The 60948-nt window shown below is 40.7% G+C and overlaps 6 protein-coding genes and 1 long non-coding RNA gene across 12 annotated transcripts; 6 read left to right on the top strand and 1 right to left on the bottom strand.

The window, feature by feature from the left end:
• The first annotated feature begins 361 nt into the window (after window positions 1–361).
• slain1a (SLAIN family member 1a) lies at window positions 362–13011 on the top strand. Of its 3 annotated transcripts, XM_088414158.1 has the most exons (9): window positions 362–1018; window positions 3742–3881; window positions 5566–5682; window positions 6021–6122; window positions 6997–7146; window positions 7223–7558; window positions 8563–8772; window positions 9974–10298; window positions 11992–13011. In XM_088414158.1, exons 1-9 carry the CDS (start codon window positions 558–560, stop codon window positions 12065–12067), a joined length of 1917 nt encoding a protein of 638 aa, XP_088270284.1. In that variant the 5' UTR covers window positions 362–557; the 3' UTR covers window positions 12068–13011. The 3 variants fall into 3 exon arrangements, with proteins under 3 accessions (XP_088270284.1, XP_088270285.1, XP_088270286.1); XM_088414159.1 differs by lacking the exon at window positions 6021–6122; XM_088414160.1 differs by lacking the exon at window positions 8563–8772.
• On the bottom strand, window positions 6943–11051 carry LOC148424005 (uncharacterized). Its single transcript, XR_015865519.1, has 3 exons — window positions 10912–11051; window positions 7248–7314; window positions 6943–7133 (listed from the first exon to the last, which is right to left on the bottom strand). It is a non-coding gene; the product is annotated as an uncharacterized LOC148424005 (long non-coding RNA).
• A 1054-nt stretch (window positions 13012–14065) lies between the features above and the next one.
• kbtbd7 (kelch repeat and BTB (POZ) domain containing 7) lies at window positions 14066–18651 on the top strand. Its single transcript, XM_088416007.1, has one exon. The coding sequence runs from the start codon at window positions 14382–14384 to the stop codon at window positions 16254–16256; it is 1875 nt and encodes a 624-aa protein (XP_088272133.1). The 5' UTR covers window positions 14066–14381; the 3' UTR covers window positions 16257–18651.
• A 550-nt stretch (window positions 18652–19201) lies between these two features.
• On the top strand, window positions 19202–22433 carry LOC148424002 (ras-related protein Rab-33B). 2 transcript variants are annotated; one of them, XM_088416113.1, is made up of 3 exons: window positions 19218–19271; window positions 19377–19507; window positions 20477–22433. In XM_088416113.1, exons 1-3 carry the CDS (start codon window positions 19247–19249, stop codon window positions 20921–20923), a joined length of 603 nt encoding a protein of 200 aa, XP_088272239.1. In that variant the 5' UTR covers window positions 19218–19246; the 3' UTR covers window positions 20924–22433. The 2 variants fall into 2 exon arrangements, with proteins under 2 accessions (XP_088272238.1, XP_088272239.1); XM_088416112.1 differs by having other exon boundaries at window positions 19202–19507.
• Window positions 22434–23243: 810 nt separating this feature from the next.
• katnal1 (katanin p60 subunit A-like 1) lies at window positions 23244–33091 on the top strand. Its single transcript, XM_088414846.1, has 11 exons — window positions 23244–23337; window positions 25273–25446; window positions 25509–25669; window positions 28207–28372; window positions 28472–28581; window positions 28670–28775; window positions 30808–30966; window positions 31053–31179; window positions 31258–31392; window positions 32176–32302; window positions 32376–33091. The coding sequence occupies exons 1-11, from the start codon at window positions 23323–23325 to the stop codon at window positions 32572–32574; spliced, it is 1479 nt and encodes a 492-aa protein (XP_088270972.1). The 5' UTR covers window positions 23244–23322; the 3' UTR covers window positions 32575–33091.
• An 805-nt stretch (window positions 33092–33896) lies between these two features.
• LOC148424000 (mid1-interacting protein 1-B-like) lies at window positions 33897–36607 on the top strand. 3 transcript variants are annotated; one of them, XM_088414849.1, is made up of 2 exons: window positions 33897–34055; window positions 35685–36606. In XM_088414849.1, exon 2 carries the CDS (start codon window positions 35819–35821, stop codon window positions 36260–36262), a length of 444 nt encoding a protein of 147 aa, XP_088270975.1. In that variant the 5' UTR covers window positions 33897–34055; window positions 35685–35818; the 3' UTR covers window positions 36263–36606. The 3 variants fall into 3 exon arrangements, with proteins under 3 accessions (XP_088270975.1, XP_088270974.1, XP_088270976.1); XM_088414848.1 differs by having other exon boundaries at window positions 33903–34055; window positions 35809–36605; XM_088414850.1 differs by lacking the exon at window positions 33897–34055 and adding an exon at window positions 34101–34149 and having other exon boundaries at window positions 35809–36607.
• A 2413-nt stretch (window positions 36608–39020) lies between these two features.
• On the top strand, window positions 39021–55677 carry tspan7 (tetraspanin 7). Its single transcript, XM_088414847.1, has 8 exons — window positions 39021–39172; window positions 49709–49897; window positions 51085–51159; window positions 51266–51361; window positions 52479–52634; window positions 52730–52813; window positions 53341–53426; window positions 53497–55677. Exons 1-7 carry the CDS (start codon window positions 39107–39109, stop codon window positions 53407–53409), a joined length of 735 nt encoding a protein of 244 aa, XP_088270973.1. The 5' UTR covers window positions 39021–39106; the 3' UTR covers window positions 53410–53426; window positions 53497–55677.
• The last annotated feature ends 5271 nt before the right edge of the window (window positions 55678–60948 follow it).

Genomic DNA, 60948 nt, shown 5'->3' with positions numbered 1-60948 from the left:
GGGAGCCTCATACACACTTTGAGGAACGCTTGAATTGCAAAATGGGTAAGCACAAATGAAAGGCCGTCATTCTAATAACTTTTTCCCTAACACTTGCATTTTGCAACTGAGCAAAGAAACACCAGCCACCAGCGGTAGCCCATATTTGAGGAAATCTGTTGTTAATAACAATATGTAAGTATTCACACAAAACGTGCACGCGAGTTCTGTGTAAAATCATGTAATGTTTGAGACTCTCCTTGAAAATGCACACCCTACTTGGGAAAAAAAAAAAAAAAAAAACACTTCCTGGCCATGTGGCGTCCAGGAAGCTGCTGACCAATCAGAAGAGCGCTTGTAAGTCATGCCAGCATCAGCATCCTCCGCGCATGTGTGCGTGTGTGTGTGTGTGAAAGTGTGTGTGAGTTCGAGAATGTGCATGTGCATGTGAGGAGTGTGTGTTGCGCTGGACGTGTGCCGCCTCCATCCGAATTAAACCAGGCGCGGACTCTTTAGAATCCCAGCGTCGAAATCTTCACGCAAGCGGGGCCGTCTCTCCATGTGCTCGGCGGCGGCAAATGGACGCCGAGGTGCTGCTGGGCCCCCCCGTGATGGCGGACGTCAACGGCAACAATAAGCTGGCCAATGCCGAGTTGGAGGTGCTCAAGCTGCAGGAGCTCGTTCGCAAGCTGGAGAAGCAAAACGAGCAGCTGCGGAGCAGGGCCAACGCGGTAAACAATTGTCCCGTCGCCTCCCGCCATCACCACGTTAACCACCTTCAAGTCCAGACGGGCTCCCCGGCCGCTTGCATGCCCCCAGCAAAGGAGCATTCCCCGGCTAAATGTGAGAGCCAATCCCCCCGGGAGCCCTTCGCTTATTTTCAACCCAGCTCATCGTCTCCCGATGCCGCCGAGGAGGAGGACGTGCACGACGGGGTGGCGGGGGAGAACGAAGAGGAGGGTGAAGGCACGACGCTTCTGGATGATGTTGACCTATTGGATCTCAACACCGTCCTCAGTACCTCGGAGCCGGATAGCTGGTAATCGTCGTTCTAATAACGATTTGAGACGTCTTTGTGTTTTCGTGCTTTTGATATGAGGATTGCAGAAGCCCCCCCCCCCCCCCTTCCTAGTTGACGTTAAAGCTTGCCTAAATGCAAAAGCGTAAATAGGCCAACGTCGCTGTTGCTGTTAATCAAATATATGTGACACATGTTGAAATTCATTTAAAGAAAAAGGTCCCATATTAAAGCTTTAGATGACCCTCTAATACTGGATAACGTGTTGTGTTCTTCAGGATGTGCTGTTGACAAAATTACGACTCAAACTTCATATATAAATGTATAAAATACATTAAAGTGTAAAATATTTAGTTTAACCGGGATCACCAAGCTTTTTTAAATTAAGGTCTATTTCTTTTATGCTAATTAATACAAAGGGTTACCAGCTTGATAGAAACTTAAAAAATGATATATTTTAAGTCCACCATCATTGTCTATAGCCGCTTATCCTCACTCGGATAGCTGGCTCACTGGTGACTATCTCAGCTGTTTTTGGGCAGTAGGTGGGGGACACCCTGAACTGGTTGCCAGCCAATCAGGGCACACAGAGACTAACAACCATCCACACACCCAATCACACTTAAGGAAAATTTTACATGTTCAATACACCTGCCATGCATGCCTTGACTGTGGGAGGAAGTCGGAGTGCCCGGAGAGAAGCTACGCAGGCTCGGGGAGAACACGCAAACTCCACATAGGAAGGGGAGACCGAGCTGGAATTGAACTCGTGAATCTGAACGTAATTCATGTTATGTCCTTTTATGTGTAGTAAATATATAAATCACGTGTAATATGTAATGTAAATGTAATGTACAGTATTTACAATTCTTTGTAAAATTCCTAGAAAATCACAATGTTCTGTCACTTGTAAGCTATTTGCAGTAGGGCTACTCATGTACTCCATGGGGGCTACCAGGTGCCTGCAGGCACAGAGTTGGTGACCCCTGGTCTACAATATTTACTCAATTGTATACTATACTATCAATTTGTATTATTCCGTCAGCTTACACAAAAGAACACTATATAAGAAACAAACATCCATTCAGACATAAAATATAACACTGATGTCAGGTTTGCATGTTCTCCGGTTTCCTCCCAACTTCCAAAAACATGCTTGGTAGATACATTGGACACTCTGAATTGTCCTTAGGTGTGTTGGTATGTGTGAATGTTTTTTTTTTGTCTTTGTGTGCCCTGTGATTGGCTGGCAACTAGTTCAGGGTGTACCCTGCCTAAATCCCACAGACAGCTGGGATAGGATCCAGCACTCCTTGTGACGATAAGCGGACGAGATAATTGATGGATGGATGAATTATGAGGTTTTGGCCAATGAGGTGTTATATGGAGTTAATAAACACCTCCGACACCTATGATGAAATATGTTTTCCAAAACATAGGACTCCTCCCTAATGAATGCATGATCTCTTATAGCTAGCTTTTACAGCAAGCACCAGAGTTATGGATTTGGAAGCTGACCATTTTTTGCGACCGTGATGACAATGCCAACTGCTGCTCATGTGTGACGTGATGATGTGGAAAGTAGAGCATGCGGATGATTGCAGCGCTGACAGGAGGCAACATTGAACTGCTTGCCTTGCCGCCGTCCTCCATTTAGAAGACGAGCGAGGGACTCTTGTAGGCTTCTGACTGTGACCTAAATGCAATTATAATAGGTCGTCGTCGCTTGAGATGCACTCTCAGTGAACTCTGTGTACTACTGTATTTGTATAAAGTCTTATCAAGGTGCATTTGTATATGTAAGTGAAATAGTGGGGCATACACCATACTTCAATTCATAGCTGGATGTTTTGCTACAGTAACACATAAGTGATCATGTAGATGTAATTAACTTTTACTATGACTCTCATCCATGCCACCGAAAAAAGAACAGAGCAGACGTCATACCACATCTCTAAAGCTGGCATTTACCGTGGTGCCTAGAGAGATCATTCACAAGGCAATTGCCATGGTCCGATTACCATTTTCATGGTTTACCATAGTTTTAAAAAGTCATGGTTTCAATAACCGGTGAGTGTGTCTGGCACCAGTGATAAGCTAAGCAGGCCAAAATACGAGTATACAAGCCGCCTCTTTGAGGTTAATAGCGGCCAGTTGCCCTTTTTTCTGCTCCTCTGCTAGCAGAGTGGGGAGGGGTGAGCAGTTACGCACGTGGAGACACTGCAAACACGCAGGCATGTTGCTCTGTTTTTTAAAATGCATATGCATAATCTTAAAAAAAATTGTGCTTTTCATAGTTAGCCCCAAAGACATTGCGGCTTTGTCACAAAAGTAGCTCAACTGTGCGGGGACAGTACCAGAGTAACTTATGTTAAAGAAGTAAAAGGAGACACTTTACATTTTAAGTTTTCATAGGTCTCACTTAATTTGCATGGATTAAACATAATTTGCCATATAAAGAGAATAAGATGTGTTATTTATTATTATGAAGTCTTATTTTTTTACATTTATTTGAGGAATAGAAAAGAAGAAAAAGCTTTTACTGTCATTGTATAGCTGGCACCTCAAGCCAATAATCAGTTGCTATACATAAATGAGCCACAAGAGAGGATGACCCCATAAAAGCTCCCAACATTTATATGCTCTTTAAAAGGTGGCCCTGTAAAAGGCGCTGACATTTCAAGCAACAGAGAAAGACATTGTCAGGGTCAGCAATAAAACTGCTGCTTGTGTCTGTCTCTCAGGCTTTATGTGAGCTCCAAGGCCAAGTTGCACGATGGTGGCAGCGGCCTCAGCCCTCTGCAGTGGTGCAGGCAGGTCCTGGACCATCCGGGGCCAGAAGTAGAGTTGGCGAGGATGACGCTGTGCCACAGATTGGGCCAAGGTAACCTGCGCATGCACCGCACGACCTCTTGGATTAATGGCTACATGTGGACAGCTGTCCCTCTGGATGTGGACATGTGATGCTAAGCTGCAACACATGTTGCTCCGCATCCTACACGTGCACAAAAAAACATCTTGCTGAACATGAACGTAATTAAGATTATTTGCTCTCAAGTTGTCAGTCGTGTAGAAATCAAATACAGTGGGCCTCCGTGTTACGACATTTGTCCATTCAGCGGTTGGGGTCGTAAAGTGAATTCGTCGTATGACAGGCAATCCAAACTGATGTTAAATAGCTCATGCGTTTGGAACCCCAGGTAAAAACATCAAAATTGTACATACATATTAAAAATTGGTACCAAAATAGTATCATAAGTGCTAGGTATGTATAGCATACATGTATACAATCAGAAAACATCATAAATTAAAAATATAGAAAGGATTTATTTACCTTTGAGTGTCGCTTGTTATGCCCATATTCCCTAGTAAGGGTTATTATTTCCAGCATTGTTTCCATATAAATCATCTTCTTACTTCTCTCTTTAACATCACTAGCAATCTTGGGACTCATGGCTAACCCTGTCAACTTTGAATTAGGCAGTAAAATGCACTATAAATATGGATTTCTTAACCACTCACAATCAAACAAATCTTTACCGTTCGTCCATTTTGAAATAAGTGAGGCCGATCAATAGCAGACCACCATCTCAATGAGGAGACGCCGACAAATAGCAGACCAGAATTGTAGTGACGCGTTGCAAGGACGGCAACTGAAAATAAGTGTAATTACCTAAAAACGCCTGCAGATGAAGATGAAACAACACAAATACAGCCAAGCCCCTAGGCTCACGAGTTGTTTTGGGCGCAAATCCAGAAAAATGTCATCAAGACGGGATGAAAAAAACTCAGTGTTCCAGGTCGCAAGATGAAAATAACGTAAGTCAGGGATGTTGTAACACCGGGGTCCACTGTACAGCATTTTTGCTTATTACAAAATTATTAAGACCTTTCCCCTGGCTACTCTATAAGATGATACTGTATTATGTAACATTTGCTTGTATGAAGAAAATTACCTCTCTTAAAAAAACCTCAACTCGAATAAACACTGTATCTGGCACTCTGCTAGGTAAACAAATGCCCCTCCTACTTTTTGAAATACACTGTTATTCTAAGAATGCCTTTATACAAAAAAGGCTTCCTACTTACCTCTGCATTTGAAGAAATAAACATCCAGGAACAGTATGAAGTAAAACTAAATGGAACCAACTACCAAAGTCCATCCTGACTCTCCACAGATAGCTCTTCCAAACTCTTGGCACTGTCATAAGAGGTGCAGCAAAGTCTGTGGATGTGAACTAAATTCCAAATGACCAATCATGCTTTAGAAGGCTAATGAAATGGCAGCAGAGTGTTTAACATATAAATGCACATTTGAGTAGGTCTGATTGTGATTTGGGAAATGGGATGTAACCCACATATTGTACAAATGCAATCCCCGCTTATCCTACGATCCCTCCAGAAGAATAATCTAGTAATCTGATGTCGTAATTCTAATGCTCATCTTGACGCATGTACAACATCAAGAGTGGTATGTTGGCAAAAGATTAATATTTTGGCTCTTGCTGACAGTAATCAATCTACCATGGGACTGCTGGTGACCCCTTAGGCTGTGTTTGTGTGTCCAGCCAAGCGGTGGGGAGGAGTCTCCTCCGTCCGACCGTACAGCTGCATAGACGGACTGTCTACACTCAGCTGCCCCGTCCTGCCTTACTCCAAACCTGCTGCAATGATCGAGACCACAGGTGACGCACAGTCTGACAATGTCAGACTGCTCCTCATACCTTTTGATTTCTATGAATGCATAGAACACCCCTGTGATGTCATTTAGACAGCAACCTACGTACAATGCCTATACCATGCATGCAGTAGTTGAAAATGATTCAACTGCAACCGCACATTAAAGCACATTAAATGATCAGAAATATTAAAAGTAAGCTCAAAAATACCGAATATGAAAATGGAATTTCACCCACATTTTTGTCTTGTATTCCACATGTATAAAGCGGTGTGCCAGCACACTTGGATTTTACATTTTATCCTCCGTGGAATTAAAATCCCTGTTATCCTTTGCCTCTCCAAGCTCTGCCATCATCGCCGTTATCATCCGGCCCCGCCCTCCCGCTCAGGCCCAGCCTCAGCCTGGACAGGGCCCCCACCTTCCTGTCTAACCCTACCCTGCACAGTAAGGCATTCAGCTATATGCACTTCTAACATCTATCATCTGTTTGTGTGCCAATTGCGCAAAAAATAATTTCGATATTTAAAAAAAAAAATCCTTTGTTTTTCCTAAATTCCTAAATCCATCACAGAATAATCCTGGTCATTGCAAAAACAACAAAAGATGTAACTCAAATGATTTATAGAAGCTTTTTTTTTATAGTACAATATGGCGATATCAATAATAACAATAAAAGAAGAAATGGACATTGCAGTTGCGCTTAGCTTCTTTGTACACTAGAGCACTAAAAGCTGAGTTGTAACTGTATGGAGATCGTTTTTGAGACACAGTTCCCTTGAGACAGTCTTCCCTTTCCATCTTCATCTATGCTATACACTTTGGTTGTGTGCTCACTTGATTGTTTTTACAATCTATTCTATGGTTGTGTGACAAAAAAAACTCTGAGTCAAGTTGTCATTATGAGACAACACACCTCCCAAGCTGTAACACAAACTCACCATCTAACATTTACCTTCTTTTTACACTTGTATGACAGTAAAATTTAAGAGTTTACTGCTTAATGACGTTGTTTTCATCAAAATAGCAAAAATATCAAGTATTCAAGTACACTTTACACATCCTGCCTAAGATTTGTTGAAATTTATGAATATGAAACAATATTACAATGATTCAAGCTTGAAAGTGGCTGCGGTTCTTCAAGATACCAAGTCATGTATGGTGTATGGTGTCTGAGGGAATTGCAATCTGCAAATTAGCTTAGTTGTTGCCTAAAAACAGCTCAGTTTATGGGGGAAAAAAAATGACACCACAAATGGTAGGCCTACCAACTTGTTGGGTCCAGTGGATTAAAAAGTCATCACCTCTGATGCCTTTTTAGACGTTGGCCGGCGGCACACGGCCATCAGCCCTCAGTCTTCCCTGGACAGTGAAGCGGGCATTTCGGAGCTGGAGGATGACTCCATCTCCATGGGCTACAAACTGCAGGACATGACGGACGTGGAGGTCATGGCCCGCCTTCAGGAGGAGAGTGAGTCAAGTGTTCACGCAGAAAATCAATCCAACCTTCCACTTTTATTAAAATTTAAAAAATTGCTCCTGGGTAGGTCTGCGACAAGACTACGCGTCTACCTCAGCGACGGTCAGTCGTCGTTGCTCCAGCTTCTCTTTGAACTCTCTTCGACGCAGCGACGTGGATCTGGAGGAGGATGACGAGGAGGATGAGGATGAGGGTTATGACCAGCTCCCTCCTCCCCAGCCTCGACTCTTCCGCACGGGCTCGATGCAGCGGGGCGGCCTTCCGCACTCGCATACTTTCTCCAGCTTTAGAGACTGCAGGCGCAGCTCCACCACCTCGACCTTCTCGCTTGCTGGGCTAACGTCCTACACAGGGGCCACCGGCCTGAGTGGGGAAACTCACTCTTCGTACAGGAACAGTGCAGGTTAGCTTTGGCTTTATAACTTGGCTTTTAACAGAAAACCATTATGTGGCAAGTCACCAGGCCACATATGTTTGTGTTGACAATAAACTTCCTACTATGAGGCTGTAGGATGCAGAATTATTGCCCAGCCCTTTCTAAAAGAAAAATAGTTTTACTGTGCTATCTTGGTCAAAATCCTTCCCAGAGATCTGAGCATTTATGATGCAAATTTCATTAAGGAGCAAGTGGCAAAATTGATGGATAATAATGCAATGCATATATATATATATACTCAGCAACCTCAAAAGATAGATCGTGTAACATCATCTGTTTTATTTTTGCTCGTCTGCATCGCCAATGACAATGCAACGATATAGAACAAAATACAGGCAACATTCATTAAAGGAGTCACGATAACACAATTTTGCAATAAGTTGTTTCATGTTCCAATTAATTTTCTCTTGATTTGAAAGGAAACTTTTTAAAAGGATTAGATTAGATATGCTGATACCTGCACAAACCCTGTCAATATCTTATGTGAGCTACCTTCCTGTACTTCCTCATACTCCCTTCGAGAACTGCTGGCCGAGATGATGTTATTTCAACTAACTTGTTGTCTTATCTTTGCATGTTATTTTCTCATAGACTACCTTAGCTTTGATATGATGAGAATAAACTAACTAAGGCATTTTCAGCAGTAAATATTTCATATTTTGTCTATAATTAATTTGATATCTAAATTATTGTTCTTGTAGTATTAATACCTGTGAGCTCTGATTGGTCATTACCCGAGCCTTGAGCACATGCAATGTCGTTTTCAGTCGACAAGTGACAATGTGTTTCTGAATGTTAATTGAACACAAGTAATTTAGTTAGCAAATTAAGTATAGACAAAATGTTATTTTTCTGCTGAAATAGAATAAAGAAGTGCAATATCCCTTTAAGATGTCTTAGCATTATAGTTCAGTTATTTTAGCAAACTTTAGCTTACGTTGTGTTGCTTTTGTTTTACCACGGTTGTATAGACATTAGGCTGCGGAGAAGCATGCCCAACCTGATGCGAGCCCCCAGCATGCCGAGTGTTCCCAGTATTCCCAGCGTTCCCAGTATGCAATGCCTGGCATCCCCTCTCAACCCTCCGTCCCATGGCCCCTCCTCCCTGCCAACCATGTCCTCCCTGCGCAGCAGTCTCAGCTTTGACTCGTCAAGCAGCCTCGCACGCCTCCAGTCCTCCAGTAAGACCCTACACCTCCTTCATGTGCGTTGCTGTCATCACGTGATGTCCAATGTACAACATTTTCCACGGTTAAAGGTTCTTTATCCTGGTGTGTTCTGTGCTTCCTTAATTTAGCTCAACATTAGCAAAGGTGGGAAGTCCATCAGTCTGTCAACATTTGGCCAACAGACCGCCAAATGACAAAGATATTTTAAAAATGACGGACTAACACCTTCATAACAGTAGATTTCATCCATCATTTTAATCCATCATTATAGTCACTTCCAGTGTCTCCTCACACGGCCGGTTATGGCTTATCACCCAATTTAATAATCAAAATGTTTTAGGGATGTTTAAACTGTTATATATTTGGGGGCATAGAGGCACAATCTTAACACGCAACAAGCATACTTACAACCACCCATGAATAACTGAGTGTTGGAACATTAGTATGACATACAATTAAGAGGCGGCTGGGGGTGGTATTTGTACTGTATTTGCAATGACCAATACTTTCTCCTCAGTAAGATAGCCAGCATGGCTTGGAGGTCAGAGTTTGTGCTGTGAGTTATGGTTTTATGAATTGAAATGTAAAATTCCCTCCAAAAGGCATTCTTTACAAAATTAAGCTCAGCAAAACCTTGCATTAATCTTGTAGTTTTTGTGACAGATGACATATGTTCAAATGTTTATTTTGAGGTTGAAGGCATTACGTTGCATCACATTGGTTTACGATGATCAAGTTTTGATTGTTGATTTCTGGGGCAAGGTTTTGTTTTTTGTTTTTTTGCTGTTTTTTGTTTTGTTTTGTTTTTTTTTTGGGGGGGGGGGTGACACCAGTGATGCTGAAAATGACGTACCGATGATCACAGTTTGGGTAAATTAACAAAAACAACGGACACATTATTACGGAAGGGGCTCCATGTACCGATGTGACTGTAAAATAAATGACAAATGTTAAATGCCCACTTCTGAACATTTGTTTTCTCCACCGACTTACTGTATGTTATTTCAGCGGAGGCTAGTTCATTTTACCTCAGTCAAAGAGCTCTCATTTTAGTGAAGCTGTTTAGCTAAGTTTAAGGTATCTTGTATTAGGTTTGCTCATTTCCTCTCATTGTTCTTACACATTTTGCTTTGCATTTTATTTCCTAAGCTAAGCATTTTTGATCCGAACATATTCCACCTTAATTTTACATCATCTGCCTTGTGTGCCACAGTTCCTTCTCCGGGCCAGCTGGGTCAACGTGTCCAGAGCGTTGGCAACTTCCCCGCTACCGCTCGTCACCCACTAAAAGCTACTGCCTACGTCAGCCCCACTGTCCTGCAGGGCCCCTCCGCCTTGTCCACCTCAACCAGCCTGCACTCCATCCCTGGGAGCATGCCGCTGGCTCAACCCCTCAAGCCCACCGCCAGCTCTGTACCACAGCCTGTAAAGACAGCCGGCCAACCCGCTGTCCCCCGCAGCTCCCTTCCTCGTCCAGCTTCCTTTTTGGGCCTTGGTGGAGCTCCACGTTCCAGCAAAATTACACAACCCACACGCAGGTAAGATTCAGAAACTTGGCTACTCAAATGTGCATTTTACTAACAATAAATACATTTGTTTGCACTTGGCGGGCACTAGGCATCGCCGTGAGAAGGGAAAGTAAAAAGATAAGTTTTCCTCCGTGGAGACCAGTCATGCTGCCCTCGGCGGCTTGGGTTACAACATGGCTGGCCACAATTATGCTAATAGCCCATTGAATTTCAGGGCACATTGAATTTGAGGGCCAACACATTTTTAAGGGAGGTGGTAGCTACAAAATGCCTGCATTTTGACAACTACTGATCATATCAAACTGTCAAAGCTATTTTTAATATCAAAGTAAGGAGAATAGTGACTAACTCAGAGAAAATCAATAAGGTATTCACCTTTTTTACATCTCAGGGTTTTAAAGCAACACTAAGTTTTCAACCTTAATAAAGAGTTCTTATTACTCATGAATGGTATTTTTGTCATGGCATGAAGGGGTCTTTCTTGCTTTTATTGGCACTAAGCAACTTTTAGGGGAGAGGAAGCCACACAAAAAACGACAAACATGCTGACTGGCTATACAAAAAACATCACTTCCCTCTTTCCCCATTTGTTCTGAGGATGGCAGTGGATTTGAATACTTACGTGCTCTTACAGCTGTAATGTGAAAAGCAGCAAAAGCAGCCAAATATACCAAGTGAATGGTCTGAGCGGACATTTAAAAAAAAAGAACATCAGAGGCTACCCGGATAAAAGGACAGTCAAGCTTCCACCTTAGCCTGGCTTTCTCTCGCTGCTTGAGCTTGTCTGACCAATGTTTCCCTGGTTCTGTTTCTGGTGTACTAGGAAGTAGCTTCCGATGCTCAAATTACATTTATAATACAAATGTTAGCTATCTACATGGACGTGGGAGAAATAAATAGCAATCAGCATGATAGTTTGGACTTTTACACCGACAACCAGCCACACAACAAACTGAAAAGTATGATATTGTTTAGAACTTTACACATTCATGACCTCATCCTTTGTCATCTTTCACACAGCCAATGGACGCAGAAATGTAATTCAGTCCAAATCCAGGCCATCGCTCAGGCTCTCACAATGCCATGCGCTGTTTTTTTACGAGAAATGTAGTAGTACAGTTACAGTATTCGATTCGGCAAAACACTACCGCTTTTGTCCGTATAGCGTCGCCATAATCAACAAAACTGGACGTTTTTAATTTGCTTTGAGACCAATCTGCAATCTAAACTCATGCAAAATAGCACAATTAAATTAAGGGTAAAACAACAACAAAAAAAACAAACAGCTGTACCATGCTACTTTTAATAAATTTTAAATTGTAATTATTGTTGTTATTTAATCCTCAATTGACTTTTTAAGTGGTTAAATAAAAATATTTAACTCAAAACACATTATGAAATACATATATTTCATTCATTGTTTAACTCTACATTAACGTAATGTAGTTTTTAATTGTGTTTCATCATTAAATGTCTTTACTGATTTCTATATTTCACTACTGGAAAGTCCTATTTAGGCATTGTATGTACAGTACCTATAAGTTATTGTGTTGACTGTATATTTAACTTAACAGCCACAGCAATTCAAAAGCATATTGAATTCATGTTTATGCACATGCTTTTTAATGACGAAAATATAAATTGATAAATTATTCATCATTGATTGATCATTGATTATTCTTTTCGTTACTCTCTCTCATAGTTTGCTGACACCTCCAAAGAGTCTAACCTCACTTAGCACCCTGAGAGATGCCAGCTGGAAAGACGGCTGCTATTAACCTTCCACAGGTTTTGGCATAATAATGAAAATAATGCTACATGTAACAAACAGGGTCACGCTGCATTACTGACTGTAACAGCATTTATTGAGCTGCCACACAGGAAAGAATGACTGATTTTTTTTTTTCTCCGAAAGACGAAGTTAATGTATCCAGCAGGCTGGATCATTATAATAAAGCAGGGGTGGGAAACCTGCAGCCATAGATGGCCCCCATAGCATTTGAGATGGACCAAAAACAAATAAAACCTCAAAGGGAGTGATGTTGATTTAAAAAAAAAAACTCTCCAAAATTCATGATTATTAACATTTTATTGATGCTCACATCATTTTTTATTTATACATTTGTTGAGGACTTTATAAAACTGAAAGGCCTCTGGTCGAGAAAAGGTTCCCCATCCCTGCTATAAATACTTGCAATATTTCCCTAACCAGTTGTTAAATGTGAACTCTTTACTACTGTAAGTGTGCGTGTTGATTGGTCATCTGCAAGCTAAAAAAAAAAAAAAAAAAAAAAAAACGCTTTTGTACATGTGTTTTTCAAATAACTCACACTTTTGTCACTGTGGTGTAAAAGTGATGAAAACTGTTTTGCTACATACTGTGCCTGTTTGGAAGTGGTGCCACATTCATCATATTAATATCACTTCTATATACTGGCTTCATCTTGCAGCACTTTTATTGAAATTCTGTGAATAACACTTTAAAAGTTTTTATTTGTTTGTTCTGGGTCGCTTAATTGATGATATTTCTTGATGTGAATTTTTGGTGTGTTTGTTTTTTCTTAATTGAGTTTCTTTTGTCAAAACCATACTTTCCTTTATGTAACTGGCCACGGCATTGAAATTGCACATCATCTTTGATGAAGTTTACCATCTGTATGATGTGAAGATTAAGGAGACGGTGATTTTTTTTTTTTAAGTGAAATAAAAGGGTTTGAAAACATTGTTTATATATATATATTTTTTATAACATTTTATTGTTGCTAAATTACATTTCAACTAAAATATTTTAGGAAATCCTTTCTTCCATTTTGTATACACTTGTTATCACAGGAAGGGTGCCCATTTGCTCCAAGTAGCCAGCATGGCCGACTTGAGTAGCTCATGGGTGTCTTCGTATTTTAAGAAATCGTCAACATGGTTGGTGTCTCTACATACTATATACACCATTATTCCAACAATTTTAGCAAATTTGTTATTTCAGAAGTAAGGTTGCCCTTCACATCAACCAATCCACAGATGTTTTTTTTGTTTGTTTGTTTGTTTTTTTGCTTGAAAATGTCTGCCACGTTTAGCCATGCAACACACAGGTTTGAGAAGTTAATGGGGAAAGCAAACAAAGCAAACCTATTGCAGAATTGACTGGGGCAGTTAAACCGGCTGAACTTGTTTGGGAGGCTGTGCTGTGTTTCCACTCGGAACACCAGATGCTGAGCAGCTGGCTGGAGCTGGATGGACTGCACAAGACCTCAAATGGAAATACACTTCCAATGCACAATGAAAAATATTGATGCTTTTGATTACTTTAGGAATCAAACGATAAATGAGTAACTGGATATCAACTGTTGTTTTTTTTTGTTTCGTTTTGCTTTGTTTTTTGCACACTACTTCAAGATATTGTATTCCGAGATATGGGGGGACATCTGCCGGATTTAGACACCAGTCGTTTTATCAAGAGCTTTCAAATAATGCTTTTTATCCTTGTAAAATTGACCCAGTTATGAGAGCCAACCACAGGCGTCCTTTCGCTCTGACGTAAAAAGTTGTAGCTTGCAGTGGGGGAGAGCGGAAGCGCTGTACATGCCTTCAGAACAAGGGTTTATTTCTTTTAATTTGAGGCTAAACTGTAATTAAGAGGTATTTCAACATTAACAATTTCGGATAGAATAAACTTTTAAGTATTGCATCTACTAAAGAATGTTTTGTTAACATCCAAACACAATTGTACTTATAATGTATTTTATTTTAACACTCAATAACCTGTCTTTTTTTTACCAATGTCCCCGCCTTTAGCTGTCTGTATGTTTCTCTCTACAGCATTTACACAGTAACACACAAGGAATTACGAAGAAAACCGACACGTTTACGGTGGGCTTCACGCGGACATTATGGTCATTTAGAGACTAAAACCAACTTAGAGGCAAACGGGCACCCACCGCAAGTCTTTGGCGGTTGGTAATGTTTTTTTTAAAGCATATGTTTGACATTTTCGTGTGAGCGGATGTGTCCTTGTCGGCTAGCCGTGGAGGTGGAGCGCGAGGCGGTGTCTTATCAGAAAGCTTCCGCGACGTGAGATAAAAACTAGACCCAAAAATGGCTTCGGTGTTAGGTTGCTTCAGTGGACCCGAAGTGTTGGAGGACGTCGGTCACGCTCGAGGTTTAATGGGGGAGTTGAAGGCATTGTACGACAGCCGCCTCCTTTCGGACGTTACCATCGAGGTGGACCCCGACGAAGAACCACTGGAGCCGGGCGGAAGCAGTGTTCGGGGCGGGCCCTCGGGTGACGACCTCGTCCAGCTGTTCCACTGCAGCCGAAACGTCCTCGCTGCCGCCAGCCCATACTTTAAGAGCATGTTCACCGGCGGTTTGACCGAGAGCAACCAAGAGAGGGTGGCTATCCGTGGGGTGGACGCGGAGTCCATGTCAGTCATCGTGGATTACTGCTACACGGGTAAGGTGACCATCACGGAGGGTAACGTGCAAAGGCTGTACGCCGCCGCCAACATGCTCCAACTGGAATACATCAGGAAGACCTGCTCAGACTTCATGACCCGCAGGCTGGACCTTGCCAACTGCGTGGGGGTTCTGAAGTTTGCTGACACCTACGACAACCTCGAGTTAAAGGAGAGCGCTCGGGCCTTCATCGCCAGGAACTTCAGTCAGCTGTGCATCGCGGGGGAGTTGTGCGAGCTGGACCTGCACCAATTGGTGGAGCTGCTCTCCATGGACACGTTGGACGTGGCCAGCGAGCGCGAGGTGTGCTCAGCTGCACTGCGCTGGATTGAGGCCAATGCGCCACCAAAGAAAGAGGACATGTTGCGGGCCCTGAGATGCGTGCGCTGGAACTTGTTCACAGAGAGAGACAGGCGCTACCTGGAAGGTCTGGCAGCGAGGCCCTTTATCGAGAAGTACCTCGAGTCGTTCTTCAGCCGACCCTGCCCCGTAGCTGCGTCTCAGGACATTCCCAAGCATAGGATAGGCGTGAGTGCTAAAGAAATGATCCTGTTCTTTGGTCTTCCCAATGACAACATCATGTGCTGCGACCCGTACTCTGAGGACCTCTACTTTGTGACACCTCCTCTGGTGGACCTCAGCAGCCAGGATTACAAACGCTCAACAATGGAATCCCTCATTGCTTGTTCTAGCCCTGAAAATAACCTTTATCTGGCGTCTCACCTCTCCAAACACTTCTGGCAATACAATCCGGTGCTCAACAACTGGCAGGAGCTAGCGGAAAGGCCGCTCGGGAGGATTCACTCGGGGATGGGCTACCTCAATGGTCACGTGTACCTCCTGGGGGGAAGGAACCCCGTGACCGACGCCCGGCTGAAAGAGGTGGAGTGCTACAGCGTGCAGAGAAACCAGTGGACCTTCGTGGCTCCTCTGCCGCACTCTTTCAGCAAAATGCAGGTGGTGGCATTGAATGACCACCTGTATGTAGTGAACAAGCGGCGCATGTTGTGCTACGACCCGCGCCGCAACCGCTGGCGCCACTGCGGCTCGCTGCGACGTGACAAACTGCACAAGGCGTGCGTGTACCAGGACCAGATCATCTGCGTGTGCGACATCCCTGTAGTGAAGGCCTACAGCCCTGCGCGTGGCGAGTGGCGGCGGCTGGCCGACATCCCCATTGACAGCCGCGCCCTCAACTACCAGGTGATCCAGCATGGCGGCAAGCTGCTGCTCCTCACGCAAACACTGCTGCAGCACAACAAGAACCGGGTCCTCATGCATGAGTATGAGCCCACGCGAGAGAGCTGGAAGAGCGTCATGGCGGTCTATGTGTCTACGCTGGGGCCCGTGTGTGTTTCCACACGTGTGTACCCAGCGTGCCTAGGTTCGGCACACAGCTTTTCAACTGAGGAGGATGACGACAGCGGATCCAGTGCTGACTGGGACCTGGACGGCTTGACTGATGCCGATTCCGACTCCGCCAGCTCCAGCTCATTCTCGGACGAGAACTGGTAGTCGGACTTTTTACAGGATTACTGAGACGAAACCGATACATTTTGCGCGCTGCATTCCCGGTTTTTTCTCAGAATTGCAACTTCTTAAAGGGCCTGTATCATGTTATTTGAAAATTTCCACAGATAACTGTCTTTGGCAAAATGCTGATTCAATTTCTTCTGAGTTATTTTGGTTACTAAACTTCTGACCTGGAAGCAAAACGTCTGGCTCCCTTAGGTCCTTGCCTCTCATCGTGTGGCTGCCGTGCCCCTTTTGTGACACCGTGGTAGTGCACTGCTGACCGCTGGGAGAATGTGGGCATGTTTTTAGTTTGCATGGGCGGGATGGGAGCGAAACTCGATCCGTGATGTAACAAAGTGAGGACCCTGCCTTTTTCTCTGATTGGGCGGGTCTGGTACTGAGAGCGCAGCAATGACCCGGAATGCAAAGAGAGAGAGAAAAGAAAAAACATACTTTGAGGATGTTATTGCTGTGGAAATAACTTTCTTACATGGTTATTTATGTAAAAATGTTAAATTTGCAAGATACAGGCCCTTTAAAATACTACACATGGGCATAAGTTTGACTTTCACTGTACAGAAATGAACAGTTTAAAACACATACGATGTGTATTTATGACACGTTGAAAAAATGAATAGAAATCAAAAAGTCATCATTTTTCCACAGTGGGGGACACAAGTGAGCTGGACTCTGTCCCAGCTGACATTGGGGAGAGGCAGTGCTCAGCCTGGACTGGTCACCAGTCAGTCACGGGGCTCAAAGTAATTTGCCAAGAAATATTCTGCTTGCTTCATGACCAATGGAATAACATTAGCGACCCAATAAAAAAAATGGACTCTAGTCCTATTTTAGGTCTCAAAGCCTGTTTTTTTTTTTTTGTTTGTTTGTTTTCAGGGCTAGCTGCCCTTTGTCTAAGTTACTGAGAGCTGGTGTACACGTTGCTTTTCAATCACAGAGATCAAAATGATCCTTAAATTCCATTTAGACCGGTGCTCTGCTCAGGCTGTTTCTACTTGCTCAATTTCCAGTTTGTGAAATTGCAAAAAGGGCCTGGTAAAGCTTTGCAAGGCTAGTTCAGCTTTAAATTTTTAATTCAGGGAGCAAAACGAGTCAAGCTCAAAGCAAATAGACCAGAGAGAACGGTGACACCAAAAGCGAGGCGTATTTCCTTGCACTTCAGCTGTCGGTTATGAGGCCATTTTGTTTCTGGATGTCACATAAGCTAGTATGCGGTCTGTTGAATTCCAGCCATCATTCATCGCACTCGTGGGGCCATATCGTATACATAATTATTTATTTATTACTTAATTGTGAATGTGTCAAATTTATCTACAGGTTTTTTTCTTATACCTGTGTGAGTGTTTGGATCCATTATTTTGAATTGTCCAAATCCTCTGTCTCAGACCCCCAAAAGGTAATTCTTTGGTATCAATTGTCCATTGAGAAAGCAGATTTGTTTGTGTTTAATCAAAATAACAGGACAATTGCTGGCATCTGCCTTTATTTTCACTGAAACTAAATCGTTTTCAATCAATCGTTTGGTGAGTATGACATGTGAGCTCATGTGGTAATGCTTAATTGGTTTTTAGTTGTTTTAAATGACAAAACAATACTATTCAGCAACAACAATAATTGAGATGTTTTTGTCATACAACTTAAATGCAAAATAAGATAATTATTTGATTATTGTTTTGTATTTCAAAATAATGGATATTTGCAGCCCTAACTGTATTCTCATTGTGCTTATTAGAACTGCACAACATTACAATGAGAGCTCTTTCTAACATATTGGTTACATTACAAATTTATAATACACATATTGTTAATTTACCACCTCCTTCGTGTCAGTCAAAACTGAGCATTGATCATTTTTCCCACACAATTTGCTATTTTTGGCTTGGGTATTGCACCTGATGACATGTCCAGTGAGTGCATTATGCTGACTCAGGTTTTTTGTATCGTCTAAAAAAATAATATGACATTAATGTGGATTTTATTAGTTTTTGTTTTGTAGTAGTAGTAGTTGCTGTTGTATTTAACAAATCTGTTTTGATCCCCATGCCTTCTGCTATTTCACCCCTGCAATTACAATGCTATCTGATTAATAGTTATTGAGCTCATCTAATCTAGTTATTAACACATGACTTCAACAATAGTTGTTGCGCTCCAAAGTATTATATCCATGATAGCATTTTAGTTACTTGCAAATGTGTGTGAATGCTATGATTGTTTTACATGTTGAATAAATGCAATTTAATATATATTTTTGCTGTGTGTGCGTGCGTGAGTGTACGTGCATTCCAGCGCCGCGCGCGAGTGTGAGAAGAGTAGGAGAGAAACAATCTGGATTACAATAGCAGTTTTATTGTATATTTCAATAAACCATGTGATTGAAGAGTGCTGTTTTGTGTGGAAGATTGCAGAGAATTATTGTTACATGTATAACACGAAACTACACGATGAAATTCTTACTCAATCACACCAAAATAAAATATCAACCAAATACTAAAGAAAAAGAAAACACACAAAAACATTCTAACGTTTAAAAATATATATAATTATACTTCACGTTTTATTGCACGTGCATGATAATATTCAATTTTATTGTCTTTTATTAATTTGGAGGTTGCTATAGTTGCTCGATGGCTTATTTTCAATGTATTTTATGACGATCGGTCTAACTTAATTAAAATGTGAATTTACAAACAACCAAGCGATTTAAAAAATACGACATACTGTCTTGACATTTGAACGTACTTTAAAAAAAATTGTAGCATTCAATGAAACAACTATTTATGAAGACACTTAAGAAAATTGGAGTGAACATGTTTTTTTTTTTTTAACTACACTGTTAATCTATAAAACAAAAAAGAAATCTATTCACGCAAATCTGCTTTTAATTTCCGGCACACGGTCTCGCTAATTCTCACACTGCTCTCGCGAGATTTACCAATCCTCCATGATCAATCCACTCGGCTAGACAATGAACGATGGCAATTGAAAACAAAGCCGTCGGTGAGGAATTTGACTCGGTCTTTTACGACTCCCTAGAGCTGTCGTCGTCGTCGCAATATGGCGATAACGCTTCACCGTGCCGTGTGTTTAAAATAATCGCCATAGGTGACACCAACGTGGGGAAGACGTGTTTGACGTACAGATTCTGTGGCGGGTCTTTCCTTAAGAACCCCGAGGCGACCATCGGCGTTGATTTTAGGGAGAGGACGCTGGAGCTCGATGGAGAGGTCATTAAGGTAAGACACTTGCAGGCTGTATGCTACCCCCCCCGAAAAAAAATGTTGTTAGATGTTGTTGTATTACGTACGCGTGATTGTATTTCAAAGGGACAGTGTGTAAAATGTAGACCGTTTTTCATTAAAAATTAATTAAATGATTGCAAATTTTAAAAAAAAACGTGCAAATTAATGTGTTCTTAATGACCAACAGTATGTTTTAAATATAATCATAGGTCTATTTATCATGCAATTATACCACATGGCGGGTGGCACTTCCCCCTACGGACAATGGTAAATGCAGCACCTGCAGCACGTCCTGCTGTCCGAAAAAAAAAAAAAGTCTAACTCTTACACACTATCCCTTTAGATATGTTACAAAAATAGACATATTGCAGAGTGAAATGATGTCATAGCGCTCAGAACCACATGCGGAAGCTGTCCTTGTTTTTGCAATGATAAATACAATTTAGTGACCAATTATCAGTTTACAATAATTTAGAAAGTAAATGTTTGACTAAAACTGCCGTCAGGTACAATCGAGCTATTTCACAGGCACCAAAAAAAAATAAAATAAAATAAAACAAAAATAAGTGGTTGTATAACTTTAAATGAAAAGTCAAGAGTTTCTGTGTAGTTGTCCTGTCAGAACCAGTACTGGCCCCATATATTCATGATAAGTTTTAGATCAGGGGTGACCAAGTCCGGCCCTCAAGAGCCACAATCCAGACTGTTTTCTATGTATCCCTGTAACCAGCACACGTGAGTCAAATTTTTAGCTCATCATGAATGCATCACAAAATCCTGATGACAATCCCGATCATTTGACTCAAGTGTGTTGGTTGAAGGGAAACAGGCTAGCAGCTCTCTAGGACCAGACTTGACCACGACTATTGATCTACTTTTCTAAAATCTCCACTTATCTAGGGTCTGATGGTGGGGACAGCAAATGCCATTCAGTCTTTTTAATATTTATTCCTTTGGAGCCAGTTGCAGATCTGGGACACGGCAGGCCAAGAGCGTTTCAGGAAGAGCATGGTGGAGCACTATTACCGCAGCGTGCACGCCGTCATCTTTGTGTACGATGTCACCAGCCTGGCCAGCTTCCAGAGCATCCCCGACTGGATCGCGGAGTGCAGCCGTCACGCCGTGGGGCCGCTGGTACCCCGTGTAGTGGTTGGCAACAAATGCGACCTGCGGGACCAGCGTGAGGTTCCTACGTCGGCGGCGCAGTGCCTCGCCGATGGGCACAACATGCCCCTCTTCGAAACCTCGGCCAAGGACCCTGCCGAGAAGGAGCATGTGGATGCAATTTTCCTGACGCTGGCCTACAGACTCAAGAGTCACAAACCTCTGAGACTAAAGCCTCCATCTGAAAGCGATGTTCGGCATCTTTGGAAACCCAACCAGCAGGAAGCGGTAACCTGCCGATGCTGATGCTTTGCTCCCCCTGCAAACTTCTTGTGACTTTATACCACCATCTGTGTGGTGGTATGCACCTCACAGACAGCGCAGTCTCGTTTGCTCTACATTTCTATGAAATGCATGCAAAAATATATAGATGGTGTAGCAAATATATATTTTTTTAGCTTACAAAAATATACTCTTGCACTTTATTGTTACAGTAGAACAAAATATGTTGACATTTTGTTTCACACCAAACAAAACAGTACAGGCTGTGTATTTAGTAATATTTTAACAGTTTCACTTGTAAACTAAGTGTAAGCAAAAGTCTTCAATGCAACCAGTATGCTTGCAAGTGTGGCCCAATTTTCACTGGTTGCTGGTAAAAATTTGCTCCTGGCACACTCATGCGAGTGCATGTTTTAACGCTCTTTCTGCAGTCCCATTCTTTAACCCTGCATTGGTCTCGTGGGGTCTTCAAACATGGCTGGCCATGTGAAGTGTTTGCACACCTCAATACAAAATGTTTATAGTGTAAGAGTCGTTCAATGAGTCAGGAAAGTATCTGGAAAGAAAAGTGAGACAAAAATGGTAATATAGACATTACGAGCATAAAAGGGGGGGGGGGAGGGGGTCATCCAAACATCCAAAGGGACAAACTCAGCTTTAAAATGCTTGAAATTCACTATCATTTGCACTAAAATAGCCAGTTTCCTGCTCCTGTGAGCTGCTGACTGGTTATTAAAATTGGATGTGTTCTGACTTTGGCTCGGCTTTGACCTGGAAGAAGTTGTTCTGCTGACAAGCCCCTCTCCCACTGAGGGGTAATTGTTGGCAAAGGTAGTGGCACTTTTGATCAAAGTTTGCAAATGTTCGCCTGTACCGGCTCCTTTCTCAAGGAAATTGTGAACATATTGGAGAACGTTTACAACCTTGAACAAACCCTGACAAGGTCTAAAGAGGCCAACTTTCAACCCTCCATTGGATGGGGGCTTTACCACTTAAGGACAAATCAAGCTTTAGGGAAGTAGTTGTGGGGGGGGGGTTTCTCTTACTTGTCTTAATTAAACTCATAAAGTAAGATCAGCTACATACTTTTTTTTCCACTTTTTCAATTCCAGATCTTTACACAAAAAACATAATTGCACAGACATATAGTATTTCCCCCAAAACAGTACTCAGTACGCTGATATGCAATCAGCCATGTAGCAACACTAGTAACTCACCTGTATGTGCTGAAATGAAAAATGCTATTAACTTCTAAAAATGTTTTAGGGACATTTATACATTAGTCATAGGAAAAGTGAAATAAACGATGTTTTTTTTTTTCAAAGCATACATTATGTGATAATCATTTATATCTTACCTACTCACACACAAACGTGATGATACCGCTAACATGAAATGAATTTCTTTGTCTCTTTTTGTACAAGCCTTGAAATGCAGACAGTCATTCCACCTTGAATGTTATCACATGCCACAGAAATAACTGTTGTGGACTTTAGTGTGAATCGGCAAAATAAAAGTGGTTTGATGCAGAAAATTGAGCTGGTTTGTTTATTTCAGTTAATTCAACATTTTGATACTTTTAAAAATTTGCAACATACTGCACAAGTATGTAATTTTTGTATGTGAAACAATTATTTCCCATATTTATATTTTAGTTTTTCAAACTTGATTATGTTTTCCATTTATGATGTTGGTTAAAAAACAATAGTTTATTTGCATGTAATTATCTTTTGTTAAGAATTTCGAATATTTTTTCACCCTTCAAACAGTAAGTTGTATAAACTTCGATTTTTTTTATGGCATTCAATGGTACGAACTAGAATTTCGTAAAACAACAGCGTATCCTGCGTGAACACGTTTTCCTAAACACCTTTATAGCGGCTTTTGGTCAAATAAATCGCCTTGGGCATCTGGTGCAGCCCAGATAGGCCAATACTGACATGATGAATGCTGCTTTCACTTGACCTCGGAGGAAGTGAGTCGGTTAATGTTAAAACAGTTTTGACCGCTGCTCGTATGTTTGTGTGCGTAATTTCAAGATGTAATTCAGTCAAACATTATAACACTACAACGGAAATGGATGTGTTGGTTTTGCATTAAAATTAAAGCTGAGCATCAAAACACCAAATACATCTTTTAAATTGCCTTTCGTAGAGTGCTGACAAATCATATTTACTGGTGAGAAAGACGTAATTAACACGACAACAGTTTGTGTATACGATACAAAAAAAAAACAATGAACATTTTTTTGAGAGTTTAGATGTGCGATTATGAGCATTACAAGAGTTGTTACATTTACGAACGTATATACAATACGTGAACGCAGCACTTCAATCGCGCCATCTGTATTCTTCAGCAGGCGTCTCCGCGGCCATGGTAACACCACATAGTGGACCAGAGATACTGAGGGAAACCGCAAACATATGCTTTTAACGCAGGTATGACGATTATATTCATGTAGATTTTGTTGTCAACAATTCCAAGAGGTGCTTTTCCGTCTTTTTTGTTGTTGCCTTTTCCAAACGACGATGTTGTCATTATTTGTCGCCACCCGGTTTGTTGGTGTCTTCGTGGCCTGCAGCGATGCTATTAGCAACAGCTAGCTAGGTGACAATGACTGGGGACTGACTCGGAGATGTATTTAGGCGAGTGAATGGATGAGGGCGAGCAGGTGCACGCATGCGGTATTGTAAATACTTTGGCTAGGTTATCAGGCTTGAAAATGCATGATGCTATACAACGCTACAATCCACAATAAGAAACAAAAGTGAGTATCATTATATCTGTTGCAAGTTTAATATTATAATTAATGACGGGTAAAGCTGTTACTTTTTTGGGGGGCGGGGGGTAACTATTCATTAAGGTTCTACTGTAAGAGTATTTACTTAATAAAGTTTTCTGGTTGAAATGTCTTTGGGGTTCGGAGAGGAACTTGTAGCATTCAGTTATAACAACAATATAAGAGGTAATCAGGGCAAAACCTTTATTTATCTATTTATTTGTTTTTTACCAAATGTTCTATATACCTGCCTACTAGTTCAGGGAGGGCCTTGTAATTATTATTGTGCGTGTGAAATATGATTTATAAGCAGCAAAGTCTACCAGTTTTTAATTAATCTCAGTGGGACTGTTGTGTCACTTGCTGGCCACTGAAAATGACTTCATAGTTGGTCATATGACAACCAATCAGGGCTCACGTATATTCTGCGTTTGGCTATTTGATGTTCACAAGATGAGCAGTCTGGTTGTTGCATGAGGCTGAGAAACTGTGATGTCATTTTCAGCCGACAGCAACAGGCAAAATGGCTGCCCCCTGAGATGGATAACAATTGGTGGAATTTGCTACTTTATTCACATTTCACAAACTTAAGAAAAATCACAATACTATAGTAATGTACAATGTTTACACTAATGGGGTGAATAGAACAACCAGTATTATTGTCAAAATGTTGGACTTGACGTTAAATATGTTTTTAATTTTTACACAATGAATATGAAAGTTAGTCTCATTTAATTCTATTTTGTCAAAATTAGCCAGCCCAGAACATGTCTAAAATTAATTTTCATCAAAGTTCAAATTTTGAATAGATAAAATCAGTGAGGTCAGTCTCCCCAAAAATGTGAGTGTAAATACAGTCCTGTAACAAATAAGAAAGAAACTGTTTCTTCTGCATTCGGACAAAAGGAGCGCAGAAAAATGTGAAAATACAATTTTGTAGTTCTGTCATTTATAAGCCTTTTGAATTATCATTACTCTTCATGCACCATAGTTTTCACCATGGTGTGCTCTGTAAGTAGGGTACTCATATACCAGATTTTAACATCTTAAGCGATTTTGACAACACATGACGGCTGGGGGAAATATCCACAAGACTGTACTTACTGCACTTGCAGTGTGCTGTGCACTAGAGATAACCAACATATCACAGGACACAATATCAACAAGTCGTAGTATCTGTACTGACCTATGAGAGGCAGCAAAGGGCCATAGGGCACCCAGATTCCCAGAAAATACAAAAAAAAGAAATGGTAGAGGTAGAAGCTGAAATACAGGAAGGTAGGATGCGAGTTTATTTGGTATTTTCGCCTTGCCTTTACTATTATTGTGAATGTTACATGTAATACAAATAACACCACAAGATAAGCACGAAGGTTAATATTGTAGAGACATACTGTACAGTATGGCGTTTGCTTACTTTGATCAAAAGTGAGAGAATACTCAAATCTGGACCAGTTGTTAAATGTGAACTACAAGAGACAAACCAGATGTCACTGAAGCATCAGTTCCCAATAATACAGCAATTATTGAGCCCATCACCAATACTGACCATCACAGATGATTCCATGTTCTTCTTCTTGTTTTTGACTCATAGCTGTCATGCACCATGAATTTGTCCGAGATCTATGACAATGCCAAAAAGGGCCGCGAGTATGCTTTGCTGGGCAACTACGACTCATCCAGCGTGTACTACCAGGGCGTGCTGCAGCAGATCAACAAGCACTGCCAGACCCTCAAGGACCCGGCGCTTAAAGTTCGGTGGCATCAGGTAGGTGTTTTGTTTCTCAATGCTGTTTCAAATTAGCTCATCAGAATCTTCCGTTTGGTCAGGTCAAACAGGAGCTGACTGAAGAATGGGAGCAGATTAAGAGTATCGTGACTGTACTGGAATCTTTCAAGACTGAGAGGCCAGTAACTGCACCCGTTATTCAGTCAGGGGGAAGTGCTGAGGACCCGGCGGCGTGGCCACCCCCCACACCTGCGGAGCACAGGTGAGCATACAGTGCAAAGATCTTGCGGCACCATACCAGTTGATGTTTTTTGCAATGCTTGATGGTATGATATAGTCTCCACGAGCTGAGATTTGGGCAAAATTTACATTTTTATTTTCCAGTTTTCAAATTTTCATTTTTATTGAGCAGACTGCAAGAAAATTAACAAGCTTGCGTGAAAATGTACATGTAAACAGGAGATGCACTTTTGTAACCGGGTCATATTTATTGTTCAAAATTCCAAAATATCGCCACACAGGTCATTAGAAAGGAATAAACGCATCCTGTGCTTCTCCTGTGAGGCTGCTTCTATTAAGTATCTTCCTTTTTGGATATTTTTTTTGTTTTGTTTGATGAAAAGAGCAATTATAAGCACAAAATAACAAGTAACGCATATCTACTATTAAATGAATTTGTCAATTTCTCGGGGCATGTTGGTAAGGGGTGTGGCAATAGTGGATCAAAAGTTGCAGGGAGGCTGGAAGGTGATTTGGCCAAAACGGAAACATTTATTTACATGCAAGGACAAGGCAAACGAACAACACGGGATCCAAAGTAACAAACAAAACTTAAAACTGGAACTAAACTCACGGGGAAACAGTGATAGGGAGGCAATGGAATTCTCAGGACGCAACAACATGCAAGACACCAACGTTGAGGATGGCCCGACAACTAACTGGAGCAAAACTGGAGCTTAAATATGTGGACACTAATTAGGACAAACACGCAACAGCTGGAAAGGAAGAAGGAGCAGGGTTAGCTGATTGGCTGATTGACACGAGGGCTGGACCACGCAGGTGGCACAAATCACTAAAAAGACAGACGCGAGGGAAACACAACATAAACCCGAAACAGAGATGAACAAAAACTTCAAAATATATCCAAATACAATCAAACACAAACACAATAACAAAACACCAACAGAATGTGACAGAAGGACCAAAATTTTATACATTTTTACACATTTTTGGTAATCAACATTTTTTTTAACTTAAATTTAAACTGAGATTTCAGTCAGCTCTCTGCCCATATTTTTTTTAGTCACATTTGATTCTAGAATTCGGCTAGGAATCTGACACGCTTCAAATGACTACCGATATATGCAACGGGAATACGCAGATTAGCTGTATTGTGGTGTATAGTTCGAGTTTCTTAAAATGTGTTTAATGTGTGAGGGGTCAAATTGTGTACACAAAAACTTTCTTACTGTCTCTGAAATGTATTTTTGCAATTACATAACACTGATTTATGGCATCTTATTTACTTCTGTGTCTGCTCAAAACATTTTGCAACACACATTTAAAAAACCTGCTGTAAATCTAACTTCAGTGAAAGCGATTGTCCAGTAATTCAGTGGTTCTCAAAATATTTTACACCAAGTGCCATGTCAAAAAATACTTTCCATCAGCTCGATGAACATAAAAATGCAGTAGCCTCGATAGTCTAATGAGTCATGAACAGAAACGATGCAAAAAAGGGGCTTTATTCTTAAAGGTATTACCAGTAGCCACTAACATTGGGGTTGAACTATACTGGCATCAGCGCAACTTACTCAAATAGTGCCACCTCCTTAAAATAAAGACCAAATTCATTTTTCTCATCTTTTTTTTTCTTAAGAAAACATAAAAAAACTAAAAAAAAATGCTCATTATTTCATTAATATCGGTAATTTTAATTTAGGGGTACAATTGAATGATCTATTTAACTTTGATTGTAGCTGATATTAGCAAAGGTGGCTAGCATCTCAAGGAGAGGTAAAAAAGAGGTAAAAAATGACTTTTGTCATTATTCTAAGGTCATGGCAATACATGAAAACAAAAAAAGGATTCAAATGTATTGCACATACAGTAAGTTCTGTAAAATTTGAAAGTTGAATACAATTTTTTTATGCAACTTTATAAGCATATTAGTCTGCAAAACATGAACACCCATTAGACACTGTACAATCTTCATAGGATTGCACTTTTGAGGTTCTATTTTACTTAGAAATCAATACCTGGAATCAAAGCGGGAAGATTGACGGGAGAAAATATTAAGAAGCTGCCTCAGATAAAGATGCTCCTTGGGATTAGCATTTGACAATGGCCTTCTGCGTAGCACAACTGACAAGATAAACAAAAGGAGCTGACACAGATTGAAACAAACCAATTAACTCAGTCCAACCAGACAAATGGCACACGACAAAGACACAGGGTGGGAGAACACAAAGAAAGGCAAAGAGTTGATTGGATGGTAGACAAGGAGCCTGACTAGAGAAATAAAGAGCAAGGTCAAATGCGGACACTTCTGTTCTTGAGGTCACTTCCTTCTGGATAAAATTTTCGTTAAAAAGAAAAACAGTCAGAGAAAAAGCACTGGTTGACATCTCATGTGAACAGCGGTTTCGAAAGGTCACATTTTGTACCATTTCAGTGACTTTGGCCAATTCCAAATCGTACAAGCAAGTTTGATTTTTGGGGTTTCACTTTGTCATATCGAAGTGGAAAAGGGTGTCGTAACGGTGCTGACATGTAATTGACTTTGCTTCCACTATGTAGAAATCCTGTTGCAATGAAGCGTCCCAACAGCGGAGTAAAGCATCAGAAGAAAGACTCGCCTGGTTTGCATCATCGAGGGGAAGGACAAGAAAGCCGCGGGCATGCCAAACATAAAGCAGAACGGCCGGGAGCCAGAGACGGCCGCAACATGAAATCTAACGATGAGGTTAGTTTGGAAGTAATTGTCTGAAAAATCTGGAATTTGCTCCGTCACAAACTCTTGTTCGTACGCTTATGACTGTAATTTTTTTCTTTCATCCGTAAGGGAAAGAAAGGTGAAAAGGAGCACAAAAGGTTTGATGGCGTGGGACATGACAGCGACCTGGTGGAGTCACTCGAGCGAGATATTGTATCCCGCAACTTGAATGTACACTGGTACGAAAGCACACATACACACTGCAATGTTTTTTTGTTTGTTTTTTTTTTAAATCTCCCGTTGCTAATTACTATTTTATCCGGGAAGGAACGACATTGCTGATCTGGAGGATGCTAAGAAGCTGCTACGAGAAGCTGTGGTTCTGCCCATGTGGATGCCTGATTTCTTCAAGGGAATCCGACGGCCCTGGAAGGTTTGCACACACATACACACACACACATACACACACAAAATCCCATTACAGTGAATAGCCACCATCCATGGGGGTAGTTCCTGTGAATAGCAAAAGTGCTTGAATTACTACATAAAACCGTTTGTAATTGCCCTTAAACACCATAATGTGTTAGTAAAATGTTTTTCTTTTTTTTCTATTAGACAAGGCTATGTATTCTAATAGGCCCCTCGCGGCTGAAGCCAGAAGGCAGCCATTTTACATTGCCATTGTTACAGACAACTTATGTTATGTTTTTAGCTGAAAACACAGCTAGCAATATGTGTTTTACTTTGGGATTCATTTAAGGCAGTGGTCCCATAATCTTTTTTGTATCACATACCGGTTGAGACACGCGCATTCCTATACCTAACATATTTGCATAGCATTTTAGCAACATAAACAGTAAGTTAAAAAAAATAAAACAAGTATTTTCATATTTTAACCATTATTATTCAACAACACAACACATTTTGAACAATATAAAAAAAAACACACACACAGTGACTTACTGAATATGGACCTGTCAAGAAAAAGGAATGTACATACTAAATACATACATACATACAATTTTTAATCCTATTATCACCAAGCTCAACTAATATTGCCCCTTGGAATGTAATCAATAATATATATATATATATATATATATATATATATATATATATATATATATATATATATATATATATATATATATTTCTTTTTTTGAGAGGGGGCTGAAAGTCTCATTGAGTAGCACTTGGAGATTAACATTTAAGAGAAAATTGAAAATCACATTTTTATCCAGGAAATGTGTTTCTTGTGCAGACATATTGGTGCAACCATATTTCTAACACAATGGTAATTTGGCCTGACAACAGAAAATAATACGAAAACGCCTGAGAAATCAAGCTATTCAAGTTAGACCGACTTTGACGAGTGGCAATGTAAAATGGCTGCTGGTGGCTTCACTTCCCCCATCAGCTAGTACCGCATTTTCCGCACTGTAGGACTCACCGGATTTTAAGGCGCATCTTTAGTGCATGGCCCCTTTTAAAATTGTTTTCATATATAGGGCACATTAGAATGTGCATAGAATAGAAGCTGCAGTAGTGGCAGGGGTTGCGTTATGAATCCAGCAGATCAGGGGTGTCCAAAGTCCTCGGTCCTCGAGGGCCGCCTCCTACATGTTTTCCAGGTTTCTTTTCCTGACACACCTGATTCAAATGATCAGCTCATCGGCAAGTTCAGCAGAAACCTGATAACGATCCTGATCATTTTAATCAGGTGTGTCAGGAAAAGAAACCTGGAAAACATGCAGGACAGCGGCCCTCCAGGACCGACTTTGGACACCCCTGCACTAGATAGAGCTGCACCAAAGGGAATGTCGACAAGTCAGTCAAACTTGACTAATAGACAGTCAGAAATTAAGAATAAGGATGTATTATGAAAAGTACTAACTGAAGAATGGGGAAAAAATTCCTCTTGATTACAATAAAAGACTGTTTGGATCAATCCCAAGACAAATCAAACGAATAAAAAAATATAATTATGATTCTATTAAATAGTAAACTTAAATAGTTTAATCAAATTGCAACCAAAAGCTTCAAATATGTATATTTTTTTGATTTAAAAACAATTTCTGGATTTATTATTATTATTATTATTATTATTATTATTTTTACAAAACATTAAATTGCTTCAAATTTGGAGCATATCTGATCATCAAAACAGGGTGTTATAAAAATTTTAATTGTAAAACATACTGGATTATAAAGCGCACTGAGAAAATTGAAGCCTTTTGCGGAAAATACGGTAAGCAGCATTGCACCTCCGTTCATGTATATGTCTGAGGCTATGGCCTGATGTAATGAAGCTCCTCTCTTCAGTTCAACATGGTTGCATTATCTTTTTTTTTTTTCATCATTTGTGGATTCTTTCTTTAAAAAAACAAACAAAAAAAAATCCTGACGTGAGATTTTTCCACAATGTCTGGGTGTAGAAAATGGCACATTTTTTATTTTTGTTACAGGGCGTGCTAATGGTAGGCCCACCGGGTACAGGCAAGACCATGTTAGCCAAAGCTGTGGCCACAGAATGCGGGACGACTTTTTTCAACATGTCTTCATCCACGCTTACCTCCAAATACAGAGGCGAGTCAGAGAAACTCGTCCGTCTGCTCTTTGAAATGGTAACAAGATTACACGTATGTTTCTTGTGACGGCTCCTGATGAGCTAGAGTACAGTTCAAAACAATGATTTGTGTGACTGATACAGGCCCGCTTCTACGCGCCGACAACCATCTTCATAGATGAGATCGACTCAATATGCAGTAGAAGAGGAACGTCCAATGAACATGAAGCTAGTCGTAGAGTCAAATCAGAGCTTCTGATTCAAATGGATGGTAAGGGAAAGAACAAAAACTTTTTTTTCTGTTTCACACAGCATTCTCTTCTAGTTTCAATGCTTCTTTTGCCCGCAGGTGTGGGTGGCGCACAGGACAATGACGATCCTTCCAAGATGGTCATGGTCCTCGCCGCAACCAACTTTCCATGGGACATCGACGAGGCGTTGCGCCGACGCCTGGAGAAGCGGATCTACATCCCTCTTCCAACAGGTGACCCCTTTTTCACACACATGCACATATTGAACTGCTGGTTCATGTTTCCACAAAATGGATCCAGACTTAAAAAAAATATATATAGATATAGCTATAGATATAGATATAGATAAGATAGATATGTATTCAAGCAGAAAGTAAAACAATAAAAATAACAAAATGTTTTAGGTTTTAGATTCTTTGAATTAGGCATCTTTTGGCAAAATAGCTTCTTCATTCCTCCATGAATTCTCCCTGTTTGTGTTTGAGTAGAGGGCTGAACAGGGTGGACATTTTGTGAGTCTTTACAAGAAAAAAATGTGTAAAATGATTTTGTGCACCGTGTTCCAATTTTACAGGACAGCCACAGGGAAAAAAATGATTTTTAAAAAGCTCTCAATTTTAGGCTGTGAAAGGGCTTTCATTATGGCTCTTGGAACGTGGAAAATTGCCCGTTCAACTTTGTCACCCCATGATGTAATAGTTTATGTGTTTTGGGCGTTTGTACAGAACAGTGACACAGAAAAAATGCTAGCTTTGACAGCTAGCGTGGGAAGGCGCTTCCATTACTGCTCTGTGTGGAAGCAGAATGTTGCAGTCATTTATTCCTTCCATCCAACCCTTCAAACAGTTATACTGAAAAATGCAGAAAAAAAATCCTGAATCTATACACTGTGTGAACGAGTGTTCCATGATGGAAATGATACTCCAGAGGTGTAAAATTAAATGATTAACTCGGTCATTTAATCTCCTATGTGTGCCATCTTGACATTGTGTTTATTTTCTGTAAACGCTGCGTAGCCATTGGTCGCGTGGAACTTCTCAAGATCAATTTGCGAGAGGTAGAATTAGCCGACGACGTGGACCTTGACCTTATTGCCGAGAAGACAGAAGGCTACTCCGGAGCCGATATCACAAACGTCTGCAGGTTTGTCGACAGCATGTGAACAAAGACGGTCTCCTGGACAAACTCACTTGTTTTTTTTGATGGATTCCCTCAGGGATGCTTCCATGATGGCCATGCGTCGGCGAATCCAAGGTCTGAGCCCAGAGGAGATCCGAGCCCTGTCCAAAGAAGAGCTACAGATGCCCGTGATGATGGAGGACTTCACGCTCACGCTCAAGAAGATCTCCAAGTCTGTCTCCGCCACAGACTTGGAAAAATACGAATCATGGATGTCCGAGTTTGGTTCGGGTTGAAGGGGGAATGGTTGGACAATGGTTAACTAACCTCTAATTTTGAAACGTGACAACAGTATTTCAAACCTTTTTGGGCGAGTTAGAGTTGTTATTTGCGATGAATGTCGTGACGACTCAGATGCTTTTGTCACCAGCTAGCATTCGACTTTAGGAAAAATTAACATTAACGTCCAGTACACGGCTTTTAAAAAATATTGGCAGAATGCAGCCAATACACTCTTACACTGTTCACTGTTATGAAGAAACCTCACCGACACTGAATTGGGGTGCAATGTCGACCCAGCAATGTTCTTCCTATGGAGGTTGTAGCAGAGCCTAACAAAGGCAGGATGCCATCTGCTTGTCAGGGAGTCCTCAAAGCCAGGATCAGGGTATAATTTTTTTGTTTTTATTATTTATGCTTGTGGGTTATGTCCACCTTTCTCCTGTGCTGTAGGAACTTTTAATATGTTGTTGATCTGTGTTGAATTCCAATAAATGAATCGATGCCCTCAATAATTTGTCATATTTGTTTTAAATTCTTGTATTGTCTAAAGATTTTCAAATGTGCATTTACATAACATTTGATCTTAACTGTTCTAATGTCAGGGCGGCTCGTTGGGGCATTGGCAAACACGTCTGCCAATGGGATCCGAGTTCAAATCCACTTGGCACCGGCCTTCCTGTATGGAATTTGCATGTTCTCCCCAAGCCCGTGTGGAGCCCTGGCACTACGTCTTCCTCCCACATTCTAAAAACATAGCGGGTGCATTAGACACAAAGAAATGTCCTCGGGTATGACTGGGTGTGTCAATGTTTGTTAGTCTCTGCTGCTACCAGTTCAGGGTGTCCCCCTGCTGCCCGAAGTCAGCTGGGATAGGCAACAGCCAGCCTGTGAGCATAAGCTGCAATAGAAAATGGATGAATGAAAGTGACTATTTTGACGGGTGATACAAGGTTTGAAATAAAATCAAACAGGATCAAGAATGAAGCTTGTTTCTATCCATACAGCCCCCCCCCCCCCCTTTAATACATTACAGCGCTCTTTTATGAACTACACATATTTAACTTGTATATGCAATGCGTTTTTATTAAGTCCCATCAAGAATACCCCCATTTGAGCGCTGTGCATAACGTGACTCCAATACAAGTGTTCTTTGTAAAAAAAAAAAAATTGCGAACCTTGTCTCCAATCGTAAACTTGGTCATGCTTTGACGCCTTGATATAATACTTCCCTTGATAGTGTAGTGTTGTCAATGAGTTTGTGATGTTTTGTGGCCTGTTATGTTTTTTTTTTAATTGCAATAATGCTCTTCAAAGTACATGGGCCTTTCGTGATATTTGCGCATGCTCAGTACAGTCTCAAATGTTCCTGTTGGCAGTCTCTGATCGCCGTCTTTGACAAAACGTGCCTTTAGTGTATGACAGGAAACTACGGCGCTGGCGGAGCAGACGTCAGTAGAACGTACGCCTTTTTACACGAAATATCAACGTTTAAACGGTGAGTTGTGTAATTTTTATTTTTTAATATATACTGGAGTTAACAGTCCCTCGAGTAACCAAGGTGCGGTTTTCTCCGTCACCTTGGTGACCAGGTTGGTCCATAAGTTAACACGTGGACATAACTAAAGTTGACAAACGTGAGCCATCGCTCATATGGGATGGTAGACTGATTAATTTGATCAAATTGGAGTGTGGTTATCATTTATGAGGTTTTAAAAATGCAGAGGCAGTCATAATTGGCTGAGTTGAATCAGCTGTGTACGTATATAACGTCAAAGTCGCTGGCAAAAAAAAAGACAAAAACAGGTCTTCAGCATGCAAAATGTTGTAAATCCACATTAACAAAAGGTTTATTTTGCGTTTGTTGAGTATTTCCTCAAATGATATATTGTGTACACTGTACTCCATGGCCTTTTTACCTTATTTTAGGGGTGCTCATGCATCCCAATATTGAATCTCTATGCAATATATATATTTTTTTACTTTTAATTTTAATGTTTCTTTAATGTTCCTTTTTGAACATTAATGTGCGGCTTTGTTGAAACGTTAACAGAATGATCCCAAGGCACCTGCTACTACCTCTCTTTGCAAACCTCTGCACTTTATTTTTATTTGAACAAATTAGGCTCATTACTTTCGAGCTCTGCTAGATTATGTGATGAAAGATGGAAACGAAGGGCGGTAGTGTCATCCAAATGTTATATTTTCAAAGCAGAATGTCAAGCGCAGAGTCTTGTACGTACGTTGGGCCTGTACCTTTTAACAATTTTGTTATCCTGCTAGAGACGGGTTGATGAAGCCTTATGAAACTTTAGAGGCCTTTGCCATATTGATTTGGGGAAAATCAATGCCCTGAACCTTATAAAATAGACACGTCCGTTAGTCACAGCAGCTACAATCCTCAAAAGGTTTCCCTTAAAGAGACAATGTGTAAAATTTAGACTGTTTTTCATTACTGACAGCAGGATGTGCTGCATTTACCATTGTCCGTAGCTATAACAAACATGGCAGCCTCCAAAGAAGCGCCACCCCCATGTAATATCATTTCATGATAACGAGACCTACGATTATATTTAAAATATACTGTTAGTCATTGAGAAAACATTTATTTGCCAGTTTTTTAAATTTAGAATCATTTGATTCCTTTTGAATGAAAAACGGTATAAATCTTAAACATTGTCCCTTTAAAGGGACAGTGTGTAGTATTTAGACAATTTTTCATGAAAGAGGAATCAATTAAATGATAGTAAATTAATAAAAAAAACTTGCAACTCAATGTTTTCTTAATGACCAACAGTATGTTTTAAATAAACACATCAGTCTAGTTAGCATTAAATTATATTACATGGGGTTGTCACTTTTCCTGGAGGCGGCCATATTTGTTATAGCTAGGGACAATGCTAAATGCAGCACCTGCAGCAGCTCCTGCTGTCCGTCATGCAAAACGGTCTAAATCTTCCACACTATCCCTTTAAAATGGCATTTTTTCTGATAATGTGACTTTTTTTTTCCTCTTCATATCTCTGTTCTTGTACTGCTCATAAAATCATTTTATTTTTGCTATAGTGTTTGTTAAATCCAAATTTTATCTCATGAGTACCATGCATTCCTTTCTGGGTCATTTTAGGTCACCCGGGGTCGGCTTCATCTTTCTTGTGAACCCTAGATTAACTTGATACGCCTGAAGCCCTTTGATCTTTCGCAGACTCCAGGTGAAAGTCAAAAGTTGGACTGTGTCAATCTATTTCTAGCCCAATCATAATGATGCCATCCAAGAAGAACTCCCTCTTGAGCTGCATGAACGGCTTCATCGGGGCAGTGAACAACATGGACCAGACTGTCTTGGTGCCCAGCCTGCTGAGGGACATCCCGCTGAACGAGCACACGGAGACGAGCCGCCTCAAGTCGGACTTGGACAAGGGTGACTTGTACGCCTACTACCACCTGCTCAAGTCCCTGCGCGGCGACATCGAGTGGGGCGTGAAGACCGCCGAGGGCGCCAGGCTCACCCGAACCAACTCGTCCTCCACGTCGTTATCATCATCGACCATGTCATTTTCTGAAGAGGATGAGGAAAACGAGAATGATGCCAATTTACAGAAGCAGTTCCAATACCACCTCAATGGCCTCCAGGGGGTGCTGTCCAAGCTCACGGTGCAAGTCAACTCCCTCACCAGCTGCTACAAGCAAAGAGTGGGTATCTAAGAGGCCACCCTGACAAACTCCCACTTCTAAATGTTGTCTGTCCACTGTAAATGTCATTGTACTTCTTAACACTAAACACTTCGGGCACAAAATTTGGATGCTTTTTCACTATTACACCCGGGGGGGACATATTTTTAATGTCTTATTCAATTTCATGCTAAATAGTCTTGGCACACAACACTTGAAGAAAATGACAACTTATTGGTGGGTGAATTTCAAGTAACATTTACTTAGTAACTTGTATAACATGCAGATATCACTTTTATTTATATTATGATTATATGGCATGACTGCGCAATTTTTCTCTGCATTAAATTTTAATAAAACCATTTGTTATGTTTTTGAAAACAAGTGTCAATTTTGTTCAACTCTTGTGCCCTTGTGTATTTTGATCATTTTTGGGTCATCTTTTTCCACATCCTTGACAGTATTTTATCCAAGGGATGCCACACTCCTGGTGGTGTGAAAACTAAGTGGGCGTGGCATGCTGACCTTTCCCTTTGATGAGAAATGATTTTGATGTAAAAATCAGGAAAATGCCGCACACAGATCAAATGTATTTTTTTTTTGTCTGTGTGTAAGAACTGTTTAATGAGTATTTTAACCTAGATTTTTAGGACTTTTAACAGGTGAAGTAAAACAACTTTATTTCCACTTCACTTGTGCAATATGAAAACCCGATAAAATGGCATCCCAAAAAGAAAAGGCTTGTTTTCTGAAACGTAGCCAAATAATCAACTTGGTCCCCCCGTGTGTAGCTTAAGACAACGAGAAGCAATGGAAGCAACTCAGCAGTATGATAACTGACATTTTAAAAGTATTCAGCTGCCTCAACGCCCTGATGATATAAAATGAGACTGTAATAATAATTATCGTCATTAATCCGTGACAAAATGTTAATGACCGTCATCCAAAGCCAAAGATGACACGTTCAGTAAGGCCTCATTCATTGTTACAACCTTTTACGTTTGTTAATAGCCTTTTTTTTTTTTAGATTTTACTGCATAGTATTAAGTCACGAGTAAAAATATTAATTCCTATTTTATGTCGCATTTCATTTTATTGTGTGTGCACAAGGTGGAAGCTGTCCACTGTAATTGTTTTTAATGTTTTCATGACCATTCTTTTTTTTTGCTAATACTGCAGTCAGCAGACAGCTTGCATATACTTACAGTATAATCAATGAACAGAGTATCTCCAGTTGTGGAGATCTTTTTATTTTTCATCAATTTCCAATCATGTTGCGTGAAAAAATGAAATGTTGAATCAAGTAGATAACGACTCAATTGGGTGGACAACTTAGCATTATCTGAAAGGATAAATGTAACCCCTGCAGACACAGAAATATAAAAGATGTAAATGTTTATACGGTCTCGTTGAAATTAGATTTCGTTACGAAAGGCTTTAATTTGTTATCCTAAATCACCTCCTCCTCACGAGTCGACACAAATAAAATATGAAATTTCGGGTTTGCTTCGGGCTTGGGCCTGCAAATCAAGTTAATAGGTCGATCCGGGTCGGGCTTCAATACCCTGGGTCGGGTCGGGCTGGATTTTTTAGGGCCGATTTTACCCCTAATTCAGTATTTCCATTCTTTACTTTGAACTGCATGTAGGTAATATCTGTGTTGTGTGAAAACACTGCCCTCAAATGGTCACTATGTAGTTATCACTACATTGCTCAATTGGCTTATATTAGCTAAGCATTAGTCGAGGGTGTCAGCTACCCTTCATAAAAAAAATGTATTTGACGAGAATGTGATTATTTATTCTTGTTTTTGCTATTTTAAAAGACTAGAATTCTTGTCCATGGCACTGAAAGACTTGGGGGGGACACAGTTATTTTCCCAACTACAGTAGACCACTACCAATATTTGGGCTACCATGCATTCACCTTTCAGTAGATTTCTGAGGGCTTTTTTTTCCCATGTTTTGTTGTGATGGGGGCATATATACATAATGTGTATATATATATATATATATATATATATATATATATATATATATATATATATATATATATATATATACACACACACGTGGACAAAATTGTTGGTACCCCTCAGTTAAAGAAGGAAAAACCCACAATTCTCACTGAAATCACTTGAAACTTACAAAAGTAACAATAAATAAAAAAATTATTGAAAATGTAATAATCAAAATCAGCCATCACTTTTGAATTGCTGATTAACATAATTATTTAAAAAAACAAACTAATGAAACAGGCCTGGACGAAAATGATGGTACCCATATCTTAATATTTTGTTGCACAACCTTTTGAGGCAATCACTGCAATCAAGCGATTTCTGTATTTGTCAATGAGCGTTCTGCAGCTGTCAACAGGTATTTTGGCCCACTCCTCATGAGCAAACTGCTCCAGTTGTCTCAGGTTTGATGGGTGTCTTCTCCAAGTGGCATGTTTCAGCTCCTTCCACAGATGTTCAATGGGATTCAGATCCGGGCTCATGGAAGGCCACTTTAGAATAGTCCAACGCTTTTCTCTCAGCCATTCTTGGGTGTTTTTGGCTGTGTGTTTTGGATCGTTGTCCTGTTGGAAGACCCATGACCATGACTACACGGAGGGTGACGCTTCTCCGGAGGCGTCGATATTTGTCATAGCTACGGACAATGGTAAATGCAGCCCCTGCAGCACCTCCTTACGGTCTAAATATTACATTCTATACTTTATCAGAAAACAAAAATAGTAAGCGTTCGATTGTGCATTTTCCAGTGAAGGGTTGTGTGCCTGCGGCCCCCCCCTGGCGGTCACTCTGATGAAGCGCACCCGTGACGCTGTGCCTGCTGCAGTAGTGTGTTTGTTTCCGCCGCCGTCAGTAGCGACATCATGGAGACCAAACCGGTTATCACTTGCCTCAAAACCCTCCTCATCGTTTATTCCTTCGTCTTTTGGGTAAGTCGCTCCTTTTCTCAAATGGCCATAGATGTGTGGATTTTTAATGTGCGTGCGTAACGCTGCTGGTGGCGACGATGACGAAGATGATGATGATGATGATGGAGACGATGATGATGATGAAGATAATGGGGCGGCTAAGAGCTACCGCATCACCGATTGTTCGGCGGTCGAAATGCTCCTCGGATGTTCGGCTGATGTTTGAATGGATGTCGAACTTGCTGCGCCATTATTTGGGCGCCCAGTGGTGGCCTGGTCTGCCCCGCGGACGACAAACGTCATCACCGCAACCGTTCAAGTCAACAAATGACGTTTGTGGCGGGCCCAGCCTGGTGCCCGAAGCCGCAGTCGCACTTTGGGGACATGCTCAAAAGGGTGCGTGCATGTAGGATGCCAAATGGATCCTCATACTCTACTCTCAGAAGCCTGCATCTGAATGCGTTTATGTGAAACGCGTTGCCATAGATACGTGCATGGAGCGCTCATGCGGCTAATAATACATTCAGCATGTATGTCACTATATACACATATGACATGCAAGAAAGACCCCGTGTGTGAGTCGCATATGTAAAAAGCATGGAAGCGAGAATGGATGCATGTGTGACTCATGTGACGTGCGCAGAATAGATGAACAGGCGAGATTGATTAGTTTTATACAGAATATGACCAAATGTATGAAATATGTATGATAAGGTATGCGGGCAAAGTATGTGTGGCTGAGTGTAAGTTAAAATGTTTGACTAGATTCTCGATAATTCAGTACAAGTCAAAAATATGGAAACACCTTCAAATTCAAATGGTTTCAAGACATTACGAGACAAAGTGCAGTTTTGCAGTGAACAAAAACAAACAAACTGACCACACTATATTTTTTCAGTTCATAAAGTGCAGTTATAACCCATTTAATTCGACAGTGTGTTTTAACACCAAGTTCACCTTAAGTATGGATGTCAGTCAGCCTGACACTTTGTCGTCTTTTACTAAAAATCATTCTCATTTGCATTAATATGCATGTTCACGTTCATATTCTCATTCACTAATTGCTTGTAGGCGTAACATGTTTTTATAATGCCGGATTGGAATTACTTCCTGCCTCTGCGTCTAAGACTCATGGAGTATGCAGTCCTCCTAGAACAATGCTACAGTCAGACCGAGCATGGGTTTTTACAGATGCGTTTCCAACGTTACAATGTTAGATAGTGTTATTTTGGTTTATGGGACCCTGTCATAAACGACGCTTCCAGCTTTCGATAGCTGCCCGGACCAAACAAAAAAAAGTGAGGAGGTTGGTGATTGTATTGACTTGAAGATAGCCGACAATGTAATAACACAACCTCCGATCAACCAGATTGTCTAGCAATGTTTGTTTGTTTTTGTCTGTTGGAGGCGCCCCTCTTCCCTGCTCTAAGCACCTCCTGCTAAACAACGAACAAAAGCTTTTGAAACTCGGTCTGAACCTAGTATAGTAGTGCTAAATCTATCAAATAAGCACAGTGCAATTGAAGAATTGCAGAAAAACTATTTGATTTTGGCCTTCCAGATTAAAAGCAATTTTTTTTTTCAAAACAAGATAACACGGATACAATACAAACTGGAGCACTTGAAGAATTCGTAACATAGAATAAATCCCATCTTAATGCCCCTGTTTGTGAACACGGATGGATTCAGACGTTGGTTCGTCTGTTTCCTTCTTTTAATGAAAACCTAACAAAAGTGAACAAAAGCTGCTGTAAGCAGTAAGTCCACTTCCACCCACATACCCGTCCCATTATCGTAAAAATACCTTTGATATATATACAGTGGGCCCCCGTGTTACGAGATTCCTCCGTTCTGCGGTTGAACTCGTAAGGTGAATTCACCGTATGGCGGGCAATCCAAACCTATGTTAAATAACTCATGCGTTTAGACCCCAGGTAAAAACATCAAATTGTACATACATATTAAAAATTGAATTATAAAGTTATAAAAAACAGTATATATGTATTATAATTATAAAAACATTATGAAAATTGGTCCCAAAATAGTATAGTCAGTGCTACGTATACATAATATACATGTATACAATCAGAAAACATCATAAATTAAAAAATATGGAAAGGATTTATTTACCTTTGAGTGCCGCTTGTTATGCCCATATTCCGTAGTAAGGATAGCCTAGGCTAGGCTAGCTTCGTATTTCTTGATTATCTCCAGCATCGTTTCCTTATAAATCATCTTCTTACTTTTCTCTTTAACATCACTAGCAGTCTTGGGACCCTTTGCTAACCCATTCAACTTTGAATTAAGCAGTAAAATGCACTATAAATACGGTTTTGTAACCACTCACGATAGAACAAAGCTTTATCGTTCCCCAATTTTGAAATGAGTGAGGCCAACCAATAGCAGACCAGCATCTCCGTGAGGAGACGCTGACCAATAGCAGACCAGCATTGCAGTCACGCATTGCATAGAAGCAGTTAGACGGCATTAGTAAATAAGTGCAATTACGTTAAAACGCCTAAAAAATGGATACAAAACAACAGAATTACAGGCAAGCCCCTAGGGTCATGAGAGTTGTTTTTTTTTTTTTGTTTATTTGTTTGTTTTTTAATGTTAAAGGTTGTCGACCCCTGACCTGGATTAACAGACTTGTTATAGCTGTAGTAAGTAGTCATACTCGCACGAAGATCTGGATCTGTAGCAACAGTCCATAGTTCTGAACAATGTAATAAATATGGAACATTCATTTACAACATTATGTTTGCAAACCACATCTAATTGCCGTTGGGTTTAACGCAGGAACAAAATGGACATTTTTTTTTCTTTAGCTGTTTAAAATTTTAGTGGTTGCAATTCTCTTCTGGCCACTTGTGTTATGCAAGTATGATGTAAGCACAAGCAACAGAGTGAACGCAGGACTTTTACCAGCAATGACAAGCAGTAGACTGTCCTCAGCATAGTTTGGCTGAGACGCGCCGGCCTCCTCGCAGCCATGTGTCCGCGTCACCGAGCTTTTATATTTAGTCGAGGCGGGCGTTCGCGCGCCAAGACATGGGCGGCTTCGGGTTTCGCGCGCGTCGAGAGATGGCTGTCAGTGGCTCGTTTTTCCGAACCCCGGAGGTCGAGGCCGGGCCAGCTTTTGAGGCCCCCATGCCGGGCCTGGCTTTTCACTGTCATCGACTTGCAAATAATGTGTCGGGTGTGAATAGCAGGGCTTGTTTTACGTCTCGCGCAGACGGAGCAGGTGCTGCGTCTTGTTCTCGCCAGCAACATTTTGTCATCGCGCCTCCCGATTCTTTATTAGGACGGAGGAAAGCTGACCTCCTTTAAACTCTCCGACCGAGATGGCCAGCGTGGCGTTGAATTTCAAACAAAAGTCCAGCGGGGGTTGGGCAGAGAGAGAGAAGGGAGGTGGGGGGTGCGCAGCTCCCAAGCTGTTTGGAATTCACAAGCCGCCATAACAAGTTGAGAAACCCTCGTATCCTCTCGGACTTGATTTCCCTTTGGGCCTTGAAAATGAGCGCTCCCAACAAGCCACTTGTGTGCAGCGCGCAAAGGAAGCAGGAAACAATTTATCTGCAATCACCGAGGCCATAAACAGAACAGCGAGAGCGCCATCATCAAGAGAGACGATGCGCCCCCTCGGAGAATCGCCATTTATAGATGAAACTTGTTATGGCGAGAAAACACATCCACATGCCGCCGTGCCTCTTGTTAACTTGAGATTGTGCATTGCATCACGTCGGACTTTGACTTTGCCGTTAATGCAAAGTCTGTAGGGATGGGAAATTGGCTACATTCAGCTGATGAATAATTCATTGATTGTTGTTTTTTACTGAATACAAAAAAATTCGTCCTTAGTAACATTGTTACAGATACAGTTGACTTAAAGGGCCCGTATCATGTATCATAGGAGTTCACCTTTTTGGAGATTTGAACCATGTTGCACTGTTGATTTCTCACGCCAAACTCCCTCCAAATGGTTATTTTCCTTCATTAATGCATTCCTAAGCATTACTTGCTTATTCTGCGCTCTCAGCACCAGCCGCATTCGAGCAGATCAACATGGCACTGAATGAGTTAAAAGCCATTCAAAAGATGATTTGCTTGTGACTTTTGAATAGCCGATCGAATTCAGAATTCAATTGAGGACCATCTTAAAGTCATGAACTGATGGCCGAACATCGTCCTTTGAGATTATCTTGAAAAGAGCAGAACTCTTGGTTCCAACAATCAAGTCATCCAGGTCCTGAAGTTTTAATGCAGACCCATATCATTATACTTCCATCCTTGAGTTTTTGTGTTGGCACATCAACGTTAATCTGGGGAAGCTGTGCAAAAAGAATCTGAATTTTAGAAAAGGACAAGTCCTTTTTCAAGGCACTATTGCTCATTCATGTATATCAGCTTTAGAATGCTGTTTTAAACGAAAACAGCAGCGCAGTCTGGTTCATAAAGAGTCTCTCGAAAAAACGCTAATGTTTTGTTCGGGGAAGGTTGGAACTCTGACTTATCCTACTTCCGACTGGAACAAAGCACTCTGACGCCCCCTTGAACTAGAATGTCTAAGTTGTGAATTCAGGGAAAAAAAGGACTCCAACTTCCCCGACCGCCAAGCTGCCATCACCCAATGATGGCCGTCCCCATGGCGACACACATTGTGAATGGTAAACCACAATTTAAAAGCGTTGAAACCAATACGTCTTTCTTTTTTCATCATGAAAAGAAATACTCGGCATAACGTAAGTTAACGCAATGTGATTTGCTCTGACTATATGACTTGTATATATGGAAGACGGTTTACATTGTGTTATATACATCGTCGTTGATTCTCCTCTATTTGATTTATTGCTAGAAAGGAAGGTAAGCTTGAGGTCAAAATGGCTTTTGAGGACTGAAGCAAAATAAAACTTCCCTATCAACCATCTCTGTTGTTTACATTACCAGAACCCGTTGAGGTCGAAAATGGGACATTCCGGGTGGGATGGGTCCTAGTTAGTGCTGGCTTTCCTCAAATACAACATAAATACTGTCTGTCTGCAAATAGACATTGTGCCACAGTCATCCCGTCCACTTAAAAATCCATCCATTATCCATCCACATTTTTAGCTGCTTGTCTTCACTATGGTCGCGGGGTTGCTGATGCCTATCTCAGCTGTCTTGGGGCAGAAGGCGGGGTACACCCTCAACTAGCTGTCAGCAGGGCACACATTGACGAACGACCATTCCCACTCACAAACACATCCCAAAAGGCCCATTTGCAGTTTCCAGTATACAGCGTTGGGAGTAATGCATTACAAAAGTAGTATTTATTGAAGCAATTGATAATCCAGTTCATTTAGTTGCCTTGAGATGGCGCGGGTGTATTGTCGGGAAGCAGAGAACTTGGTTGAGGTCATTTTATGTGTTTGTTTTTATCTTACATTTCCAGGCATCATTTACAAGTCCAAGGGAGTGATAATATTTTTTTTAGGATAATTTTGAGCAAGTAGGTTTACTTAAGTTTAGTTTAAGGTCTTTCCACTGGATGTTTAAAGAGCGTAAGAACTACATTTAGAATGCAAAATCCATATTTCCATGCATGCGTGGTGTGTGCAAACTCCACACAGGAAGACCGGCGCCGGAATTTAGCCCACGACCCTCGCACGTGAGGCGGCCGTGCTATCCAGTCTTCCACCGTGCTGCATCCCACTTAAATAAATAGTAATATTTATTTATTACTTTTTGTAATTTAACATCTGATTCATTGGCTATTTGGATTTTATTCTGCCAAATAACAGAACTAGCCTAATTTGCCTAAAAACTCCATGTCATTCGGGCTCTGCAAATAAGTGTTTCCTTTTGCAAATAGAAAAAATAGGTAGACTTGTCCAAAAATCTAAAATAACCTCACTTTATTCACGCATACATCTGAAATAAAAAGTTAAAATGTGAATATTGCTGTTAATCATTACAGCAGCACATAAAGGATCTCAGCCATTCACATAAGTGTGGAAACTTTTTTTCCCTAATAATTGAATCTACTTGAATTGTATCCATACCTCAAACAGACGCTTCTTTTCAGAAATTGATTTGTAAATGTAAAATCTTACCACACGTTGCAATGCATTTCTCGTGTCGTCTTCAAGATGATTTTACTCCCTTAATAGTCGTTTTATTTGGTTTTACACTTTAATTTGACAAAAATTCTAATATACTTTGTCAAAAAACAACACTAAAAATAACTTTAAATAGCAATGTGGAAAATAATGGAACTGTTGCACAAATAAGTAATGTAATTTCACGAGTCTAGTTGCAATTTGCTTTGTCCGGCTGCAGCCTTTAATCGTCTTATCAAGTCAACACTCATCTGGAAGTCATTGTCCTTGTCTGGACACGTGTGTTGATAAGAAAACATGCATGCGTAGCTGTTTAACAGCTGTACAAACGCTTGTTTTTTTCACCCTTGACCCTCTGATATTGAAGTGCAATGATCCCTTATTTTTGGAGATCGTTTCGCCAGATTCCCAGCATGCAGGCCGGAAGGCCGACGCTCAAAACAACCTCCGGCATCGAATGGTTGCCTTCGCTCTCTGCCAATAGGGCAAAAGTGTAAATGGTGTCAGCGAGCGCTGACCTGCACAAACTAGTTTGCCTAGAAATGAAGTATAGCAGTCCCTCTGAAGTCAAATGGCCCCAAAGGCAAATCTTGTGAGACTACTGCTCCGTTCTTCAAAGGGACAGTGTGTAGAATTTAGTGGTGAATAAAAAATTCATCCATTTAAAGAAAAAAAAATATTAAATATTAATGACGTTTCATAAAATATGTTCTATTGTAGTGGATTGTATTTAGAGTTGGAGGTGGAGTCAAAGGGAATAGTAACAGCGGTGTTTTTATTGACATTCGACAACAACTCACACGCCTCTCGGAACTCTCTGAACATATCTCTCCGCTCTTTCGTCTCTCTGTATTATTTATCCCCCTGGAACCCCTTTTTTTCCAACCAAAGTTCCGTGGGTGAATTATTTCTAACCCACTACACTATCACATCAACATACAGTTTAAAAACAAAAATCATAGGGGTTGTAATTGTTGATTATGTTATGTAGGTCACGCCACAGCATTTTTGCCGCCATCTTTCTGCTGCGATACTGCTGCGATCTTTCCGAACGTAACATAGTCGTAGTAAGCTCGTGTGTGCATAATTCTATCCACCGCTAGATGACGCTAAATCCTACACAGTCACTTTTATCCAGCAGACGGAGCTTTCACATGATGTTTTGAACTGCATTTGTTTCATTAAAATGTGTCAAATTCTTTTTATTACGTTATAATGATATATAACTTTAAATGGGTAATATATTTATTGTAATGTAAGAAAGCTTATCATAATAAAAACATTTATACTTGCATTTTATTTCACCACGGGCCACACAAAATTAAAAAAAAAATGGTCTGACAATATGAGCAACATACATACATACATACATACATACATACATACATACATACAACGGAGTAGTCTTACTTTATTTTAGTTTTATTCCTACTACAGTTTATAACTTTTCTTTCTATTTAGATCACAGTCGGAAATCTTACTTAATTCACCTAGACATGATGTCACCACTGATGAATATAAGTGACAGTGAAGAAGAAAATTGTCAAATTTAGACAGTAACCAGAAATAACCATTGCCTTTTCGTCAGGTGCCTTTACAACCTCAGTTTATTGCAAGTGGTACATCCAGGTTAATGTGGAGAAATCCATTTTCATGTTGCCACTTATTCTCAGTAGGGTCACTAGCTTACTAGTGCCTATCCCAGCCATCTTGGGGCAGTAGGTGGGGGACGCCCTGGACTGGTTGCCAGCCAATCGCAGGGCACACAGAGACAAACAGCCATTCACACCTAATGGCAATTTGGTGTGTCCAATACACCTAGCATGCATGTTTTTGGAATGCAGAAGTGCCTGTAGAAGACCCACGCGAGCACGAGGAGAATATTCAAACTCCACACAGAATTAAACCCCTAAACTGTGAGGCGGACGTGTTAAACAGTCTTCTACCGTGCCGCCCCATGCGGAGATATATTTTACTTATTTTATTTGCACTCAATGGTGTTTTATTACCAACGTTGCTTTCATTATTCCAAATCATAAAAGGATTGTTTAAAATCAATTATGTATTATGGGCTTTTTTTTGCCAGAGGCTGGTTGTTTTTCAATACTTTTATGACACTCACAGCGTTACTTAATACTTCACCAGTACAGTTAATATATAGATTAAATGATGGCTAGGACTAATGACGTTACTTTAATCATATCTCCTATGCTATTCGAATAAGCTGAAAATCAATCCTAATAGGTTGAGTTGCGTATTAGACTTTCCTCTCTCATTTTTGTGGCTTCCAAGACCTGTTTGACCTTCAGCCAAGAGGGAAGCATTCCCAGGAAAGGACCTGCCACCGTTCCAGCGTCGCCGAGTCATTTTCTGCCAGATCGGAGCTTGTTTTGTGTTTTTTTTTTTTTCTCCTCCCTCTCTCCGAGGTTTGAGGGAGACATTTTGTACAGACGTCCCGCTGTCAAGGCGACTTGACAGCGGCAAGGCAAGCTGCCTGCTCTTGGAAGGTTTAGGATGACGGGCCGCCGTCGCTCGGGGGCGGATCATCGTCGTTGTCAGCGGCAACCCCCCCCCCCTCCCCCCTCCCCCCTTCCCCCAACCCTCCAGCCCCTTGCCGGGACGTTCCCAGCCGAGACGCGCGCGCCGCCGCTTCATTCAGCTGCCTCGCACAATGGCGTTCTTTTATCCGCTGCCTTCATTTGAAATGCTAAGAACGGCGCAACAGGCGGAAGCGTCTCGCGGCGGATCAAAGCGACGCCTTTGATGCGCTGATGCGCCTCCATTCCCTTTCGCCGTTATTCACGAGGCAGGTGATCGCTATCCTGCACGCAGCATAAACGCATCCCCCGTCTCTAATTGCCCCCCTTTCTTGTTCCACCTTGATCCGCCTCCGTGCTGCCCGTCTAGAGGGAGTTGGGATAAAAAGCCGCTTCCCTTTCCTGCTCACGCCACCATTTTACACATTGATTACCGAATCCCAACGAAGGTGCCACCGCACACTAAAATGCCATGATTAAGGGCGTAACAAAAACCTATTTGAACCGGAAAATTGCTTTGGATTTAAAAGATGTGTGTGCATTGAATCACATCTAATTAAATTGTTGCAGATTAAAATAAATTAGGTATTGATGCGCCGAAATGAAAATGTTTGGCCGAAACCAAAAATCTGAAATGCTTGGTCGAAGATGAAAAAAAAACAAACACTTTTTTTCATACTTTGGATCTCATCAGCAGATTGATTTTGGGAACCAACTAGTAGTTGGTTCATAGTTCACTTCCTGCACAGGCCTGTAAATGATGGATGAAAATATAATAAAACCGCAAATATGGCTCAGATCATTCTTGTATTAACACCAGTGTAACCCTTGTGTGGTATTTTGTCCAATCCTTTACGTCAAAGGCATTTCAATCAAAGGGAAAGCATTGTGTGGAGACATTAGGTAGCTGAAATTTTACCCAGATGATGACTGTCAAATTCAGGCGACCTAGAACATTTAATAAACAAACCAGAAGGAAGACAACAAACCTTTTCTCGCGAGGAGAGTGGACAGAGACCTGCACCTTCTCACATTTCATTTCATGATCTCATCTCATTCTGGCTATACTTTCTTTTATTTATGAGGGTTGGCCCCAGTTACAAAACCACTCAGTAAGCATACTGATAGATTAGGGGAGATATTAGCAACATAACAGTTTCTTATCGTGGGGGACGTAGGTGTAAGTCTATATACTATCAGTCCATGCAATCACTGCTATCTTTTTTTCCCAGGAACATAGGGACAAACCCCGTACTGTTCCATTAAGGTCATTAGGTCATCGTGCCTGTGATTAGGTCGTCATGCATGTGATTTGTTCATTTGGTCAAGCTTCTGATTCATTACAGCTGCAGGAGCCATAACAACTCCAACAGAAAGTCTACCAATATGCATGTTGCAGAAACAAATACAGGATTACCTACATACAATTATTCTAACAGTGACAACATGTCAGCATAACACAACAACTTTGTTATCACACTACCAGGAGTGTGCCATCCCTTGGTCAAATTACTGAGAGAATGCGGTGGAAGAAAATAACCCCAGAATGGTCAATCAAATTGTCCTTTAATCATACTGCATCACATGTATCATCACATGTAACGTATGGAATATTTATTTTGTGGGCCATGATAGATCACTATGTTTATCTATCTGTAGCCACCTTATAGACAAACAAAATTATTAATTACTGTTATATTGTATTAGACGGCAGACGCGACACGGAATTCTGGCTATTCTACTAGGGTAAATAATTTGCTGGCACAAATCAGCATTGCGTCATGTATGGCTAAACATTTTTGTTTGTTGCTGTGCAATGTGTCGTGTGAGTTTTTATTTTTATTTTATGATAAATGTATAATGGACACCCTAAAGTTTGGGAACGAAGGCTTTAACATGCCTCTTCCTGTGCCATCCTCCAGATCACCGGCGCAATCCTGCTGGCAGTGGGAGTATGGGGCAAGCTGATGCTAGGACCATACATCTCGCTCATCGCCGACAACTCCACCAATGCCCCCTACGTGCTTATCGGCACCGGGACCGTCATTGTGGTTTTCGGCCTGTTTGGATGCTTCGCCACATGCAGAGGAAGTCCATGGATGCTGAAGCTGGTAGGAGGCGTACTACTCATCGTACATGAGTTTGCATTTTGGAACGCTGTTTGAATTCGTGAGTCTATAGTGCCTTAAATAAGCGGTGATGGTCATCAGAAAAGCATGTATCCCATGATGCATTTTGCCACCTTGGGGCAATTTGGTGGGATATGGTGGGAAAATCTTTTATGATGACACAATACAACACAAATGAGCATTATGCTTTCTCATTAATACTGTCAAATAGCATTAACTTTAAACCTATAAACTTTAAACCTTTAAAGATTGGTCACATTATCATTATGTGACACGGTCATACAGATCACAGCTAAAGTTTGAGCAGAGAACCCCAGAACTGTTGTGTCCTTGTTTCAAAACATTTTTTTTTTTTTTAAATTTGAGAATTCAAGTCATTCCTCCTTGTTCGTAGGAGTTATGTTCGAGACAAGCCCTGCTATTAGTGAAACCTGCTATAAAAACACCACAAGTGTAAAACTCATGGCTCAAATAGAACCCCAGAGTCATATTTTTTTTGTGACCCGCGACTCATGCACATTTGACTTAACACAGTGCTTCTCAGTTTTATTTTGCCAAGTCCCCCCTAGAAAAGACAAAACTTTTCGCGCATTCCCCGGCATTGACTAAAAATAAAATTATCTAAATGGTATCAAAATAAAACAAAAAAATAAGATGAATAAAAACGGTATAAGTATACCTAAACCTGTATCCCTTCTAACGAAAGAAAAAAAAAGCAATAATAATCAACTTTCGACAACCGTTAATTAATTTTCACAGTGTTACGGGTTACAGCAAAACAGAAAAAAAAAAACCAGGTGCATTAAAGTGCCTGAAACTAAAAAAAAACAACAACAAAAAAAGAAAATTCTTATTTTATTGCAATTACACCTGACATGACAAAAACAAATCCTTTTCCCCAGGGTCTCCCCCCCCCCCCCAACAACCCCACCCCCAAGCGGGGGCACGCCCCACTCTTTGATAAAAACAGAAATATTACTTTTCGTCATTCTCCGTTTGGATTTACACATACAAAACATCATTCTTCCATCTAGTGGTCGACAGTGAAATTACACCCAAAATAGCAGAACAACATTTTGATGTCACCAAACCAGCTAACTAAAATGCCAACGAGTACTTGCAAAGTTCAGCATGTGTTTATCAGCCGTGCTCTTCCTCCCTGTGTGCAGTATGCCATGTTTCTGTCACTGGTCTTCCTCGCTGAATTGGTTGCCGGGATTAGCGGATTTGTCTTTCGCCACGAGGTCAGCGTGCATCTCATTTCAGCACCAAATCCTTGAAGTTCCATTCCAAAGCAATTCGTATTGTGATGATGTTTTTGTTCGTTTTTTTTCTGCAAACTTGTTGCAGATCAAGGGAACCTTCCACCGGACTTACACCGACGCGGTCCTCAACTACAACTCTGAGGACGATGCGAGCCGCGCTGTTGACAACCTGCAGCACAGGGTAAGCCTCACATACTGAAGACTGCTCTTTTATCTTTTCGGCTTTTCCAAAAGCTGCATAATTGGACTTTCTTTTAGTTTTAAGCTCAGCTCAGTGTGTTTGCTTGAAATCGATTAACCTTCACAGGCTCAAATTAAGTTTTAGTACTTTTTTTTTACGTCTGAGTAAAAAGTAGCTCATAAAATAAAAGTGTGGGATAGTTAGGGGATTTCCAATTCATTTTTGCAAATCTGCAACGTCTGTCTGGAGAGGGTTAAAACAATTCCCTGCAAATCAAGATAAAAGTGCAGATGCTAACGTACATCTATGTCTCTACAATCTCTACAAAAATATTTAGAAAGAGCTGCAGCGCTTATTAATCATATAATTGATAAAAATCTAATTAATCGATAATCTTATTTGATAATCAATTAATCTTTTTGAAACCAACTTTAAAATCCTCGGAATTTTAGCCTCTCACCAGTAAATATTCTCCCATTTATGTAGTCTTCCATGTAAAGAGTCTTTTCTTTTTGTTGAATCACAAGAAAAACATTTGCATATGTTTGCATTTGCTTGGGGGAAGAAAACTGTTGTCACTTTCTGGCATTTAAATCATTGTTTATTTATGTCACTGCACTGTCAACTGATATACAGTACTCTCTTATTTGAAAAAAAGGATGAGAATTCAAACTAAAGAATCAGATTCATCGATTCATTGCCATAATAATTGACAGATTAATCGATTGTTAAAACAAATTCTATTCGCTGCCAGACATTTTGCACATTTTGAGCACTACCACTGTGCCCATAGGTAAATGGAAAAAAATGTTTTAGATGATTAAATGAAAACGTATTGCATATAATTCATTCATGCGATCCCCAAAATATATTTTTACCTCTACTTCAAGAGTCTTTGACCTTTCGTCCCAGGTACTTCATGAACTTATTTGTTGATCACAATATTCATTTATTTATTAATTTATTTATACAAACCGGAAACTATTTTGAGACCCTCCTTTACTCTAATATTTGGGGGGAGGAATCTGTAAATTTGTACCTGTGATTGAATGTCCAGACACTGTCCCAAAACACACTTTCAGGCTTTATTGCATTTTGTGTGCGTGCACGTTTGCAGCTGCGCTGCTGCGGCGTGTACAACTACACCAGTTGGTTGGGCAGCATCTATTATCCGTCTAACGGCATTCCGGCCAGCTGCTGTGTCAACTCCTCGGACTGCAAGCCGGACGACCTCCGCAACGCAACTGTGGCCCCCGGCAAAGTTTATCACCAGGTCGGCGCTGCGCTTGGGTATCACGCACACCCTCGGCCAGTGTTGGATGTTTAACTGTTGTGTGTCTCGTTGCGTTTGTGTCTGTGTGCGCGCAGGGATGCTACGAGCTGGTCACTTCATTCATGGAGACCAACATGGCCATCATCGCAGGCGTCACCTTTGGCATCGCCTTCTCACAGGTAATGTTGATAAAATTGATACTTAAGTATCAATTTAGTACCTAAGTATTTGAATTCATATCCTTAAAGTACTTAAGAATTGATCAGATACTTAAGTGTCTGGGATTTAATGTCTGGATTTAAAAAAAAACGTGAGAATACGTCCCTGGCATTGAATGAGTTAATCCAAAAAAATAACAGGAATAGAAACTGTAGTTTCAACCTTGGTGAAACTATTGTTATTATTTTCGCTCTGTTCTATTGTTATACTGATCCATGGAAGGAATAGATGATGGAAATGAAAACATTTTCATCGATTGAAATACAATGAATATAGATAGATGGATGGATGGATGGATGGATGGATGGATGGATGGATGGATGGATGGATGGATGGATGGATGGATGGATGGATGGATAGATAGATAGATAGATAGATAGATAGATAGATAGATAGATAGATAGATAGATAGATAGATAGATAGATAGATAGATAGATAGATAGATAGATAGATATGTACTTGAACTTTTTTTTGTCTGTGTTTCAGCTTATTGGCATGCTGCTGGCCTGCTGTCTGTCCAGGATCATCACAGCCAACCAGTATGAGATGGTGTAGTTGACATGACATGGCAGGTGGGAATGGGCTGTACTTTTGTCACTTTGCAAGTCTACTTTGTCATTAATAATTCTATTGTCTTTTCAGTGAAAAGAAGAGAAGATAAAAAAGACACGAGAGTATTTTCTTTCCTTAAATCTTATACACGCGCTCAGTTGCCTCCCTCCGTCTCTCTGCCTGTAATTTGTACATGGTGTACGTATAACATGTAGGTTCACGTAACCATAATTCCCACTCACGCTCCGTTTGCCTCACTACACATTGTCCCGCTCGCACTGACTAAACGCTTTTTGCACACGCGGAATTTGATGACGCAGTATTTTAATAGATGTATTTAATTTGTGTTCACGTCACCATTTATACGGGTACTGGACTGTATATTTTTTAGGAGACGTAACGAAACACCGAGCTAATCTGCTAGCAGACAGTAGAGGGTACTGTTGCTTTCTTTTTTTTCCCACTCAATTTGTGGACAGTGGACACTGGGGAACTGATTGAGTGTTAGGACCACACTTGAAAAAAAATAATATCATGGTGAAGGGGAGGATTATTTCCGAGGCTACCTTTTGAATTTAGAAAGAATGAAGTTGTATTTTTTTTTCTTTTCAAGAATCAAGGCTCCATAATTGAAGGGGACACACTAGTGGGCAGGGCTGGACTGCCACAGAAAATTGGTCCTGGCATTTTGACTTGTTGCAATATATTCACATCGTTCTGCCACTGATGTTAATTGGTTCAGTTTGCCGTCTATATTGGAACTGGATTTATGAGTTTCTCAGTCGAAATCGTGGGCCAGTCTCCTGGGGAAGACTGGAGGGAAAGAATGAAATAGCATCGCTTCAGCCCCAAAAGACTCCGGCCCACCAGGCATTTGCCCTGTATACCAGATTGTCAGTCCAGCCCTGCTAAAAGACTGATTCAGAATCCACTCTTTTTATTTTAATATTATGATTTAATCTGTGGAAATCTTTTTGTTTTTAATTCTGACTTTCTTGTATTGGAAAGTTTTTTTTGTATTTGTCCAACTTTTCTTTGTGAGTTCATTCCAAGAAACAACACATTCAGACATTTTCTTTCTCTTTTTTATTAGTTCATTCATAATAAAATCTTATTGTCATGTTTAAAAAAAACTACTCCTTTTCTCTTAACTTGTGTCATTTTTTCTCATAATTATGTCTTAATGGAATGTTGCTTTTTTTATTCTTTAAAATTCTGCTTCTTGTCTTGTAATTTGGTGAATTTTCATGTAACTTACTCTGCTTACTTTACACATCAATCGTTATTGTAATGTTGATTTTTGTTTTTAGGACAGTTTAGTCATCATATAACTTTAAATAGTAGATTATTCCCCAAAATCATAACTACCTAAAATATATATATATATATCATGTTTGTCAAATTTAAGCACCTGATTTTATCGCATAAAATTCTGACTTTCTTTAAAAACAAGAAAGTAATTCTCATTATGTATATTTAATTAAAAAAAAAAGATAGCTTTTTGTTCTGATGGTATTTTGTAATATCTAAAATTATTCCCATAAATTCTCACCTTTTTCTCCCAAAATTGTAACTTTGTTCTTATACATGATTATAAATCTGTCCTCATTATTTTGGGGGGAATTCTTCTGACTTTACTCTCCTATAGTGAAAACCTTTCGGCTTGTTGTATAATTCTAGATTACAGATGAACTTTGATCCTCAGAGTGACAGTGTCGTGTGTGGCGCATAACCAAGTCGCCACTTCCTTCAGCATCATCATCATCATCATAATCATATCTGTAGATATGTACTGTAAATGTAATTTATATTAATAATGATGATGTAATGTTTAATTGCAATATGCTATTTGGCTGTGTTTAATCTGCTATTTAGCTGTCAAGTATTTACTGACTAGTAACTGGTAGATGCTGACGTTCTGATGTAGAGTTTTGGTAGGGTTTGGCATTACAGCTTCAACAATTTGTTTTTCCTTTTTTTTTATTTGTCAACAATCTTTTGACTGTGATTTCCTTGTTATTCTGTAGCTCTTGACTTTTACTCGGTATTTAATGGTGGATTGTTTTTAAATTACTTGCTGTTGTACCCTGCTTTGAGGACATGTATGTTTTATCTTGTACATACTAAAAAAAAAACAAAAAAAACTGTAATGCCATTCAGCTTTCACTCGGATTCACCACACACGTGCACACTCAAAAACACCGTACTGTCTAATATCGACAATGTCACCATCAGTGGTCTTATTATTATCAATAAACTGACAAAATGCAATTGTTTGTTTAAGCTTGGTTATTGCTGTAAAAATGCACTTATTTGGGGGGGCAGATGACCTCAGGGAAAGGGCTTTGTTTTTACCATGTGAAGTATAGTTGCAATTTTTTTCAAAAAATGTATTTCGAGCACTTTGATGCACTTTTTTTTTTAGTTTCAGACTGACCTGTCACCTGTATAAAGACTTAAAAAAAAAACAGTTGACAGTCATTGAAAGTTGATTAATGTTGCTTTTTTTTTCTTTTTTAATGTTAAAAGGGATACAGTTTTAGGTGTACTTAACTTGTAGAGATAATAATGTCGTGGTGGAGGGGCATTGCAAAATATAATCGAAAAGTTCTGATTTATATTAACTGCATATTAAAATTTGCATGTCAAAATTGTGAGTCATTTTCAGAACGTGGCATGATAAAGAACGATGTCATGTCATAATAAAGTAATAGAAAAAATTTAAGAAGAATTTAAACTATTTTCAAAGTGTGACCATGTTTTATTTTCCTCAAATACTGTACTTCCAAATAATTGAGCTGTTAATATCTAACAATTAAGTATAAAGGCATTGCTCAAATTACATTGATTAGGAATTTAGTAGGAGGGAAACGTGCTCGATATATCAGTTGGACCACAAAAAAAAAAAAAGTGACGTGACAAGCCAAATGTAAGACCTCAGGCCTCGAGTTGGACACGTGCCCTTGGGAGCGAAATCAGCCGGGCCCATGCAGTACCGCATCCGTCCGCTTGAAGACGCTGCGGTTTCAGAGTAAAACGTAACGCCGGAGTGAGAGAGTGAGCGAGGGAGAAAGCGAGCGAGAGAGACGCTGCGCGGCGCGGCGCGGCGCGGCCTGCATCCGTAATAAGGTCGGCAAAGCGGCGAGATGATGGGAAGGAGAGGCTATTACTCGGCGAAGCCCGGGCTGCTCGGGTTCGCTGCAACCTCGTTACACAAATTACCGGCGGAGCGGCGCGGCAGTGGGTCCGCTAATGGAGCGTGAGTGCCGCTGGCTTCCGCCCCCCCTCCCCCCAGCCCCCCGCAACCACCGCCCCCGCCCTTCCCTTCCGCCCCCCCTCCCGCCTGATAGAGGCCAGAGGGAGACATCCACCGGGGAAGCGCTATTAGTCGGTCTTTTAATGTCTCTCACGCGCACACGCGCCAGCGCAGCGGCCAGTCATAATCAGCTACGGCGGCATTAGAATGAAACAAATGCACATATAATTTCAATAGACGCTGTCGTATGTGTATGGATTAAAACGGGTGCTGCAAACGACGCTATTTGGCTACCTACTACACAACGTGCATCCATTTGTGTTCATCCACATTAGTCCGCGTCCTTCTCGATCTAATTTTCTTCATACTTTTCCCAAAGTCTGGGAAGAATCTGCGAAATGCCTATGCTGGGCTCAAGCATTTTGTTTCGTTGGGGGAAATGGACCGTAAACTGAAAATACAGGCCAGCGATTGCAAGGTCTTTGCGGGGATTTTTATCGTCTACTTTCTCAGCACAAAACATGCAGACCTCTACACAGCATGGATGTCAGTTCTAATATTTCTAAGCCTGGTACATCGTCCTCTCCTAAAAAAGAATGTCTTCAATGTCCTTGCATAGTAGGTAGTTATAGCTACTTCGAAACAGTCAAGTTCTAAACTTTTGTTTGAAAGTGCACAATTCTTACATATTAATGAGCAATTCTGACGTCATTTGCGATCTACTGAGATACGAGCTGAAGTGTTGATCTGGCAAACCATGGCAAATGCCTGGCCAATATCTTTTTGGGCAGATGCGGTGTTTTTTTTTTTTTTAACTGCACAATTTAGAGGGAGTAGCCCATTAATCAATATGCAATATAGACCGCAAACAACCAATCAACATAATTATATGCATTATTTCACACCCATTAGCAAGCAAAGAGCATGGACTGCATTGGCTTGCAACCATGGGGAAAACTGCAACGGTGAGTCCCTTCAACCATACAAAGGCTTTAGAATGTTTTACATTTCAGTTAGTTAGTAAGGGTTAAATATTGTGTTCACGAGTTGATGTTGCTTATCAATTTGTATGTATTGATTTTCTTTCTACATTTTATATTTCAGTGGCATATAGTTCAATTAGCCATTCACATTTGTTCAAATTCAGGCAAATTGATGCAGTTTAAACATTTTTTACAGACCAAACAACTGGTATTCTTTTGTTGTTCTTTTTAATTGTTGTTAGGATACACTGTAATGCGTGATTGTACTTATAAATATTTTGGAGACAAATGATGCTACTTATAGTCGCAATGACATAGGAGGATTTGCTTCTTCCCGAAGAGGGTGGTGGCACATTAACCGATACAATGTTAAATAATAAAGCAACTGTGACTAACCACTCTTGTGGGAAGGCTGAGTTCAATTTCACAGGCGAGACCTAAACCTGATTGCCACCACCTTTGCTGAATCAAGAAATCACCTCAATAGAATCTGTTAGACAAAGTGAAGACTGGTACAAAACCCCAAGAACAAAGGCATCATATGGTAATCCAAAGAATTTCCAGAAGAAATTATTAAAAAAAAATATTAATTGGTACTGGTAAAGGTTACAATGCCATTTACAAGTTTGTAGGGCTGCAGTCCACCAGAGTCAGGGCCATTATTCACAAAACTTGAGAAAACTGGGAACAGTGGCAAACACTCCCAGGACTAGTTGACCAATGGAGATTTCTTAAAAAAGTGCAGCAATGACTCCTCCAGGAAGGTCAAATAAAAACCTAAAAAAAAAACAACCAAAGAACTGCAGGCCTTGCTGGCCTGAGGCCAGTTTTCATGACTCCATTATAAGAAAGATACTGGCCAAAAACGGCATCCTAGGATGGTTCGCAGGCAAAAACCACTGATGTCAGAGGCTCATCTCACATTTGCCAAAAGGCATCTTGGGATAGCAAGAATTTGGGAGCAACATTTTGTGGACTGATGTCAAAAAAATTGAGCTTTTGGAATGTGTGCAGCCCGTTGCAAATGGTGTAAAAATGGCAGAGCATTTGATAAAAAGAACAGAATGCCAACAGGGGTGTGTTTGTGGCACTGATGATGGTCTGGGGCTGCTTTGCTTCCTCCTGGCCAGGACATGTTGCAGAAAAATGTTTTCTGTTATTTACCAGAAGATCCTGATGAAGAACGTCTAGCCATCAGTTTGTGCCCTAACACACAAGCGCTGTTAGATCATTAAGCGGGTGGATTATCCGAAACACATTAGCGATTCCACATCATGACTCAGAAAGAACCAAATAAATGTTTTGGAAAGTCAAAATCCAGATTTAAATTCAATTGAGAGGCTGTGGTGTGACCTGAAATGGGAAGTTCATGAAAGCCCTCCAATAGGGCAGAGTTGAAACAAGTTTGCATGGAATAGTGGTCCAAAATTCCTCCACGGCAATCCGAAAGACTCATCAGCAAATATTGTAAATGTTTGAATTCAGTTATCGCTGCCAAAGGTGGCACAGCTTTCTATAAGTTTTGGGGGCAATACACACCTTCCAAACCCTGCACAGTGCAGGAAAGCTGCTAAATACATCATATTTTACACCACATGATATTTTGCACTGTGATCCTCATATGTATACAGTTTCTTCGACTCCATCTACTCCATAATATGCTCAGAATGGAAGTCTATAAATTTATTAATGTTTCACTATTACTGCCCTTATCGCTCCATTACTGTTTTTTTTTGCTTTGTTTTGTTTAATTGCCTGCTTTATTATTTGCTCGATTATGGAATGTAGTCTGCTCAGGTAAGTGAACAGATTAAGACTGTGTGGTATTACTATGCGTATGACAATAAAACTCTTGAATCTTGACTTTTGCACAGATTGATAGGCTTGTGTTTTTTTTTTTGTTTGTTTGCTCAAGACACAGGCTCAGTGTGATACCAGCAAATTAATGAAAAGAAAACTCAGAGAGTGTTAAATATGCAAAAAATACAGAAATCAGGAAGGGAGGGAAAGGCTTTTTCACAGCACTGTAACTTGGCCAAAATGACATACCAGTATTTGTAACGGTCTATCACCAATGAACAGTTGGGCACATAACTATCATTGAACTATATTGGTCAAATGTAACCACTTTTTTGGTCAATTTGACCAATCCGTTTTTAGTGTTCACCATGGTACCAAAACAGCAAATTTGGGAGTTTATTCAGCAAATAATGCAGCAATAACATTTGAGTGAAATTTGATGTTTTGCCACAACACACCTGTTGATCTAGACATACTAAATTGTGATTGTGTGCATGAATGGGTGTTTATCTCATTGGCAATCAGCTGAGGGTGTCCCCAGTCTACTGCCCCAAGCCAGCTGGGATAGGCACCAGCAAGCTGCCACCCGTGTAAGGATAAAGCGGCTCTAGAAAAAGGATGGACACCTGTTGATCTCACACAGCAGCATGGTCACCGCTCTGAAAGAAATGACTTTTTTTGGACCACATTGCTCTCTGGTGAGTTTGTCGTAGCACTGCTCAATTTTCCCCCGAATGCAAAAAATGGCAGCGAAAAGCTTGAAAGGATAATTTGATTCCATTTGTCTTAAGTGCAAGACATCTCTAAGAGGCTGTTGTTGTGCAGAAGACGTCTTTATTATTTAACGCCACCATTAGATGTCGTTTAGCGGCGTCCAAAGTGATGTAGCGGCGTCTCTTTGTGTTCATGTTGTTGTCGTTGCCTCTAATTGACGTTTGCGCCTCCGGCCTCCCCCCTTCACCAGGCACTTTTCACCGAACGCGGCTCTTCGGCTGCTCGCCTGCGCCACCTCTCCCCGTTTCTTTGAAGCCTGCGGGATGATGATGATGACACCCGGCGTAATCGCGGCACGACGCGACACGCTTGTGAGGAAGCTTTCGGATCGCGCGCGGCGGCTGCCTTCCCCGCCGTCGTCGCGCATCCCCCTGTGACAAGTGCAAAGGCTCAGGGGAGGAGAGGCTCGGAGGTTGAGGGGGTGGATGTCGGCGAGGTGGGGCTTTGATTGACAGCCCTGTTGACAGGAGAGCACGGCTCGTGTGTTGATGGGATCTCGGCTCAGGTGCAGTTCAAGTCCAAACGCAAGCAGTGGATGACGTTTCCCGGCTGTAATGGAAATTTAACACAACGGGCTGCCATATGTGATCCGACGTTGACGTCTTGGTGAAGCAGCATGTGGCCCATTAGCTGAGTCCAAAACATAAAAATTGCACTCTACATTGCGATGTCCATTTGAATATGATTAATTGTTCAGTCTCACTGTTCAATGGTCAAAACACTGCTGTA

This window comes from Hippichthys cyanospilos, chromosome 5 (assembly GCF_059441005.1).
Source record: "Hippichthys cyanospilos isolate Australia breed blue-spotted pipefish chromosome 5, RoL_Hcya_1.0, whole genome shotgun sequence".
Lineage (NCBI taxonomy): Eukaryota > Metazoa > Chordata > Actinopteri > Syngnathiformes > Syngnathidae > Hippichthys > Hippichthys cyanospilos.
The sequence above is the reverse complement of the archived record's forward strand: the minus strand, read 5'-3'. Positions and strand labels throughout refer to the sequence as shown.

Bases quoted from the DNA above. Each gene is read 5' to 3' on its own strand.
- LOC148424002 (XM_088416112.1), top strand. From the start codon at position 19,247: ATGGCAATTGAAAACAAAGCCGTCGGTGAGGAATTTGACTCGGTCTTT. The intron at 19,508-20,476 runs GTAAGACACTTG...CTTTGGAGCCAG, and splicing joins TCGATGGAGAGGTCATTAAG to TTGCAGATCTGGGACACGGC.
- LOC148424000 (XM_088414848.1), top strand. From the start codon at position 33,976: ATGACAGGAAACTACGGCGCTGGCGGAGCAGACGTCAGTAGAACGTAC. The intron at 34,056-35,808 runs GTGAGTTGTGTA...ATCTATTTCTAG, and splicing joins GAAATATCAACGTTTAAACG to CCCAATCATAATGATGCCAT.
- slain1a (XM_088414158.1), top strand. From the start codon at position 558: ATGGACGCCGAGGTGCTGCTGGGCCCCCCCGTGATGGCGGACGTCAAC. The intron at 1,019-3,741 runs GTAATCGTCGTT...TCTGTCTCTCAG, and splicing joins ACCTCGGAGCCGGATAGCTG to GCTTTATGTGAGCTCCAAGG. The intron at 3,882-5,565 runs GTAACCTGCGCA...TTGTGTGTCCAG, and splicing joins GTGCCACAGATTGGGCCAAG to CCAAGCGGTGGGGAGGAGTC.
- kbtbd7 (XM_088416007.1), top strand. From the start codon at position 14,382: ATGGCTTCGGTGTTAGGTTGCTTCAGTGGACCCGAAGTGTTGGAGGAC.
- katnal1 (XM_088414846.1), top strand. The intron at 25,447-25,508 runs GTAGGTGTTTTG...CCGTTTGGTCAG, and splicing joins TTAAAGTTCGGTGGCATCAG to GTCAAACAGGAGCTGACTGA. The intron at 28,582-28,669 runs GTACGAAAGCAC...TTATCCGGGAAG, and splicing joins CGCAACTTGAATGTACACTG to GAACGACATTGCTGATCTGG.
- tspan7 (XM_088414847.1), top strand. From the start codon at position 39,107: ATGGAGACCAAACCGGTTATCACTTGCCTCAAAACCCTCCTCATCGTT. The intron at 51,362-52,478 runs GTAAGCCTCACA...GCACGTTTGCAG, and splicing joins TTGACAACCTGCAGCACAGG to CTGCGCTGCTGCGGCGTGTA. The intron at 52,814-53,340 runs GTAATGTTGATA...TCTGTGTTTCAG, and splicing joins TTGGCATCGCCTTCTCACAG to CTTATTGGCATGCTGCTGGC.